General features: G+C 40.3%; 5 protein-coding genes and 1 long non-coding RNA gene across 12 annotated transcripts in view; 4 read left to right on the top strand and 2 right to left on the bottom strand.

Annotated features, from left to right (window-relative positions):
• The first annotated feature begins 3,271 nt into the window (after positions 1 to 3,271).
• On the top strand, positions 3,272 to 5,413 carry LOC4341194 (abscisic acid receptor PYL3-like). The gene is made up of 3 exons (XM_015786674.3): positions 3,272 to 3,619; positions 4,373 to 4,591; positions 4,975 to 5,413. Exons 1-3 carry the CDS (start codon positions 3,413 to 3,415, stop codon positions 5,167 to 5,169), a joined length of 621 nt encoding a protein of 206 aa, XP_015642160.1. The 5' UTR covers positions 3,272 to 3,412; the 3' UTR covers positions 5,170 to 5,413.
• An 18,679-nt stretch (positions 5,414 to 24,092) lies between these two features.
• Positions 24,093 to 29,675, top strand: LOC4341193 (abscisic acid receptor PYL3-like). 5 transcript variants are annotated; one of them, XR_010742249.1, is made up of 5 exons: positions 24,093 to 24,412; positions 25,161 to 25,379; positions 25,760 to 25,899; positions 27,148 to 27,888; positions 29,227 to 29,675. XR_010742249.1 is itself a non-coding variant. In XM_015786368.3 (4 exons), exons 1-4 carry the CDS (start codon positions 24,206 to 24,208, stop codon positions 29,342 to 29,344), a joined length of 684 nt encoding a protein of 227 aa, XP_015641854.1. In that variant the 5' UTR covers positions 24,093 to 24,205; the 3' UTR covers positions 29,345 to 29,675. The 5 variants fall into 5 exon arrangements, 3 of the variants coding, with proteins under 3 accessions (XP_015641854.1, XP_015641859.1, XP_015641857.1); XR_010742250.1 differs by having other exon boundaries at positions 24,094 to 24,412; positions 27,366 to 27,888; XM_015786368.3 differs by lacking the exon at positions 27,148 to 27,888.
• Positions 29,676 to 38,181: 8,506 nt separating this feature from the next.
• On the top strand, positions 38,182 to 40,865 carry LOC112939383 (uncharacterized). The gene is made up of 2 exons (XR_003243054.2): positions 38,182 to 38,518; positions 39,367 to 40,865. It is a non-coding gene; the product is annotated as an uncharacterized lncRNA (long non-coding RNA).
• LOC4341190 (cyclic nucleotide-gated ion channel 1) lies at positions 40,157 to 49,551 on the bottom strand. The gene is made up of 7 exons (XM_026026511.2): positions 49,343 to 49,551; positions 47,472 to 47,988; positions 46,837 to 47,049; positions 45,299 to 45,573; positions 45,092 to 45,203; positions 44,290 to 44,526; positions 40,157 to 40,730 (listed from the first exon to the last, which is right to left on the bottom strand). The coding sequence occupies exons 2-7, from the start codon at positions 47,955 to 47,957 to the stop codon at positions 40,278 to 40,280; spliced, it is 1,776 nt and encodes a 591-aa protein (XP_025882296.2). The 5' UTR covers positions 47,958 to 47,988; positions 49,343 to 49,551; the 3' UTR covers positions 40,157 to 40,277.
• A 6,966-nt stretch (positions 49,552 to 56,517) lies between these two features.
• On the bottom strand, positions 56,518 to 64,932 carry LOC4341189 (cyclic nucleotide-gated ion channel 1). Of its 2 annotated transcripts, XM_015787602.3 has the most exons (8): positions 64,762 to 64,932; positions 63,374 to 63,494; positions 61,973 to 62,489; positions 61,324 to 61,536; positions 59,762 to 60,036; positions 59,555 to 59,666; positions 58,744 to 58,980; positions 56,518 to 57,580 (listed from the first exon to the last, which is right to left on the bottom strand). In XM_015787602.3, the coding sequence occupies exons 2-8, from the start codon at positions 63,403 to 63,405 to the stop codon at positions 56,882 to 56,884; spliced, it is 2,085 nt and encodes a 694-aa protein (XP_015643088.1). In that variant the 5' UTR covers positions 63,406 to 63,494; positions 64,762 to 64,932; the 3' UTR covers positions 56,518 to 56,881. The 2 variants fall into 2 exon arrangements, with proteins under 2 accessions (XP_015643088.1, XP_015643089.1); XM_015787603.2 differs by lacking the exon at positions 63,374 to 63,494.
• A 2,484-nt stretch (positions 64,933 to 67,416) lies between these two features.
• LOC4341188 (probable protein phosphatase 2C 56) overlaps positions 67,417 to 71,615 on the top strand; it is a 10,583-nt gene continuing 6,384 nt past the window's right edge. The window contains exon 1 of one of the 2 annotated variants that reach the window (XM_015786140.3): positions 67,417 to 67,885. In XM_015786140.3, the coding sequence (XP_015641626.1) occupies positions 67,518 to 67,885 (368 nt within the window). In that variant the 5' untranslated portion in view covers positions 67,417 to 67,517. The remainder of the gene's footprint in view (positions 67,886 to 71,615) is intronic. The other variant, XM_015786138.3, reaches the window with a different exon arrangement.

Here is a 71,615-nt window from a genome sequence, read left to right as displayed (position 1 = left end):
TGGATTCTGAGCTAGCCTTGCGAGAGCAGGAAGCAATGAAGGAATCCAGATGTTTCTCGATATTACGCAAGTAGAATCTGAGTAAACATCCTACTCTCACACGAACAGCACTATAGCAAACTAGCGACGTGCCACGCACATGATTTGCTATGAGCTGAACCTATTACATTCATTGAAAAAAAATGGAAATATATATAATTTTTGCTGGATTTATAGAAATATATACTCTGTGACTAACATATATTTTTACCAGTTCTTTCCAAACTGTACATTCCTATAAAATTGGTCAAAAAATATTTTCAATATTGAGTACGACGCAAAATGTTGCAGCAACAAATGTACACATATTATACAGTGAGAGATTAATGATCAAATTTAATGTCAGTGCTAACGCATTGCCACCTATTAAAACGTCTAACAACTAAATTAGTATATGTAATGCTAAAAACATTACAAGCTAAATTAGTAAGCAGTGTCTTTGAAGCCTCATCTTGACAATCAATCCCTAGAGCCTCACTGAATAGCAAATTTCTAGAGCAAGAAAATTTATCTCGGTCAAATGTAGAATCTCTTCAACTTTGGGCACTTGCATATGCACTGAGGGGATGTTCAGATTGATGTCATTTTTAACCATACTATTTTTTTTTAAAAGTTGCTAAAAATATCTATATTTAGTTTGTTGCTAAATTTGGTTAATATATAAGAAATACTGCCAAAATTTTGACAATATTGTCAACTTACCAAAATTTTGGTAATGCTAAATTTTGGTAATGCTAAATTTTGGTAAGGTTTATTTTGGCTATCTGAGCTGGCCCTGAATCTACTATTCTAAAGCTGGCTTTCGACCAGCTTTTTTATTGGTCAACGTTGCACTATAATTTGCGGGAGATGGGTGAATTCGCGTGGTGATTGGTGAATGCGAACGTCTCTACCAATCTAGACGTCGCGCCGAAAAGGCGAAAGGAAACCGCGCAATGCTTTGGGTTAGCTGGGCTGTACTCCAACTCAGTGCAGCTGGGCCTGATTGCTAGGGCCCTTGCATGTTGCCTTAATTAGCCTTAATTAATCCATCCCGTGCACAGAAGCGCTATAAAACAAGGGAAAAAGAAAAAAAATAGAAAATAAAAAACTAAATGACATAAATAATGTAAAAAAATATTTATATCATTTGGAACCATCCATTTTATAATATTGTATTTGCTAGACTACAAATTTCAAGAAACATGTGAAAAGTTTTTAGGTATTATGAAATCACTACAATTTTGGGAAAACATACCTTATTTATCTTTTTCTATTAACATCTATAACCATTTGTCAAAGTTAAACATAATAGTCTCGATCCAAAAAATATTTACTAATCTTAAAATACACGGGCTAATAACTAACCTACGCGCCAACGTGCGCGTTCATTTCTAGTGTGGAACTATGTTGAACTCATCAAGTATGTATTGCATTAAATTGTAAGGACACATCCTTTTTCTTTTTGTCATTTATACTCTTTTTTTTGTCGGTCGTGCATTAAAAAAATGTAAAGGTCAAGTATTAAGTTTGCTCATAATAATATGTGTTAATTCATATCTACGAAAGGAAACCAATGTGCCACTGCCTTTGTATACACGGCTACATGTTACAAACATCCAAATATGAAGCCCCTAATGATCTTTACCTTTTCAGAGAAAGATAGATTATGTGATAATGTCATGTAGAATCTGAATAAGCAATAGTTCAGTTTTGTACGTAGCCTACACTCGCCGCTTGCGCACCCAGGATTCGAGTTTGAACTGAAGTAGCGTTTATCCATGCTAGAGCCCTTCCCACTTTATACAAGGTGAAGACAGGAGAGGGCTGGAGCGTATTAAGGAAAATAATGTAAGAGGTTACTGTTGTTCCATGTCTCACAGCATGAAAAATGTACTTAGCACTAAAAAAAAGTACAGGCATGTAGTAGATTTGCATATGCATGCACCAAGTTTCCTATTCGCATCAAGTTTGAACTAAAGCCTTTTTGTCCTTGTGTAGTGCACGCTACTGCTCTTGGCACTTTATACCACTTTATACAAGGTGAAGACGAGAAGGGAAAAAAAAAGAACATGCAACATGTTCCCTTGATGCATGGTTTTTTGTTTGCCAGCCTATGCCGTGGTCTAAAAATCCGAGTTACCTCTTTCTGGCTTGTGCCTTAAGGACATAAGCAATGCACCTGGTGCTGGAAAGTACAAGTAGGCAGTTGGTGGCATCAACAAATGAGTAAAGAGAAATGACTTCCTACTTTCATCCCACTAATTATGGGTTTATTTATATTTAACTTAATAATTTGGTGATTAGTTTAATTAGTTACAGGTCAATCAATCTATGGCTATTGATTTAGAATGAATGGGTTGGATGTAAAGAATGTCGCGTGCTGACATTACTATGTAATAGACGATATGATTCCGATTCACAAATATGCAATCTTTGCAACCGCTAAAATAAAAGAATTATTTTTAAGTTTGCTTTTTCACCATGCTATAGTCAATAAAAGTTTTTTATTTATGCTCCAATGTTCCCTAATCAATTTCATCTACTTTTTTAATACCCATGTCCAACTATAGAAATGCTTAAATTTTGGGATAGAGGCAATAATTAATAAGGCTCTAGGATAATTCAAATGGTTTTGGGCTTATTTTTTTTTTTTAACTTTGTTATGCTCTAGAAAGCTACTAAGAACCGGTTAGGAATATAATAATTTCATTGGTATTTTTTTAAGAAATGTTTACTCAAAAGACAATGGGCACTATCTAGCATGAACTTATTTAATCAGAGGCGGTACATATTGCAATCAAATAAAATTCTTGCATCCAAAATAGTGTCAATAATATCACTTTTACCATTATTAGTTTTGTAGACCAGACAAGCTAAAGATACAGTAACATCACAGAAAAAGATCAATATGACTATAATAAAACAGCTTCATATAGCATGAGACCTCGCCAATAGTTTTGTCAATTAAATATTATTTTAGAAAGAGTGCAAGGCATCTTCGGTTTCCGCATAATCAAGGATACACGCAAACACGTTTGTTAATTGCATGCCTTGCACACTATTGCAAGAACCTAGTCGGCCCGCTGGTTTGCTTTCCTCCATCGCTTCACGTAAACACATTGCCATGATCGAGCTCATGATCACCTTCCATCCGGTGGCTACCTCCAATTACAGGAGACAAGCCAAGCACACAGTTTGCTTCACATAATCACGAAGCAGATTGCCGAAAGGGTTATGTTGCTGGCCATATATATACCACCCTTGTGCTTGGCGTATATACCACCCTTGTGCTTGGCGGTTTGTTTCATCCCATCAATTGTTTGGATTCAACAGTAGTCAGTCTCACTCTCTTCCTCCAAATCGTTGGTGCTGCTGCTACTGTGTATCGGAGATGAACGGCGTTGGTGGGGCGGGAGGAGCAGCGGCAGGGAAGTTGCCAATGGTGAGCCACCGACGGGTGCAGTGGAGGCTAGCGGACGAGCGGTGTGAGCTCCGGGAGGAAGAGATGGAGTATATCCGGCGGTTCCACCGCCATGAGCCTAGTAGCAACCAGTGCACCTCGTTCGCCGCCAAGCATATCAAGGCGCCCCTCCACACCGTAAGTAGAGATAATAGCAAACATTATATGATTATCTGATTTTTGTGTGTGTGATAATTTTACTATATATATTGATCATGATACTTGGAATAATTAGGTGCTTAACAGCTTGTTTTCTAGATGATATGTGCTACATATGGCTTTGTATTGTGTCAATATACATATCAATGTTTTTTTGGATATATTAATTTGAATTGATGCCAGTAAATAATTTGTTTCAAGAATTGCGCGAAGTATGATGACTACCTAGTAGGATTAATTCTTAACTTTTTTTTGACCTGGATTAATTCTTAACATTGATGTTAATTAATCAATATCATTTTTGAGTGTACTTTCTCCACCAAAAAATATAATGATGTATGGACTTCTTAAAAGGATTAAAGATGAAAACAAAGGGTGGTTGTGGGAGTCGAAGGGTTGTAGTGTGTAAGATTGGGTCAAATTAAACGAGTGATTGAGAGGATTTAGTACTCAAGAATTTCTTCTGTTTTGGGATAAATCTAAAACGCAAGAATTACCTATACTTTGGGAATGATGGCGTATTATGTACTGATTTATTTCAATACCCCACCCCCACACCCCAACACACGAACACACACACGCACACGCACACACACATTTTGGACTTCACAATTTGTGTGAAAACCACTCAAACGAAAATGTTGTGTGATTTGTGTGAAAGGCACTCATGAAACAAAGGTTCTATAGTCATATTGGTATTTAATATTGTTTGGTCTCTTTATATTTATTCAGGTTTGGTCACTAGTGAGGAGGTTTGATCAGCCACAACTTTTCAAACCTTTTGTGAGAAACTGTGTAATGCGAGAAAACATTATTGCGACCGGATGTATTAGGGAGGTCAATGTTCAAAGCGGGCTTCCAGCCACAAGGAGCACTGAGAGGTTAGAGTTGCTTGATGATAATGAACACATCCTCAAAGTCAATTTTATTGGGGGAGATCATATGTTGAAGGTAAAAATTTAATCTTGATAATATGTCTAAGGTTTTTTTTGCTTTGTCTTTCCTATGAAATGAATTTGTGATACACAATATAGATATTTTTAAGCTAATGGAACAATATGTATACCTAACTATAGAGAATGAAGTAACAATATAATTCCATAAGTAGTGGCTTGACACCATTTCCTTATATGCATCTAGAAATTTGCGAGATTCATTGTTTGTTTATGATGTATCGCTAATATCTCGGCCCTAGACTCACTTTTCATTGAGAGAATGAGAGGCAAATGAGGAACCATGTCATCATTTAGGGGAGCATAATGATTTTATCCTTTTTTGAAAGATCTTTAATTGTAGTGAAACTGACAATATAATTTTGTTTGCCATTATAACAGAATTACTCATCCATCCTGACCGTCCACTCTGAGGTCATCGATGGCCAGCTTGGAACACTGGTGGTCGAATCATTTATTGTGGACGTTCCAGAAGGGAACACCAAAGATGACATAAGCTATTTCATCGAGAACGTTCTCAGGTGTAACCTTAGGACCCTTGCTGATGTGTCAGAGGAGCGCCTTGCCAATCCTTGATCGCACCCTGCTTTCTTAGTTGATTAATGATTAGAATAATCCATATATAAAATTGGTGGACCGTATTGAAACTCTTAGAAAACAACATAGCTTCTTGGTCGACACTGGATACTAAAGCTTCTTTTTTAGAATTTAGAGCAATCAAGACACTCACTTCAGTTTACTACAGACATATGTGCAACTTTGTTGTTTACTTCACTCGTGCAAAAAATGTTGAACTGAAATGAAACATTGATACTCTAAAGGATTGTATTCAGATTTCCTATTCATTAATTCATATGTCTTCTTCTTAGCTATGAAAATAATGTTCCCATAGATATATGGTCCTCTTTGTGTCATCTTCCATTGCTTCTTTGAGTTCAAGATAAACACTTATCTCATTTAACATTGTCTTAATTGTAACATCATATGTCCAGATCCAACACCAACATTTAGTGAACGACAACCTTTTCATACTTTTTATTCCAAGGATCTTGAGCCAATCGACTCAACACAATCATAAATCTAAACATTGATAGTGATGATGTGGGTTATTGAATCATGGCCTGGTTTCTATAGACAACACTTGGGATAAAGAGAGAAGAACAATAGTGGACATAGTTAAGTTGGCAATGAAATGAACAAACCAAATATGGGGGTGGAGGTAGGGAGGGTGAGTGCAAGCAAAATGTGAAGAATGCTATTAGCCTCACGTCATGAAACTTTAGTCTCCATAGGAGGGCCATATAAAGTCAAATTGGGCTAAGAGGACTGATGTCCATGTCATCTCGATCATCCCTCATATTTTCACGTGAAAAAAAAATTCTATGACTCAGTCAAAACCGTCATAGTAGTTCAGTTTTCAAAAAAAAAAACATAGCTCACCGGTTTTCCTAGTCGAATTGAACAGATGGATGGTGGTCTTAATTTGAAGTAAACAAAACAACTTTAAACCAACACTTTGTTCTAGTTTTAATCTATCCTCTATGCGCTAGTAACATCCTCGAATGGTTCTCTCCTAGATGAAAAATTAATGATATCACCTTTGTTGGTCACTAAATCTATGGCTTGTCTAACCCTTTTTTCTTTGATGAGCACAAGGTACTCCCTCCATTTCACAAAGATTGTTGTTCTAGCTTTCAATTGTTTCTTTATCGAAATGTGTGGCAGCATAGCTAAAGCTTCCATATTAACTGTGAATGTAAACACTAAGTGATATGTAGTGAGATGCATGCCTGAACAAATATGAGTACTGTGACACTTAATGACTATTTGACGTATACACCTTCTGAGTTAGTGGTTCACGAAAAATGTGAAGGGTCAAGCATTAAGTTTTCTCATGCCATGGGTTAACTCATAGGTACAAAAGAAAAACGATGTGCCACTACCTTTGCTATGAGAGCACATGTTTCAAATGTCCAAATATAAAGTCCATATTGATCTTTACCGTTTCAGAGGATGTGAAATGATTCGATCATTTCATGTAGCATGTGAACAAGCAATTGTTCAGTTTTGTACGTAGCCTGCACCAGCTGCCTTTGCACCCAGGATTCAAGTTTGAACTGAAGTAGCGTTTATCTTGCACATGATTCCTAGCTAGAAACATGTTCTTATTAATAAGGCTCTAGGAGAATTGAACTAGTTTTCGGCTAGTTAACCGGTTAGGAATATAATAATTTCATTGGAATTTTTTTTAGGAAATGATCTTTTTTTAAAAGATAATGAGCATTATACCATGGGAGCTATTTTAATCGGAGGCAGTATTGCAAACAAATGAAATCCTTGCATTCGAAATGGGGTTAGTAATATCAAATTTAGCATTTTAACAATTACGAGACCAAACATACCAAAGATACGATAGCATCTAAGGAAAAAATATCAAGATGATTATGATAAACAACCCAGGATGGCATGAGATCACCAACAGTTTGGTCAAATATATATTATGTTAGATAACAAAAGCATGAAAGACACGTTTGGTTAATTACATGCCTTGCACGTTCGCATCAACCCAGCCGGCTAGCTTTCTTCCTCCACCACCTCACGTAAGTACATCACAATGATAAAGCTCATGACCTTGTAGTGGCTATCACCGAGGCTTCAAGACAAGCCAAGCACATGGTTTGCTTCACACAATCACGAAGCAGATCACTGAAAGAGCTATGCTTACCACCCTTGTCCTTGCTCGCCTTTTCCATTCCACCTCAATCGATCGACTTCATGAGCTAGCAGCTGACCTCTTCCCCTTCTCCTTATTGGTGTTGCTGATTTTCTACTGCTTACCGGTAATGATCGGTGCCACAAGTGGTGCGGGAGGAGCGGTGGCAGGGAGGCTGCCGGCGGGTGCAGTAGAGACTGGCTGATGAGCATTGTGAGATCTGGGAGGAGGAGATGGAGTACATGCAGTAGTTCCACAGCCACGAACCCGGTAGCAACCAATACAACCCCTTTGTCACCAAGCACGTCAGGGCGCCCACCAAACTCTAAGTAGTGATAATAATAGCAATAATCATCTGGTTTTGTGTGTGTGATTACGTAGCTATATATAATCATGATATGGAATAACTGAATTTTATTATTAATTATTTTGGGTGGTCGATATATACGATTTCATCGCACAATTCAATTTAGGAGAATAATTATGATTCACATGCAATTTGATAATGCCCGAGTTTTAGCTTTGTAGATTTTGTGTTGGCGGATTAGCATGCCAAACTGCCATCTTAAGAAAATTGTCTAAATTCTCCTTCCTATGACAAATAAGCCATCTTTGGGATGGTGACACGGTCAACAAGACAATTGTTTGATTACTAATTACTAGTATAAAAATCTATGGAAAATGTAGGATGGTTTTAATATTCTGAATCTATTTTCAAAGAAACATCTACCCATATCAAATTAAAAGGTTGAATTTGAAATACTCAAAGCGATATTTTTTGTGAAATTTTAAACACGTTGATTACATGTATTCCAAAACGTCACTTATTTGTCTTTATATACAATTCGAAAGAAAGGGATTCATGAAACATACCTTAATGAATTCAATGTGTCAAATGTACAATGCACATTGATGTTCAAATTGTATGTATCATGTGAATATATGTATAATTTTATTTCAGATATATTTGAACTGATACCAATAATTAAGTTGATTTTAGAATTACATGAAGTATTAACAGCAGGATTAATTTGTTTTCAATATTTATTCATTATATAATATCATTTTAGAGTACACTATATATTGGCTTACTTCAAAACCCTACACACACACACACTCTCTCTCTCTCTCTCTCTCACACACACACACACTCTTGGATAGGCAGTTTGTGTGTGTTGCATCTAACGTAGACTTTAAATTTTTCCCTCACATAAAAGCGTTTACTTTGAAGCTAGCTAATTCTCCTTTGCCATACTTGTGGAAACCACTCAAACTAATATTATCTTTTGCAACTTCTATGAAAGCTACTCATGATACTATTTATATTTTTATTTGATACCATTCAACCTCTTCATGATTATGCAGGTTTAGGTCACTGGTGAGGAGGTTTGATCAACCACAACTTTTCAAACCTTTTCTCAGAAAGTGTGTAATGCGAGAAAACATTGATACTAGAAGTGTTAGGGAGGTTTGTGTTCAAAGTGGGTTCCTGGCCACAAGGAGCATTGAGAGGTTACAGTTCGTTGATGATAATGAACACATCCTCCGTGTGAAGTTTATTGGTAGCGATCATATGCTAGAGGTACAATTCAATATTTATCATCTATCCATGTTTTTCTTTTGTTTTGTTATTGCTATCAAAAGCAATCTATGGGATACATGATATAGATATCTTTTGAGATAATGGAACGTTACATATACTTAATTATGGAGAATGAAATAAGTGTAAAATTCTATAAGTACCTTTGCACTAGAAATCTGCGTGATACCTTACTTGTCCATAATGTCTCACTGACTTGTAGGCCTTCGACATGCATATTGTTGAGTGAATGGGAGCAAATAAGGAAATATGCAACTTTAGGGGCAAAAATAATGATTTTATCATTTTTTTTTCAAAATTTGCACATATTTTCAAAGATCTTTATTTGTAATGGTATTGACGGTTGATCTTTTTTTTTGGGTTATTACACCAAAACTACTCATCTACCTTGACTGTCCACTTTGAGGTCATCAACGTCTAGCCAGGGGACTGTCCACTTTGAGGTCATCAACATCTAGCCAGGGACAGTAGTTATTGAGTTATTTGTGGTGGACCATTCCAGAGGGGAACACCAAAGATGACATATGATATTTAGTCAAGAACTTGTTTAGGTGTAACCTAAGGACTCTCGTTGATGTGTCTGAGGAGAGCCTTGCTGGTTATTGACCTCACTTGCCTTCTTTGCTGATGGTCAGAATAATCGAGATATGGAATTGTTAGAACTTGTAAAAACTCTAAGAAACAATGGAACTCCTTTATCGGCACTGATTACTAAAGCTTCTTGAAAAGAATTTAACTACCAGGGCAATCATAGCGCTCACTTCGGTTTACTACATATACATATGCAACTTTCTGGTTTAGTTCATTCTAGTGTTTGAAAAATGTTGAACTAAAATAAAATAACAATATTCCGAAGGATTGTTGTTGGACTTCATGTGCGATAATTTGTCTTACTCTTGGCTATTCAAATAAAGTTTCCACATATGCATGCCCCTCTTATTATCGTGTTCCATAACTTCTTTGAATTCAAGATAAGCACTTATTTGATTTAACGTTGTCTTAACTGCAACACCATATGTCCAAATGCAGACGTATATTGTATTGACTAGCAAGGTTAATTTCTATTTAGAGCAAAAACAGATCGTGTCATCAGCTTTTAGGAAAAAAAAATAGCTTGACAATTATGAGCATGAAGTACTTGATAGTGTGGACAGCTCTGTCCTGTGGACGCTGAAGAGGGCGCTCCTCAGCTACCGTGCACATCCTACCTCCACCTCTTCGTCGAAGACCCAATAGGCAGGGTGCCTTCCACCAAGCAGGGGCATCCGGTGGCCCCTAGCTACCCACATTGGATCTGGCAGTCCCGGATGAGGAGCATTGCATGTCGGCCTCAGAGTCATCGCCATCATGTGCCATCGGTGAATCTCTAAGCTTCCGTTGATGCCAAAGGTCCTTGGAGATCATGCCATGCGACACTACATTACGAGTGCTTCCCCTCCTGCCAATCCAGGTGGCATTAGCTTGGGGCACCATGGATCTGGTTGCTCCCGAGCTCATAGTTGCTGGATTTGGCCACCTCAGAACTCGTGCGGGCTGGATATGGCATTTTATAGGGTTAGGATGAGTGGAAGGGAGGAAGGTGGTAGGAAGACAGAACTAGTGGCACGGTCGACTGAAGGGAAGAGTAGGTACATCATCTGGAGGAAACAAGGGAGGGCCAGAGGGGGAGGAACGAAAATATAGGATAGGATGGAAGGGGGCCTTGTGTGGAGCGAGGTATCTAATTCAATTTTTATGTTTGCGGATTTTTATTAAAAACTTGGAATGTTATTTCAAGCATGATTGTTGTTTTCTTAACATAAACCGGTTCTTAAAAAACAATGATAAGGGGGTTTAGATTGATGTTTATGTGTTATAGTGGTCCCTGCTGCCATGTCTTCATAAATCGATTCATGTTTGCAACGATCTCCCCCATTTGCTCTCTATGGAGTAGAAATTACATGTTTTACTTGTTAAATTGGATGTCATTGTACCGCCAGGAGGAAATGCTTGTAATGTACTAGATATATCATTTGTCATAATGTATGCCAGCAATTAATGTATTTCACATTTTTTTAGCTTTCAACTGATATTCTACACATCTACTTTGAAACAATATAGAATTTTTAAATGTGATGAACATTTTTACATTTTCTTTAATTATTAATGCTTTACAATATTGGTTGCCATAACTTATTTGAGTTGACAACATTTTTGGAGCAGCCTCTATACCATTCAAGTTACAATCTGGTGTGTTTGGTAGAAATAGGATTCTAGCTTCTAGATTCTCATATCAAGTTATAGATAAGGCAAACACCCTGATCAGATTGAAAATGAACTAGGAAGGTTGTACGGCACCATCTAAGGCTTGAGGAAATAGGCTATTTACACGTCATAAGAGAAATTCGAAGATTTACTGTCCACAGTGATAGGATTGCTGCTGAGTTGCGTGTGATAACTAGCTCCTATATGGAGCAAAAGGTTGGGGCACCTCCATTTATATCTTTGAAAAAAACAAGAGGAGATCAAGAAAAATGATATCAAGAGTGTTACACATCATCCCTTGTGGCTTTCTAACGATATCCGTCCATCCACTTCCGAGCTATGCATCATAATAGGTTATATTTATCTGACCATCTCTTCTTTCTATAAAGCTAAGAGCATCCACAATGTTTAGGATGCATATAGCACATAAGGTGAGACCCACAGTTATATGACCTTTTGCTAATAGCATAGGCTACAATGCTTGTAGTCTTTTTTTGGCTTTAAGGCCGGACCCACTCAGAAAAAAAATATTTTCACCCTTTGACATGCAAGATTCAAAGACCCACATACATGCTACCAAGGTATAAAATGATATTTTTTTATTTATTATGGTCTAGCCTTAAGCTTAAAGCTAACCATAGCAATATTATCTCCCTTTGCTAGGAAAAATCCTAAAAATAATTGAAGCAACAATAAATCACACCAAAATTCTCATAAATACCACACAACACCCTAAGCTCTCAGTAATTGTAGTTTGAATTTATCACATCAATTGATACCCCAAATAAATCCTTCAACTCAGCTAAGAATCTGAAAACAACATATCACTTAGAGCAAGTTTAATAGTATAACCAACTACTTACTCCAAATAATCTATAGCCAATGTAATAGTTAATTCATACAATAGTTGCTTACTATACTATTAATACCTGGTCCCACTTGTCATACACACATTACCTCTTGGAGTCCGTGCTGCAGCTGGCTACAGATCTGTAGCCCGCTGCTCTTCTCTCTCTTCTTTTATCTCTTTAAAATATGTTTATAGCTGGCTTATAGTCTGCTATTGTACCTGCTCTTAGGCTGTGTTTGCAACCCCATGTTCCCAACTCCTCTCCCTTGTTTTCCGCGCGCACGCTTTTCAAACTACTAAACGGTGCGTTTTTTGCAAAAAATTTCTATTTGAAAGTTATTTAAAAAAAATCAAATTAATACATTTTTTTAAAAAAATAGCTAATACTTAATTAATCATGTGTTAAAAGGCCGCTCCGTTTTATGTGCAGGAGGGATGGGTTCCCATCCTGCACTTGCGAACACACCCTTAGCCTACTTTGCACATTCACAAAAATTAAACCATAACTCATCTAGCAAATCCCTTTGGTCAGCATGCTAACCATAAAGTGTGTTTACACAAACATATTCTGGCTGTAAAGTGTGTTTACACAAACATAATCTGACTGTTTTGGCGTGTTTGGTTGGGTTAACGTGGCATTCCATTTATCAGGTGATCTCGACTGTCCTTTCGAAGACTGGTGGAATATAACAAGGAAAGCGTTTTGGCGCAAAATTCAGCTAAGCTTTCTATTCACTTTGATTGTTGGTGACCTGGTTGATTTGGAAGGAATGAAATGCTAAATCTTTGAACAATGAGAGAAATCAGCAGCAGTCATGCTTGGGGAAGTTTGAGCTGAGATCATGCTATGGCGTGCAGCTGCATTGTTTCATGCTGTAGAACAGTAGCATCCAGTGTCAGACAGCTGACGCTTGTTTGTTCTCAGTTGAGACGTCCACGTTTGTAATTATTTTTGTTGTAGTTTTCCTTCCGAACTATCTTAATGCAATCGGTTGGCTGTCTTTTGGCCAAACCGACCAAAAAGATACCGCTCATGCTAGTTCCAGGTGCCGAAGAGGAAGGGCGCTGATGTCACAACACACCAGTATAAAAGAAAGAGGAAGAACAAATTCATCTATAATAATATAAAAAGGAGAAGTTCACCCCTCCAATCCTACAGGTGAAATCGATATGTTCAACCCCTACCGTCCATCCGGAGATCTTTATCTTTACCCCTACCAATCCTACGGTGAACTCGGAAACCCGGCCCACACGATGGCACGCGGAATCCCCGATGCAGCAGAATTCATTAGCGCGATGATGCCGCCGCCGCTGCAAAATCCTCCGCGCTAACCCCGTCGTCGCGCCATCATCCGCACAATGAGCCAATCCACCAACATTGCCGCACATATCCTACCACTGCAGTGCGCCTGCTCTCGCGAAATCACTTTCTCTCGTTGCAAACCGCATCCTCCCACCACAAATTGCATCCTCCCCTCGCCTGGTCTTCCTCAACCGTAGTGCCGGCGAGAGGCCTCCTCCACTACATACTAATATAAAAGGAGGAGTTCACCCCTCCAATCCTACAGGTGAAATCAATATGTTCAATCCCTACCGTCCATTCGGAGATCTTTATCTTTACCCCTACCAATCCTACGGTGAACTCGGAAACCCGGCCCACATGATGACACGCAGAATCCCCAACGCAGCAGAATTCATCAGCGCGATGACACCCCCGCCGCAAAATCCTCTGCACTAACCCCGCCGCCACGCCATCATTCGCACGATGAGCCAATCCACCAACATTGCCGCACATATCCTACCACTGCAGTGCGCCTCCTCTCGCGAAATCACTTTCTCTCGCTGCAAACCGCATCCTCCCACCGCAAATCGCATCCTCCCCGCGCCTGGTCTTCCTCAACCGTAGTGCCGGCGAGAGGCCTCCTCCACTGCACTGTGCTCAATTCTCTGGTGAACTCTGCCAAACCCATCACACGAAGGCGCAAGGGCCTACTTGGTGTCTACAAGACCGAGAGGTAGGCCAAACCAAGAAACCCACCCATCGTTGCTTACTGGACCTTGGATAGATGAGAACCTCCTCCAGACCAACGGTGGCATTCTGCTCTATCTCTGCATTGCATTGAAGGATCCTATGCTTTACCTTCCCATGTACTTTCTGTCTTCTTGTGCTCTTTGTTTCCACAAGTGTGCAATGCAGGCATGCATGGAAAGTGCTCGATGAAATGCTTACTCGATGGAAGGACGCCACACAGAGGTCACAGCTAGGAGTTCAACACTTTTGGATGGCAGTGCCGTTGGATCTGCATGTGAAGAGGGTCCCAGGTTAGTGCCTACTCCCAATTGGCTTGTAATTCACATTCCAGTAAATCCATTGAGCTGTGCAGCTGCATTTCAGCCTCTCCAGTTGCAATTTGAATTGATATCTAGATTTTTTGAGTGTTTCATAAACATAATTCAGCTTGCTTGATTTGTACTGCTAAGCAAGCTTCCTAAATCCTGAGAGAAACAATTTTGTGCATTGTATTGAACTTCCCGGTAATATGAATATCTCCACCGGGTCAGCATATAGAAGTATACCATTTGCTTGTAAAAAATGTAACCCTTTTTTAACGTACATGCACCTAGCTAGCTGGGTTCATATTCATTTTTCTAACCAATGTTTGCAATTCAGCATGCACAAACACAATACCGATGAAAAAGAAGTTGAAATAAAGGAGATTTTTTTGGGGAGAGAAAATGACAAGAGGTCTTCGGAGTCCAAGGGTGCTGCAGGTTGCTGGCAGAAGCAGCTCTTGTCAATGGTAGCACTTTTTTGGCATTTCAAAATCAAATTGCGAAATTCAAAACCAGCTGTAAAAAAGTTGAGCCAAGCGAAATTGTAGTCTTTTGACTGGCTGCCAGCTTATTATATATACTTTTGTCTAGGTGAGTCCATGAGTTGATGATGCCTTAGTATGGATGCTTGACGTATTAACGATGCATAGCAATGTCAAGGCGCAGATTGAAGAATATGGTAACAATCACTCTCGCTTCTCTAATTTCTCAGCATCTGTACACGATATCGTGGATGAGCACCATATCCAACGATGAGTAATTTTGAAAGAATTCATTGTACGACTTTTTTTCTATACAGTACATGCATGTGACTATGAGATGTTTTCTCATGTTTTTTTCATCTTTTTTCCTTACGAACTTGCAGAGATTGAAAATATACTTTATTCATTTGCATGATTATTTCATATGCAGGATGGCTTTCATTAGCCATACCAACAATTATGTAGGATGATGTGCAGCAATTTCACCTCATCCTTCAAAGGTAATTTGTTTTCCTCGAACCCTGGTCCATTAAAGCTATAAGTAAAGATTGAAACATTAGCTTAAGTTATCGGCAAAGCATATGCATGGTTATAGCCTTCTATCCGATCTAATGATTGTATGCTTCCCTTTATATAAAGGTACAGAGGGATTTCCCTTACCCAAATGGACTGGAACTAATCAACTAATTAGTATAACCTATGGACCACTTCGTGCAAAATTTTAAATTCTGGTTTGATAACTGAAATAATTACCCTCCGTGTGTATTTGGTTAATTCGATATAGCAAGTTGTGGTGTCATTAAGTTAACCTCATATTTCTCTTCCATCATTTCGACAATGGCATCTGTACAATCTTCTAGGTGTGGACAAGGGTCAAGGTGTGCAAATTATAGCTTGTGATGGTTGGTTTGGTGTAGCAGTTAGAGTTGGACAGTTGGTCATTTATGTTTTGACAATGGCTATTTGAAGGTAAACAAAATGCAAATTTTTTGCTCTACAAATGCTGTTTTGTTGTGTAACACTGTAACCTCACGGATGTGGGCTTTTTTGGTGAACTGATATTGTGGACTAATTAATCTCCATGTCTTCAGCTATCTTCCAATCACAACTATAATTATCTTTTATGTCTGTGTACATCCAACATAGATCATGATATTAATCTACCCTTTATGACGATCTATTATAACATGATCATATATTGGCATGCAAACCAGATTACTATTCATCTATCATTTAGCTTCCTGTCAACTTGTCTGCTGGAGGTGGCATGCTAGACCATTTTTAAATTTTAATAAATGCTTCCTAATCGATTGGAAGTCCTATTTGTGATTTTTTTTTCTTTTCTAGGCTGGAAATAAGATCAATAAGTATATATACAGATGATGGCATATAGTTGAGGATTTCTTTTGTTGTTGTGCTGTTGAATGCAGAGTACCATGAAAATTTAGACAACCGGTTCTTTCTTTCTTTTTAGCCCATGCAGGAGAAAGAGTGAAGTATGACATTGGGCCACATTCTAGAGTCAAAAGTGATTGGAAGATAGCTAAATCTAAATTTCAAAAAATTTGCAACATGAATGCTATATTTTAAGTATTACCACATGTTTCATTATGTTATTATAGGTAAAATACATCTACTATATAACACTTGTTTCACTCATTTATATGGTTATTTGCTATTCACACAGAAGATGCACAATTGAAATAAATGCCCCTACATGGATATGAAAATTTGCTTTGTCCTCCTTTATGGTTCATAAGGTCATGTTTACAGAATATATCCACTAGGTCATGTGTACATAATATGTTCATTGAGAGTTGCATTTTCAGTATGCATGTATGGAGGAATAATAGATCAATATGCTAATGTTGTAACACTCCATGTAGGGGCATTTGGACCTCGGAGAACCAAATTAATGTGTGCCATATTTACCACATCAATTGAAAATCCAGAAAATGCGCAAGTTTCTTGGGAATTTAGACTTTCAATTAATGTGTTTATGTTTACTCTCATGGGGCATGTTTGTTGTTTCCTTTTTAGGATTCACTGATGTGAATGATTTGAAGTCAAATTAGGAATTATGGTTTTTGTTTTGATTTAGCTGAAGATAAGTGTAATCTTATGCTTGAGGTCATCTTTTGACCCATGTAGTAAGCAGACAGTATAATCAGTCTTTTTTTTACTTTATTCTCTTGTGTGTGCTTCCATATATATGATGTAGGTGTTGTTTATTTTTTTCTGCACCAAACAGTCATATTCTATTCTTTTCTCTTGAAACATATAGCTTGGCTCATAGCCTATCATCTGTTGGAACTATGTTACACTGGTGTTAATTTTCTGATTTAGAGTCATCTTGATGAAACACAAGACATAAGGGTGTGTTTGGATAATAGGAAATAGAGGGTGGGATTGGGATTGGGAAATGAATGAAGGGTTTGGATTAAATGGAAGAGAGAGAATGAACGGTTAGGATTTAAAGATGTCTTTTGATGGGTGGTAAATCATTTCCCTTTCCCATTAGCCAAACATTACCTAAAAGTTGATTTCTTGATTTTTTTTACATGTTAATATATAAAAGAAGAACGTGCATTGCACGTGTATGATTACTAGTATAAATTAAGTAGCTGTGATACAAAACCTTCATTCAATACCTGCACTGGAATGTTTAGTAATGCATTAGTCTATGATTTAAGGTACAGTAGTTTCAGAAAAAAAAATTGAAGGGGAAGCAGCTAGCTATCCAACTGCTAGCAATTGTTCGATACTGTTTTGAGATAGCTGGGGAAACGTCCACAATAATATTTCTTTCCTTTTCTTTACAATCAACGAAAGGCTATGATCGGTCCACATAATTAACCCTCAAAATTGAACTACAACCAAAGTATGAGTAGATAAGAAACGTTCAGTCACCTAAACAGATTAGACGTACCTTTCGTGTGTGATGTGGCCCACCATCAAATCCTTATTATCACTTTGTAATGAAGCGAAATATTGAGACAGTAATCATCCCCAATTTCGATTTTAGCGTGGACAGGCTGAAATTCCTACACACGGAGATTATATGTCAGAATTATTTTTATCCATGCTCTGCGCGTGCACTGGGCCACATGTGCATCGCGCTAGCTTATTCTCTCTACATTGCTAGATCTGCCCACACGTGGCATGGACGATGAATGCGGCTGTGGCAAAGAACGGGCGGTGCTCTCCTACTGCGCCACTGTAGTAGAAGCTCATCATCGGCCACAAGGTGGAGATGCTCCACCAAAAAATCTCTGCTTATAAAAAACAAAAGGAAAAATTATTCAAATCCTCCTGTACACAGATCAACGCTAGTAGTCACCAACAAAAATTGAACAAATCAAATAACAAAAAGAAAACCAAAGCTTAAATCTCCATGTACACATGAACTGCCAAACAATCAAGAGGCCCGGTTGATGGCCAACATCGTTGCCGATGGAGTCAGGAAAGCCGGTAACCGTGCTGAGAACGCCATGTCCTTGAACGGCTCCACCTCGCCAGGCGCAATTCGGCATCCATTGCGACGATGTCTGCCATTGTTGATGGTCGTTATAGATCAATTTCAACCGTTAATACTTTCGGAAATAATTGAGAACTAGCAATGCTAGCATGCATATTTATTTAGAAATAATCTAGTTCCACTTGTAGCTGACAAGTATTTGTTTACAGGAAAAATGGAGGAGAAATGGTGGAAATTAACCGTTGAACCAATCAGAGGTAAACATGTGGCATACATGGATGGATGGGCCCACAAACTCATTGAAACACATACGAATGGGCCCAACCACCATGCCACTGGGCCAATGACCCACCAGAGAGGATCCTGGAGAAGGCTCTGTGCCAGCGGAGCTGGCTAGGGGTTGGCCGACCCAGGCCAAGCCCAGCTGGCCAGAACCAACTAAAGGCGGTTACTATCGACCTATCAATGACGGTTGTGGCCGGTATTGGCACTTCCAACTGTCATAAATAGCTATAAAAGGACCTCTCATCCTGTGTTCCAACACATACCAAGAAGGAATCAAGTGAAGAAGCTCTCTTTAGTTTACTCATTTTTCGCTCAAGTGAAGAAGCTCTCTTTAGTTTACTCATTTTTCGCTCTAGTGTTACTAGAGTTAGAATTAGAATAGTTTCTCCAAGCCTTTCAGAGAATTCGGGTATGGTTCTAGTTGCTCTTACCTCTCTTGTAAGACTTTATCCAATAATGAAATATTCTTCTTTATATAGTTTTGGTCCTTACTATATTTGCATAATTATTCGAGTACCAACCTTAGTTTATACTTGTCTCGTATTAATTATGTGGTTAGCTTACCAGAGATCTGCAATGATATTGGCTTATTGTTCATTTATATGATTGCTCTATGCCATCTACAGTGATGTAGAGTAATACTTAGCTATGTAAGCGCAGTGCTTAGATTATTATATATCATTAAATGGTGATATATGCCACGGATCTGTAGAGGTAGGCCACTGATTGTGACAGCTCAGTTCGTGTATTCCTCCACGTGCGTATATTGGACTAAGAAATGTTCCTGGTGCGGGTACTCCTCCGTATCTATAACCGGTTGGATGGCCATGACGGATTGTCGTAAGGAATTCGGTAATCAGAAGTGGTTTCTCGATACCAAGAGGGTATAGTTATGGGGTATTAGCTACGTAGTTGTATATTAGCAAGTGTATACTAAAATGACTATATACTAGAAGTATAGAAATGATATTTTTCTTTATTCTTCTCCACTTAGCCTAGACTTATTATTCAGTAAGAGTATTCTAAATTGTTCCTTCTGTATGTCAACCTATCCTTACCCTGAATTGATTAACCCCCGCATAAGACTTTGGTTTACATAAGTGTGATATGAATTTATAGAATAGTACTCTCTTACCATATCTTTCCTTGGGAATAAATAAATACGATACCTTGGAAATACTTCTAGGTGAAATGCTACAGCCTATAGCGGTATATCCGTGCGCTTGCAGATTTATATATGTAAACCATAAGAATACCGTCTAATATTTTTGGCACCATTGTTGGGATTATATTCCTAGTAATCATTGGTAAGAAATATCAACAGCAATGCCCTGCCTGTGTGCTGCTCCCAAGTCCTCGCTTTCCCCATCCGTCTTCCCCGTCTCTGCCGCCGAGGCAGCACGAGAAGCATCCTCCGCTGCCACAGCCATTGTTGCGTCACTCGTGTTCCACTACCACCAAATCAAAGTTGATTCCTTGGGTGGGGATGGATGGTCAGAATACAAGTCCGGCTCCCATCCACCCACTACTGCCACCTCACAGTGCACCGTTGCCTCGCCGACCCTTCCACTACTGTTGCCATCTGCTTCTTCGAGCTGTAAGCCATGGCCCTGGTCGCTAGATCCAAGAGAGAGAGGAGAGGAAGATGAACAATAGAGGGGATGAAGAAAGAGGAAAGAATGGGTTTTTGTAAGAAGATGACAGAATCTGACGGTAATGGTATGGTTCCAATACAAAATTACAATAGCACGTATGCGTTATCACGAATAGTAATGGTATTTTTTCTATTGAGCAAATTTGCTATGGCACGAATCAAATTAACCCTAAATATTTGGCCCAGTACTAATAGGTATCACATCTGTGTTAATGACGAAATTTGGTAAGCCCAAAGTCATCATCGGCTTAGAGTCAGCATCGGCTTCAGAGTTATGGAATCAGCCGATGGGAGTCGTCAAATCGCCAGCAACTGTGTTCTTGATGGAGTTGGATCAACTAAAGGGAATTTATCCAGAAGAGTCTGGGTTCAAGAAGGATGTGGCATGGCAGTTTATCTATTAATTAGGAATAGTTTGTTAGTTTCCTTTTATCTTTAGGAAAGTGTGTTTAGTGTCAAAAAGGACTTTATGTTTTCCTTTTATCTTTAGGATAGTTTCTTTCTTGTCCGACAAGGACTTGTATCAACCCGTGGGTATAAATATGTACACCCGGGGTCTATGTAATCTATCAATCTCGATCAATGCAACTACTCTTGGCGCATCACCACCCTCTTTCCTGAGGTTTTTACTTATCAACCGGCGGAATTTGGCACCTGACGCGGGGCTGCATCGGCTTTCGATCTCCAACAAAGGGGTAAGTCCTACGTTCCGTCGGCCCTGGTGAATCTGTCGGCTACATCGGTGTTGTTCAAGGCTGTATCGCTTCGATCTCTTGGATCGCTCTGGTTTGGTTGATATATTTGCCTACCTGATATCTCAATTCTATCTCTAATTACATTGTGTTTAGAGATGCATCGGTTTAGGTGGGACTGTCTCGGTTAGGTCTGATCTCCTGTCTTAGCCGATATATCTCTACAATCATAATGTTGTTCTAAATAGGTTTGTTATATCCATCACATTAGACAGATCTATCGGCTCATCGAGTATTAGATTATCATATACAATCTCGTGCTGCATCGGTTAGGTTCGACCTACTAGATTTTTGTTGATAATATAAATCTTGTTAAGTCGATAGGTTCATGTTAATGTTTTATCGGGGTGCTAGCCGATAAGTTATCTAGACGTTGCATCGGCTTGTAAGGATTGTATATACATATAAATTGGATTTAGCCGATCGCAACAAAGGTATCATTGATCTATCTAATCTTGTGGATTTTATGACGTTGGACCTCCAGCCGATATATGCTTTACCCTTCGGATCAATGCTTATTTATCATATCATTATTTGCCGATTGGTTTATACTGTATTATATTGCTATATCATTGTTATTTATCAGTATCAGCCGAACGCCTTTATATCATTATCTATATTGGACATATAGCCGATTGCTTAAACCCTATCGCTATCGGCTGGTATCGGCATCGGCTATTATCGGCTATCGGCTAGAACTACTCCATCAGCTTGTCAGCCGATCGGCTGTTTGATCTACTGTTTACATATCTTGTCAGTTGCAGGATCAAACTGACTGGCACGCCCGCATCTCATCAACCTTTGGACCTGCACTGGAGCTAAGCAGATCTCCCAGGCCAGTGTGTGTTTTTTGCATCAACAGTACGGTACTGATAGGTATCAGGTTCGGAACTAATAGATATCATGGTACTAATAGGTATTAGGTCTGATACCAGTTGGTATCAAGCCCGATATCTGGTAATGATAAGTATCATGCCCGCTACTAATACGTATCAGGCGTAATATTTATTAATCCATATGTACCAGGTCTAGTCAATGCCAGATTTGAGAACACATCTATATACTTGTCCCAACTATCACAAGCGCACATCCCTCTTAAGCACATGCACGAGCCATGAATATATACTCAAGTAATCAAGAATAGGTATAATTGTAGTTTTGCCATGTTTCATGTTAGGTTTGTCCGCATGCATGGGTTTGTTTGTTCAACATCTTCTATTAATTAATTGATATTGTTAGTTTTAATGCCTTCGTTGAAACTAAAGTCTAGTTTGATCTGACTTGGCCTTCTATATCTACAATGTATCCAAAATGCTGGACTAACTCATCAAGTATGCATTATGTTCAATTCTAAGGACAAATTCTTTTTCTTTTCGTTGTTTATACAACTTTTGTTTGTCAGTCATTCATTACACAAATGTGAAGGGTCAAGTATTAAGTGTGCTCATAACATGGGTTAATTCATATCTACGAAAGGAAATCAATGTTCCACTGCCTTTGTATATGAGGGTACATGTTACAAACATCCAAATATGAAGTCCCTAATGATCTTTACCTTTTCACTGAAAGATAAATGATTTGATAATGTCATGTAGAATCTGAATAAGCAATTGTTTAGTTTTGTATGTAGCCTGCGCTTGCTACTTGCGCTCCCAGGATTCAAGTTTGAACTGAAGTAGTGTTTATCCTTGTACAGTGCACACTAGAGCCCTTCCCACTTTACACAAGGTTAAGACAGGAGAGGGCTGGAGCGTATTAAGAAAAAAAATGTAAGAGGTTCTTTTTGTTACATGTCTCACGGCATGAACAATGTACTTGTCACTAAAAAGAGTATAAGCATGCAGTAGATTTGCATATACACGCACCAAGTTTCCTATTCGCATCAAGTTTGAAGTGAAGTCTTTTTGTCCTTGTGCAGTGCACGCTACAACTCTTTGCACTTTATACCACTTTATACAAGATGAATACGAGAAGGCAAACAAGAAAAATGCAACATGCTACTTTAATGCATGGCTTCAGATTTGCTGGCCTATGCCGTGGTCTAAAAATCTTAGTTACCTCTTCTGGATTGTGCCTTAAGGACATGAGCAATGCCCCTAGTGCTAAAAAGTACAAGTAAGCAGTTGGTGGCATCAACAAATGAGTAAAGAGAAATGGCTTCCTACTTTCATCCCATTAATTATGGGTTTATTTATATTTAACTTAATAATTTGGTGATTAGTTTAATTAGTCATAGGTCCATCAATCCTTGGTGGTTGATTTAGAACAGATGGGTTGGATGTAAAGAATGTCGCACGCTCATATTACTATGCAATGGAGGATATAATTCCGATTCACATATATACAATCTTTGCAAATAGTTAAAATAAAAGGATTATTTCTAAGATTGCTTTTTCACCATGATAGAGCCAATTTCACCTACTTTCTTAATAGCCATGTACAATTGTAGGCTATAACTAATAAGGCTCTAGGACAATTCAAATGGTTTTGGGCTTATTTTTTTAACTTTTTTATGCTCTAGAAAGCTACTAAGAACTGGTTAGGAACATAATAATTTCATCGGTATTTTCTTTTTAAGAAATGTTTACTGAAAAGACAATGGGCACTACTTGCATGAACTTATTTAATCATAGGTGGCTCATATTGCAATCAAATGAAATTCTTGCATCCGAAATAGTGTCAATAATATCACTTTTACCATTTTTAGCTTTTTGGACCAGACAAGCTAAAGATACAGTAACATCACAGAAATAGATCAATATGACTACAATAAAACAGCTTCGTATAGCATGAGACCTCGCCAATGGTTTTATCAATTAAATATTATTTCAGAAAGAGTGCGAGGCATCTTCGGTTTCCGCATAATCAAGGATACACGCAAACACGTTTGGTTCATTGCATGCCTTACACACTATTGCATGAACCTAGTCAGCCCGCTGGTTTGCTTTCCTCCATCGCTTCACGTAAGCACATTGCCATGATCGAGCTCATGCTCACCTTCCATTCGGCGGCTACCTCCAATGAAAGGAGACAAGCCAAGCACACAGTTTGCTTCACATAATCACAAAGCAGATTGCCGAAAGGGTTATGTTGCTGGCTATATATATACCACCCTTGTGCTTGGCGGTTTATTCCATCCCATCAATTGTTCGGATTCAAGAGTAGTCAGCCTCACTCTCTTCCTCCAAATCATTGGTGCTGCTGCTACTGTGTACCGGAGATGAACGGCGCTGGTGGTGCGGGAGGAGCAGCGGCAGGGAAGTTGCCAATGGTGAGCCACCGACGGGTGCAGTGCAGACTAGCGGACAAGCGGTGTGAGCTCCGGGAGGAAGAGATGGAGTATATCCGGCAGTTCCACCGCCACGAGCCCAGCAGCAACCAGTGCACCTCGTTCGTCGCCAAGCATATCAAGGCGCCCCTCCAAACCGTAAGCAGAGATAATAACTAACATTATCTGGTTTTTGTGTGTGTGTGTGTGTGTGTGATAATTTTACTATATATTGATCATGATTCTTGGAATCATTAGGTTCTTAACTGCTTGTTTTCTAGATGATATGTGCTATATATGGCTTTGTATTGTGTCAATAAACATATCAATGCTTTATTAGATATATTAATTTGAATTGATGCCAGTAAATAATTTTTTTCAAGAATTGCACGAAGTATGACCAAGGATTAATTCTTAACTTTTTTTTTGACCTAGATTAATTCTTAACATTGATGTTAATTAATCAATATCTTTTTTGAGTGTACTCTCTTCGCCAAAAAAATATAAGGATGTATGGACTTCTTAAAAGGATTAAAGATGAAAACAAATGGTGGCTGTGGGAGTCGAAGGGTTGTTGTGTGTAAGATTGGGTCAAATTAAACGAGTGGTTGAGAGGATGTGGTACTCAAGAGTTTCTTCTATTTTGGGATAAATCTGAAACGCAAGAATTACCTATACTTTGGGAATGATGGCATATTATGTACTGATTTATTTCAATACCCCACCACCATGCCCCAACACACGAACACACACACGCATGCGCACACACACATTTTGGACTTCACAATTTGTGTGAAAATCACTCAAACGAAAATGTTGTGTGCTTTGTGTGAAAGGCACTCATGAAACAAAGGTTCTATAGTCATATTGGAATTTAATATTGTTTGGTCTCTTTATATTTATTCAGGTTTGGTCACTAGTGAGGAGGTTTGATCAGCCACAACTTTTCAAACCTTTTGTGAGAAAGTGCGTAATGCGAGAAAACATTATTGTGACCGGATGTGTTAGGGAGGTCAATGTTCAAAGCGGGCTTCCAGCCACAAGGAGCACTGAGAGGTTAGAGTTGCTTGATGATAACGAACATATCCTCAAAGTCAAGTTTATTGGGGGCGATCATATGTTGAAGGTAAAAATTTAATCTTGATAATATGTCTAAGGTTTTCTTTTGCTTTGTCTTTTATGAAATGAATTCATGATACACAATATAGATATTTTTAAGCTAAAGGAACAACATGTATACCTAACTATAGAGAATGAAGAAATAATACAATTCCATAAGTAGCGGCTTGGCACCACATCCTTATTTGCATCTAAAAATTTGCGAGATTTATTGTTTGTTTAGGATGTATCACTAATATGTTGGCTCTAGACTGACTTTTCATTGAGAGAATGAGAGGCAAATAAGGAACCATGCCATGTTTTGGGGAACATAATGATTTTATCCTTTTATGAAAGATCTTTAGTTGTTGTGAAACTGATAATATATAATTTTTGTCTTTATAATAGAATTACTCATCCATCCTAACCATCCACTCTGAGGTCATCGATGGCCAACTTGGAACATTGGTGGTCGAATCATTTGTAGTGGATATTCCAGATGGGAACACCAAAGACGACATATGCTATTTCATCGAGAACGTTCTCAGGTGCAACCTTATGACCCTTGCTGATGTGTCAGAGGAGCGCCTTGCCAATCCTTGATCTCACTCTGCTTTCTTGGTTGATTGATGATCAGAATAATCCATATATAAAATTGGTGGACCTTATTGAAACTCTCAGAAAACATCAGAGCTTCTTGATCGACATTGCATACTAAAGCTTGTTCTATAGAATTTAGAGCAATTAAGGCACTCACTTCAGTTTACTACAAACATATGTGCAACTTTGTTACTTCGCTCGTGCAAAAAAATGTCGAACTGAAATGAAACAACGTTACTTTGATGGATTGTATTCAGATTTCTTGTGCATTAATCAATATGTTTTCTTCTTAGCTATGAAAATAATGTTCCCGTGGATGTATGCTCATCATAGTGTCCTCTTCCATAGCTTCTTTGTATTCATGATAAACACTTACCTCATTAAACATTGTCTTAATTATTGAATCTTTGCCTGGTTTCTCTTGACAACACTTGGGATAAATAGAGAAGTACAATAGAGGACATAGTTAAGTTGTCAATGAAATCAACAAACCAAATATGGGGGTGGAAGCAGGAAGGATGTGTGCAAGCAAAATATGAAGAATCCTACTAGCCTAATGTCATGAAACTTTAGTCTCCATAGGAGGGCCATACAAAGTCAAATTGGGCTACGAGGACTGATGTCCATGTCATCTCGATCATCCTACATATTTTCACATGAAATTTTTTTTATGACCCAGTCAAAACTGTCATAGTAGTTTAGTTTTTAAAAAATACATAGCTCGCATGTTCTCCTAGTCGAATTGTATAGATGGATGGTGGTCTTAATTTGAAGTAAACAAAACAACTTGAAACCAACACTGTGTTCTAGTTTTAATGTATCATCTAGGCGCTAGTAACATCCTCAGATGGTTCCCTCCTAGATGAAAAATTAATGATCTCACCTTTGTTGGTCACTAAACCTATGGCTTGTCCAACCCTTTTTTCTTCGATGGACACAAACTACTCCCTCCATTTCACAAAGATTGTTCTTCTAACTTTCAATTCTTTTTTTATCAAAATGTGTGGCAGCATAACTAAAGCTTCCATACTAACTGTGAATGTAAACATCAAGTGATATGTAGTGTTGCATGCCCCGAAAAAATATGAGTATTGTGACACTTAATGACTGTCTAACGTATACACTATCTGAGTTGGTAGCTCACGAAATTTTATTTCTTTTCATTTTCATGTGCATGCTTGCCTATTGGACATTAGGAGAATGCCTTTGTGTATGCACTACCTGGCAGATTGTGCAAGAGCTATTGTTCCCCATTTGGCCTATCAAGTGGTTGTATTTGCCTAATGTTGTTAACCAAATGAACATATCCTTATCATGTTTTCGTGTTAGGTTTGGCTGCAAGAATTGATTTGTCGATTCAACATCATCTTCTACTAGTTGTTTATTAGTTTGAATGTCCTCCATGAAAATACAGGACCTTACGTATGCTGGTCTGATTTGAGTTGGCCTTCTACATCTAGAACTTGCTCAAAATGTGTGACCTTACGTATCTTGAACTCATTGAACTCATTAAGTATGTATCACACTCAATTGTAAGCACCGATCCTTTTCTTTTTATTATTTCTACTCCTTTTCTTGTCCAGTTGTGCATGACAAAAATGTGAATGGTCAAGTATTAAGTTTGCTCATGACATGGGTTAACTCATAGGTACAAAAGAAAAACGATGTGCCACAACCTTTTTCTATGAGGGCACATGTTTCAAATGTCCAAATATATTGATTTTTACCTTTTCAGAGGAAGAGAAACGATTCGATCATGTCATGTAGCATGTGAACAAGCAATTGTTCAGTTTCGAACGTAGCCTGCACCGGCTGCCTTTGCACCCAGGATTCAAGTTTGAAAGTAGCATTTATCCATGTGCAGTGCATTCTAGAGCCCTTCCCACTTTATACAAGGTGAAGACTGGAGAGGGTCGGAGCGTATTAAGGAAAAAAATGTAAGAGACTCCTATTGTTCCATGTCTCACGGCATGAACAATATAGTTGGCACTAAAAAAAAGTACAAGCATGTGCTAGATTTGCATATATGATGCAATCTTTGCAACCCTTAAAAATAAAATAACTACTTCTAAGTTTGCTTTTTACCATGTTAGAGGCAAAAAAAAAAATCAGGGGAACTAATTTCTACCAAACAAACAAAATATACGGTAGCATCTCAGGAAAAAATATCAAGATGATTACGATAAACAACCTAGGATGGCATGAGATAGCCAACAGTTTGGTCAAATATATGTTACTTTAGATAACAAAAGCGTACAAGACACATTTGGTTAATTACATGCCTTGCACGCTTGAATCGACCCAACCGGCTAGGTTTCTTCCTCCACCGCCTCAGTTAAGTACATCACCATGATTAAGCTCATGACCTTGTAGTGTCTATCGTCGAGGCTTCAAGACAAACCAAGCACACAGTTACCTTCACACAATCACGAAGCAGTTCATCAAAAGAGCTATGTTGTTGCTCAAATATATACCACCCTTGTGCTTGCTTGCCTTTTCCATTCTACCACAATCGATCAGCTTCATGAGCTAGCATCTGACCTCTTCCCCTTCACCTTGTTGGTGTTGTTGTGTTTCTACTGCCTACCGGAAATGAATGTTGGCACAAGTGGTGCGGTAGGAGAAGCGGCAGGGAGGCTGCCGACAGGCGCAGTGAAGACTTACGGATGAGCGTTGTGAGATCAGGCAGGACGAGGTGGAGTACGTGCAGCACTTCCGTAGCCACGAGCCCGGTAGCAACCAGTGAAAATCCTTTGTCACCAAGCACGACAGAGTGCCCACCAAACTGTAAGTAGTGATAATATGTAGCGACCCACGTATTCCACTTCCGAGGTAGAATACCGGTCTACGGCTCATTCCTTAGTAAGAACCAACTTACCAAGAAATGGGCACACCATAGTAGCATAGCAGAAACAATTGCAGCGAAACCCATTAACTAAAAACCATAAGAAATTAATTTTTACCAAAATAATAACACTAATAGTATGTTGCTCTTCTAGATCTTCATCACCTTCAACATTAAGTTGATGTAGAGATATGTAACACTTGATCAATTTTGTAGAATCTTCTCTTCACCTAATTGTTAGCTCAACACTACAAGGAATAATATATAGGGATGAGTACGAATGGTACTCAACAAGTCCAACTATAGCAATCCAACAAATATATGCCCATAATCCACCTGCGTAATAATACATATATGTCCAAAGCCACCATAATCCAACAAGGAATTTTATGCATGTGTTAACAACCAAATTTGGTAACATCGGTGTCAGGAAAGAAGATTGGATCAAAGCGAGGTCGGAAGCGGAAATCGAGTTTGGAAACAGAGCAGGAATCGGCCGGAGTCCAGATCGGCTATGGTTAGGATCGGCTAGGTCTGAGTTGGGCTAAGTAAGTCGATACAGCCGATTCCGACAATATGACTTGTACACGACATCGGGTTCAAGTTAATGTACTTCAAGATGATTGCCATGCACGGATAGAGTCCTGGGAAGGCAATTGTATCTATTAATTAGGATATCTTATGTAAATTCCTTATAGATAAATATGGGCAAAAGTCTGCCGCAAAGACTTGTGGTATCTTAGAGTTTGTTAGAGATAATAGTCGTGTCCGGTATGGGCATATCTTGTAATTCTCGGGTATAAATAGACCCCGAGCCCTATGTAATTTAACAACACACGTTCAACACAATTTCGGCGCATCGCCACCCTTTTTGCTTTAGTTTTGTTTCGACGAGTTCTTGCTTTCGGGTTGAGCTGCATCGATTTCGATCTTCAACAAGAGGTAAAATTCGTTATGACGGATTGCGTTTTTAGGATTAGTACTTCCATCTTTATGATACTTTAATCCCGTTTACGTAATTCGTCGAGTTATCATATGTCTTACATAATCTCTAGCAATATCATCATCTAACCTGCCATCGGTTAATATCTGTTAATATAGGGTAGCCGATTAGGTTAAATATTGATGTTGATCTAGATTATATGAGATATCTACCATTCTATGAAACTTCTAGCGGCTTGATTGTCTAGATATCGTTCTTCTTTTCATACTTAATGCTGCATCAGTTGAGTTTGATCTATTAAGTCGTGCTTAGAATATCGATCTCTAGCCTGCCTTCTAGTTGCCGATTAGAATAGCATCGGAGTTTCAGCCGATCGTATCTGATTTAACTTCATTTGTTCTATGTGCCTTATTTTCATGTTAAATCTGCCCTTTATGTTAAGATATTGCTGTATCTAAGTATGTTAGGCTTTTTCTCAATATATTATACTTGCTTTAATATCTTGATATAGAGTAGTATCGGAGTATTAGCCGATACATGCTAGATCTATCTGATCGGCTATGCTATAAACATATACAGTCTTGTTATTGACATATATTTCGATCTAAGTGATTTATACTGTCTCGGCATGATGACCGATCTATCCCAATCACTTGATTTAAGTATACATCGATATAAGGAGTATATATCGTTAATATCTACAGCCGATCGAGTAGATTTGGTCCTTCTTGACTTATTCATGACTGCCAACCGATGCACAGATGACATCGGCTTAAAGGTAAATGATATGTCATCGGCATCTAGCTGATCGGCTATCATTTATAGATTTAATCACGGTTGCTTTGCTTCTATTTCTTGTTGATTACAGGATCAAATCAACTGGCACGCTAACAACATCCGAAGGCGAGCTTTGGACCTGCACTGGAGTTAAGCAGATCTCCCAGGCCACGTGTTTTCTGTCAACAGCATGTTCATAAAACAGTGTTGTAAAAACTCATATTAAGTAATTATAAAACCTACTGCATATAAGGCACCACAGGTATTAGAACCTTCGATTGGTTCCTTTCCTGCCGCGTTTGCAGTTTCTACCCGAAACAGGGAGTGACATATCACAATTCATACACTCTGCAGAGGTGTGTCGCTGTACCCATAGACGCCTTAAACCTTTTAATGCCCGCGCTACACCACCACCACGCCAGCGCCTAAGCACACTTCATGGTGTATGCCGGCAAGGCTAAGGTCACAGGCTTTTCATCAATCCCATCTAACAATTATCTCTGCGGGTGATTCCCGCAACAACGACGAATCATCGGATCCCGCAACAACGGCGATCCACATTCTGCAACAACGGCAACCCTCATCGCTAGCCCACGCTTACGGGATTCGCAGAAGTCCTTAAGCCCGCAGGATAAAGCCATTAAGAAAGAACTACTAAGGCAGCATGTCCTGTTTCAGGTCATATGGTCGACACAATCGCTACAGCGCTTGAATGCCATATAACAGCTATTGTTTAACCTTATGATGATAAATATATGCAACTGAACCCCCACCACCATGGCAAGTTCAGAGTACAGCTATAATATGACTGACAGCTCCACCAGTCAATCCAATCCATTAGCATATTGATTTTAATTATAGAAAGTATAATTTAATGCAAAGTGATACATATAGATTGCAATTACAAAAATATAACAAGAGATGGTCAAAGATGTTGGACTTGCCTGAGACACCCGAAATCGAAGAACGAATAAATCATTGAAGAACTTCAAGAAATCCAAGATAAACACCCAACTGAAATAGTACAATGGAACAAAACTAAATACAAGAACGTCGATGCCAGCGCGATGCATATGCGACGCCTAATTGTCACGTCCTGATAAATTCATCCCGAAGTAAAAATCATCCTCTAAAAGGAATAATGGAATTAATTAAAATTCGAAAAGAAGTGGCAAACACTAAAATACGTACAAGAAAAATTCGAATGTGGCCTGGAGAATTTTTGTTAAATTCTCCTTGGTCTAAAAGGAGCTCTCAAATTTTACTTGAATTTTCATAGCAACGGAATTATTTATTAAGCAACAACAACAATTAACAAAGTTTACTAAAAAGAAAAACTAAAAATAATCCTCCTTCCTCCTTTGGGCCGAGTCTAGCCCAAAGTCTTCCCCTCTCTCTCTCCCTAGGCCCGCAGCCGAAGTCTCTCCTCCCTCCCTCTCTTTTTCTTTCTTCCCTCCTTCCCGGCCGGCCAACTCCCTCCTTCTTCCTCCCGGCCTACCTCGGCCCAAGCCTCCCCGCCCCGTTCCACCTAGGCTGCCTCCTGGCCCAAGCCGAGCCACGCTCGCCCGCGCCCTCACACGCGCCGCACGCGCGTTGACCGCGCGTCTCCTTCCTTCCGCTCGGCTCTTCTCCCTCCCGTGAAAACCCTAGCTTCTTCCTCCCTCAAATCCGTGCGATTCAAGCATGGGATTCCAAAATTGATTGGGGTCTTTTAATCCCCTTTCCTTCCTCTTTATTTCCCTCTTGATTCGTGCTCTCAACCGTCCAGAACGGCCGCGCCTTCCCCAGCCGCTTTCCATGGCCGTCGGCCGAGTTTTCCGCCGCCGTTCCCCGCTCCTCCCGTGGCCGGCTCCCTCCCCACGCCTATAAAATGGAATCCTCTTCCTCCGTTCTCTCGTTTTAGCCTCCTCCCGCGTCTCCCCGTGGCCGCACCTCCAGCCGCCTCCCCCTCCTCGCCCGTGCACCGGTAGACCGTGCCGTCGCCATCCTCGGCGTCGCAGCCGCCTCCTCTCCCCCAGCCTGCCCTCTGTTTCGCGCGGTGACCGCTGGAAGTGCGTCCTCGTCGACGTCCAGTGGCGTTGCCGCCACTGCACCGCCACCAGCCGCCTCTGCTGCCGCGCCTGAGCATCGGTCGGCCGTGCCGTCGCCTCCCTCAGCTCCGCGGCGTCGTCCTCCTCCCCAGCCTCACCATCTCCTCGCCCGAAGCTCTCTGGAGTGGTGTCCTCGCCGGCGGGTAGTACCTCCCATCCTCTGGCCGGCTTTTGTTCCTCGTCGGTGCGCCGGCCGACGTCGTCGCCATCACCTTCGGCATCACAGCGGCAAGATCGTCCTCGGCCTCGCCTCCCCTCCTCCCGAACCCCACCGGTCTTCGTCGTCGTCATCGTTCGTCCTCGTCGACGTCTCCTCCGGTCGGCCGTTCCTCCTCGTCGGCTTGTCATCTCGCGGCGCCGCCTCCGTCGTCGGCATCGCAGCAGCGTGTTCCACGTCGTCCTTGCCTCCCCACCGGCGTTCGCCGCGGTCGTCGTTGTCCTCTTGTCGTTCCCGGTTGCGCTCGTCGTGGCGTCCATCCTCCGTCAAGTCGTTCTCGTCCACGTCCGTCAAGTGAGCCGCTGCAGCCCCGTCGTCGTCTTCGTCCTCGGCTCCGCGTCGTCAAGCCCTATGCTGGCCGTCTCTCGCCTCCGTCCAAGGATCGCCGCCGAAGTCGTTCCCTCACCGTTCGCCTTCGTCGTCCCCGAGCCGTCTCTGCCGCGCCCGTTCGCCGTCGTCGTTCCCACGCCTCGTTGCGTGGTGGTAAGGGTCCGTCCTCTCGCTGCCCCCGTCCTCGTCCTTTCGGTGTCGCCATGCCCGTTGTGCGGTTGTCGACACCGGTACTCATGTACCGGTGTTGGTAGTCATTTGTGTGTGTGTGTGGTGACCTTGTTAGTGTGCCCGCTCGGTAGCCGCGTGGTTTCCATGTGTGCAGCCCACGTGGTGTCTAGTGGAGTCCGTTTGTCGGCCACTCGCCTCGGTTGACACACGGGGTCCGCTTCCGTCAACCCGTGGACCGTCTCTGTGTACTCGGTCTACTGTGGTCTCTTAGGTTGACATGTGGGGTCCGCATGTCAACAATGCAGCCTTCCTGTCTTTTCCAGGCTAGCGCTTACACTGTTTTATAGTTGCAAAACCTAATTACAATAATCCATAAATCTCCATGTAACAACATTAAACTTCGGATGATCATATCTTGGTCATACGAACTCCCAATCGATCCGTTCAAGTCTCCTAATGTTTGTTATAACCTAAAGAACCATGTGCTTTGTTTTTATGTATTGTTATTGCTTCTTTATAGGCTTATAGCTTTTCTTGTGTGCTTCGCGTAGCTTTCGTCGTTCCGAAGGTTCCCAAAGCGTGGTTCATGGTCGTCGCCGAAGGTTCGAAAGGCCGTTCTCTCTGAACAAGGCAAGTCGCATCATCCTTGAGCATATTGAATCCCAGTTTATAAAATTATTTTGATTTGAATTATTGCATTACTACTTTATTTAAATTCCCGCGCTATCACTGTTTTATTTAGCATTACCTATTAATCCTTGTTATAGCCTTATCATTGCAATTGTTATTATCACCTTGCTTACCCTAGGAAAACAAAACCCTAACTAGTGGGCACTCCATTCATGGTTCCACTAGTATGAATTTAGGTAGATGCTTCGCTGATTAATTAGGCAACATTAGGTGGTTTTATAACTTTAGACTTTAGGAATTCTCATATCACTTGGACACTATGGAATGGTTGGCTTATTGTGGAATTGGACATACCCCTCTCTTCCTCTTTCAAAACCCCTAAAACATGTTTTCCGGTGGGTTTGTGTGCATGCCAGTTGTGGGAAGTAGCACCCTAGCCAATATAAGGATTAAGCTCGGGCCTCTGTTGCAAAGCACTACCGTACTAACCACATATCTAGTGGGTAAGGCTTAATTCGGTGCTCAGCCTAGTCCTGAACAAAAGGACACGGAGAGAGATGGATGAAGTCGTTGCGACGATGGATATCTCTGAGGCAAATGAAGGCTATGCGAGCTGCGGCTCGGTAATCGAGATGTCTAGGCAAATGAAGGCTACACGGGCCGGTGTCCGTTAGTCGAGATGCCATGGCACTGGACTAGTAAGCGGGTGGTCTCACCCCTATGTGTGTGGCGCACCCGGTCTAGATCCTGTTGCTAGGGGCTCAATCCTGGCCTGCCTGTCCGGGATACCGGCCGTAGGCAGGGTTGGGTCGGTACTTTTGTTCACGGCTAGGATGGGTAAAGGGTTATGTCACGTTTTTTATGATGGGTTCCAATTGCAATGGAATGCAGAGTAAAGGCGTGTCTTGTGGGTAAAGATGTACACCTCTGATCAGAGTATAATCATAAAATGAATAAACAGTGACTGCAATAATATTTCAAGATACACAAGAATTTATTTTGAAGATTTTAAACAAATTTAAATATTCTACTAGCAAAATGCCCGTGCGTTTGCACGGGAAGTGTAAAGACAAGAAAATTAAGAAAAAGTTAAAAAAGATTTACATTATGTAATTAATTGAAATACAAATTTCCTTAAAAATTTGGATATTTTTTTAAGTTGGTAGGTGTATAATTAAATTATACAAATTTGTCTAATTAAATTACAATTACACTCTTTGGAATTTTATTGAAATTTTCAGAGCTTAATTTTTCAGCCTGCGAATTGAAATTTCTCGTTAGTTCTCTTCTGGGTAACTGAAAGTGAAGTACTATTTGATGCGGACTCTATATGATTTGTTGTGTGTTGGACTTGGGATGTTGCGGACAAAAATAGGTGAGGACGGACGAAAATTTCACCGGAAGATTAGGTATAGGTATATATAATGTTAGATTATATTAGATTAGAGGTAGATAACGTGTAAACTATGAAATCGGACTTTTTTCTTTTTACATACAATCGAATTTTTTCGCTCTTTTTTTAATTTTAGACGGATGATGGAAACATTTTCAAATTTTTGAAGTATATAAGTATAGATAGAGATTAGCCATTTTTATTTTCTTAGAGAGTACTGTTACATAAAACGTGGCAGTTTATTAATCTATAATTAATTAAGTATTAGTAAACAATAGATTAATATGTTTTCTAAAACAACTTTCATATAGATAATTTTTGCGAAAAATGTACCGTTTGGTAGTCTTATTAGTAGTCTTAGAAGGAAATAACAGCCTTAAGGGACCTAAACTGAACGTATTCCGTGCGGAGCATACACGCGGTCCATGAGACGGTCCAATTGTGTGGCGGCCTGGGAATCGCAGCCCGATGCGGGAGCAGCCACAGCCGTCCGATCTAATCGTTGCTCCAGATTGATCCAAACCTATATAAAAGGTCGTCAGCTAAACCCTAACCCTAAAATCATTTTTTCTCCCCCTCTCTCTCTCAAAACGACGCCGTCGCCTCTCCCCCTCCGCCGCGGCGGCACCGCTCCTCCTCCCCCCTCCCACGGTGACGCCGCTCCCCCTCCCCCTCCGCCGTGGCGGCGCCCTTCCCCTCTCCCTCCCACGGTGGCTGGCTACGGCAAGCGGCAGGAGGGGAGGCGGCGGGCAGGGGCAGCGCCCTCCCCTCCGCGGGATCCAGCGGGAGGGGAAGCAGCGGCGGCGCGGTGTCCCAACAGCGGCGCCTCTCCCCCTTCGCCGTGGCGGCGCCGCACCTCCTCCCCCACCGGCGGCGGCGTCGTTCCCCCTCCCCCTCACACGGTGGCGGGCGGATGCGGTGTCCTCCCCGCTGCCGGATCCAGCCGGAGGGGAGGCTCCCCTTCCCCCACAGGCGGCGGCGCCGTTCCCCCTCCCCCTTCCACGGTGGCGGGTGTGTGCGGCGTCTTCCCCGTCGCCGGATCCAGCGGGAGGGGAGGCTCCCCCTTCCCCACCGGCGGCGGCGCCGTTCCCCCTCCCCCTCCCCCTCCCACGGTGGTGCGCAGGGACAGCACTCTCCCCTCGGCCGGATCCAGCGGGAGGGGAGGCAGCGGCGGCCCAGCGGCCCTACGACAACGGCGGCACCCTTCCCTTCCAGCGTCTATGTTTTTGTGCCTGTGATGTTCTTGTGTAGTCGTTGTTGTTGATGAAATATGTTCTTGTGATCTTGCAGTAGTGTTTTCTCTAGGATTTTGTGATGATTCCGATTTGTATTTGAATTGAGATTAAGATTGAGATTGAGATTTTGTTTTTGGGCACAAGAACTTATTTTGAAGATTTTAAACAAATTTAAGTATTCTACTAGAAAAATGCACGTGCGTTGCAACGGATGAATGTTATTTTAATCTTATTATTGTTGTACGGTTTTAGCTAGGATAAAATTTACGGTGGGAATTCGCTTAGATTTTTTTTTATAAAATCATGAGCTGCAATTAGGAATCTGACTTCCATATCAAGTTAGCATGCAAGTTTTTTTTAAGAAATTTTTTATATGACTTCTGTTGTATTTTCAAAAGCAAACGAACTTAAAATACGACTCATACACGGATCTGTATTTTCAAAAGTGGAGGAACTTAAAAACCGACTCAAATACAAATGACGTATCAAAATACCAGCAAAAACATCTTCAATTTTTATAATAGTAGAGATTTCAATCGGGTGTAGTGTAACAATTGATGGCACAATGTGGGATGACACGAGATGATGAGAGTCAAGTAGCAGACGAAAATTCCATCGGAAGTCTTATGAATTTTTTTAATTAAGTATAGATAGATGGATACTGAATGCAAATTTGATACATGAAATTTAGCTCCGAGGAAGCGGAAAATATAGATTTGGGAGTAATGACCGAAATATTTCTTCTTTAATTTAATTTGGGATGTGTAACTCATTTTGCATAAACTATAGTCCCTCCAGTTCTATTTTAATTGACGTTTTGGATAATGACAAATCTTATTTTTCTATTATAATATATATAATAAATAAATGCATGTTTATTTTTATTATAGTATTTTAAAAGACAAATCTATATATGTTGTTCTAATTTCTTTAAACTAAATATTTTTAAAGTTATTGATGTTCAAAGTTATAAAAGTTTGACCTTAACCTTGTCCAAAACGTCAATTAACATGGAACCGGAGGGAGTAGTTCCATACTAATGGCTATAACTTTAGTGCACGCTGCATGCACGCATGCATGAAACTCTCATCTGACAAATCAATTCTTGGCAGTCAGCAGCAATGCGGCATGATCAGTGACGCCATGCTTTTCTCCATCGCATGCAAGACGATGCAAACTGCAAACATGATCGGTAATGATCTGGAAATGCACGGTCCGGTGGGCCATGCGACACACGAGGCGGAGACAGAACACAGAGCGGACGAAAAAAAAAAGATGGTGACGCTGAGACGTGAGATATCGGGAGTCAAGACATGAAGCAAAATCTGCCTTCGATCTCCATCGCGCGTCTGGATTCTGCGTGCCACGGACAAGTCAAGCCTAAGCCGAATAGAAATCGAACATAAATTTTCACGACGAACGAAAAAACTCCCAAAAAAATATCTTAAACTTTTATAATAGTAGAGATAGAGATAATGATTTTCTTTTTATTCCATGTTCTACTTTTTAATTTTTTAATTTCCCACCATCTACAGCTCACACAAATAAAAGCCCAACAAAGCATAACCCACCTAGCCCACCTTCCTCCTCTTCTCTCTTATTCTCGTTCTCCTCTTCATCTCGTTTTTCCCTTTCTCTTTCTCGCTCTCTTCTCTCCATGGCGCTGTGGCGCACAAGGGCTGCGGCGCTGCGCCCCAATTGTAGGGGGCGTCGCCGCCGCCTCTGCCTGGCTGCCCGGCGGGGTGCCGCCGCCGCCTCCTCTCTCCTTCCTTCCTTCTTCTTTTCCCCTTATCCTCCCTCTTTTTCTCTCTCATCCCAACTCTAACCCTACCCGTTGCCCTGCCTCTCCAATTGCCATGGCTGCCGTGGAGATGGCCGGTGCCAAGCACCGCGCAACTCCGGCGGCCCCGACCTATCTCCATGAGTGTGCTCTCCGGTCTGTACTCCCCCCCCCCCCCCTCTCCTGATTTCTAGTGTTTTATATTGGTAAGATGTTATTCCCTTTTGTGCTACTGATATATGATTGTGGTGTACCATTAGGTTAATCCTAATGGTCAACTTAATGACTCTATGCTATGGATTGTAATTACTAGTTCTAGGGTTCTAGATCAATTGATTTGCTAGATTGGATGATGCCAGTATGCCCATGATGAATGAATGCTCACATGAATAAACCTATGAATTGCATTACTAAAATAGAAATCACACTAGCATGATTAAATCCTTAATTATGCTTATGCAATGACCATCAGAGATATTGAAATTTGCTACATACTAATAAACTAACATGATCAGATCCTTATGTTGCCATGCTGAATAGTAATCCAGAGGATTAATATGATTTCATTCATACATGATGCATCATGACAGTATCACTTAAGGGATTTAATGTCCTAAAAATTATAAATCTTGATCTTGATGTCAAAGTATACTGATTACAGAAATCACAGGTAAATAATGGTGTTTTATGGTATTGGTCTTAGCAATGTTATGCTGATCAACTACTAAGGTTCAGATTCTGATATTATGCTCTTCTAGATTACCTGATATGGTGACCCTTGAGTTATAAGTAAATATACCCTGTTATAAGTAAATATGCCTACTCTGTTTATTATTCCATATATTCAGAATAATTCTTGTACTGAACTGCTACATGTTTAACAGAATACTAATATAACTACAGATGTCCCTAAAGTATTATTGGACCTATTATCATACACCAACACATATACAGTGTTACAGAGAGATACCTATTGCGATTTTTTTCCTCTCCTCAATTTGTAGGTCAGTGTCAACCGAAAGCAAAAATATCAGCAAGTAAAAAGTGCACAAGCCATGCACAAAAATTTCCTTACGCATTCGTGGTAAACAGAACTAGTGCTCTTCTGCAGCAAAGTTGGGTTCTGCTGGTTTTTGTAACAACCTTGCAGGCACACTTTCCTGCAGCCAGGCCTTGCGGGTGGCATTTCTCCTCAAGATCCGCATCATGTTGCCAGTGAAACGCGAAGCATATATTGCTGCCCTGAAGCTGAGAGTTGTAGCACCGTCATTAACGATTGCGAACTGCAACCTCTTCTCCTTCTCGCGTAGAGAGTCTTCGATCTTCTTTCTGCAGTACCTATGCCAGGCTGCTTGTATGAAACAGGCTGCGAGTAGAACTTAAGGGCTCGTCCGTTTTGGAGGAAAAACAGAGGATTTCGATTTCTAATGATTAATTACTATGAGTGTCATTCAGTTTGTAGGATTGAAGTATAGGAAAACCAAAGGAAAATTTCCTCTCCTACAAATTATACAGAGGAAACATGAATTTTTCCATCCGCTCAAACCTCTTGAAAAAATTCCTATGGATTAATGTATGTTAACATTGTTATTCCTCCACTTTTCCTATTCCTATGGATTCAAATTCCTCCAAACTGAATAAGCCTTAAAAGCCCCCTTTGAATCAAAGGATTTATGAAGGGATTTCATAAGATTGAAATCCTATAGAAAATTTTCCTATTTGGCCCTTTGATTCAAAGGATTGGAATTTTCTAAATCCTATACAATTTCAATGGAATAGCTCATTACATATAGGTTTTAAAGGAAATTTAGCAAGAGGTCCAGGAAAAGTCATCCGATTCCTATGTTTTCTCTGTGGCCCAATCAAACAATTATTCATGTGTTTTGCAATCATCTGTTTTACACTTACATTTCTGTCAGAATAATGTGTTTTCCTGTTCCTCCACTATTTCGCTACTACAATTCAAAGGGGCCCTAAACGTGTGCCGGAGCTGTTTGCGGTAGAGCCGTCGGAACTGGGTGGCCACAAACTTCAAGTCTTCAGCCGTCAGGGCAAAAGCTTCGACTTCGGACATTGTCTCCACTGTCCTGGTTGAGCTAGGGAGCCTGGAAACTGATGTGGGGTCAAGAGCCCAGGTCAGGAGCTCTTCGCCACAGAAATCTCCACCTTTCAAAACATCAGATTTGAAGAAGCCGGTTATTCCACCATCAGTTGTCATACTCATGAGATTACCTCTCATGATGAAGAGCATTTCATATACTGGATCCTCTTCACGAATTATGCAGCTGCCTTCTGTATATAGAACAGGCTTTAGGTGGTCGCACAAGGCATCCAAGAGCGGATCATCCATGTTTTCAAACATTGGAACCTGAAGCAAAGAAAACAGAATTGTAAAATACATAGCAGGGAGATAAATGATCTACATTCACACAAATAAGATATTAACACAACGGTTACTGCTGCAACAGATTCAAGGTTTCCCTGGAACATGTCCCCAAAGAACCTCCCTAGATTATGGCTTCGTTTGGCATTGTTGTCCTGTTTAATTTACTCCTAGTTAGTTAGAGGAGTTATTTACTAATTCCAGTAAGATTTTGCCGTTATAGCTCCAACAAAATTTTATACATCCAAAAAAAAAAAGAAATAAACACGTGACCTTCAAAAGCCACAGCCAAACTGGTGACTTGCTATGCTGCTACTAAATCCAATGCTGTGAAAAAAGATGCCTATAAGCGTAAATGAAGAGCATTTCAGATGCATAGAAACTACAGAAGTTGGATGATGGAGCTGATTTCCGATTCACCATGTAAACCCCAATGGCCGTCGTCCTTTTCACCCTTCCCACCGCTTCCCAGTTTGGTAATGCTTTCTGAACATAATGTCTGAACCCAGAACCTTAAAATGTGAAAAGATGACCCATTACTAGTACATCAACGGTTTTACATGACTTAATTTTCCAGTTTCTACATAAGTACCTCAAACACATTTCATGCACTGAACATTTCAAGCTATATTACTGGTGTGCACCTAAAGCACACGACTATTGGAAGACCTACTTCACCATTTTAGAGGTAATTGGCTTACTCTTCTGAGAGAAGAAGAAATTAAGTGGTATCAAAGGGCTAAAACTAAGGATATTTTAGAGGGTGATTCAAATACAAAGTATTTTCATTTGGTTGCTAACGGCAAACATAGAAAAACCAGAATTTTTCAACTTCAAGATGGGGATCAATTGATAAATGGTGATGCAAATCTAAAATCGCATATTACCACTTATTATAAAGGCCTCTTTGGTCCTCCTGATGATTCTGATCTCTAGTTTGATGAAAATAATTTTGTGGACATCCCACAAGTATCTCAATTGGAGAATGAAGCTTTAATACAAGAATTCACTGGAAAGGAAATTAAAGAGGCTATTTTTCAAATGGAACATAATAAAGCTCCGGGTCCTGATGGATTTTCTGCTGAGTTTTATCAGGTCTTTTGGGATGTCATTAAGGATGATATATTGGATATTTTCAGAGATTTTCATAATGGTACTTTGCCTTTATTCTCCCTTAACTTTGGTACTATATTATTCTTTTGCCTAAGTGTGCTGAGGCCATGAAAATTCAACAATATAGGCCTATCTGCTTACTTAATGTTAGTTTAAGATCTTTACCAAAGTTGCTACGAATAGAATAATGAGTGATGCTCAAAAGGTGATTATCCCTACTCAAACTGCTTTTATACCTGGGAGAAATATTATGGAAGGTGTTGTTATTTTGCATGAAACTATGCACGAATTACATCGCAAAAATAAAAGTGTTGTGATTTTTAAGATCGATTTTGAAAAAGCCTATGACAAGGTTAAATGGTCTTTTGTAAAATAGACGCTCAGAATGAAAGGTTTCTCACCATTTAACAATATAGGCCTATCTGCTTACTTAATGTTAGTTTTAAGATCTTTACCAAAGTTGCTACGAATAGAATAATGAGTGTTGCTCAAAAGGTGATTATCCCTACTCAAACTGCTTTTATACCTGGGAGAAATATTATGGAAGGTGTTGTTATTTTGCATGAAACTATGCACGAATTACATCGCAAAAATAAAAGTGTTGTGATTTTTAAGATCGATTTTGAAAAAGCCTATGACAAGGTTAAATGGTCTTTTGTAAAATAGACGCTCAGAATGAAAGGTTTCTCTCCTAAATGGTGTGAGTGGATATCTTCTTTTATTCAAGGGGGACATGTTGGTATTAGGGTAAATAATTAGACCGGTAATAATTTTCAAACTTACAAAGGTCTAAGGCAAGGAGATCCTTTATCTCCAATTATTTTTAATATAGTAGCATATATGCTTACTTTATTAATTAAGAGGGCTAAAGATGTTGGTTCATTGAATGGGGTAGTCCCTCACCTAGTGGATGATGGTTTATCTATTTTACAGTATGCAGATGATACTATCATTTTTTTGGAACATGACTTACAACAAGCGAAGAATCTTAAATTGATTTTATCTGTGTTTGAAAAGTTGTCTGGCTTAAAAATAAATTTTCATAAGAGTGAATTATTTTGTTTTGGTCAGGCAAAGGAATATTATGATGAGTATTCTAACATCTTTGGTTGTAAGTTTGGCTCTCTCCCAGTTAAATATCTTGGTGTACCAATGCATTTTAGAAAACTGAATAATAGAGATTGGAAAATGATTGAGCAAAGAATTGAGAAAAAAAAACTTAGTAGTTGGAAAGGAAAACATTTATCTGTTGGGGGTAGACTGGTTTTGATTAACTCTGTACTTTCAAGTTTAACTATGTTTATGATATTTTTTTTTGAGATACCGAAAGGGGTTCTTCAAAAAATTGATTATTATAGATCACGGTTCTTTTGGCAAGGGGATGACCATAAAAAAAAGTACAGACTTACTAGATGGGATATCATTTGTCAACCTAAGGATCAGGAAGGTTTAGGGGTTCATAACTTGGAAATACAAAACAAGTGTCTCTTGAGTAAGTGGTTGCTTAAGTTGATTAACGAGGAAGGTGTATGGCAAAATCTATTGAAGAGAAAGTATCTCTACAATCAGTCTATAAGCCAAGTTAATAAGAAACAGGACGATTCTCATTTTTGGTCAGGTCTCATGAAGGTCAAAGATAACTTCTTAGATATGGGTTCTTAGATTGTAAATAATGGAAAACAAATAAGGTTCTGGGAAGATAAATGGCAAGGAAACCTGGCTTTTAAAGACAAATATCCATCTTTATACTCTATTGTCCGAAGGAAAAGTTCTACTATTGCTAATGTTATGAGATCTATTATACTCAATGTTTCCTTTAGGAGATCATTAGTTGGTGAGAATATTGCATATTGGCATGAATTGTGTGCTTCTATTGTACATATTCATTTGAACTACACTCAGTGTTTGAGTGTTACTCTACACTCAGTGTTTGGGTGTTACTTTTGTAATAATTGGCTGTAACTCTGATGAGCAAACGCCGGGATGTTTTATTCCATTATCTAAAAAAAGAGGTAATTGGCTTAGGCTCAGAGAGAAAAAAAAATGAGACCTTGCAACACATAAGCGGTAAAAGAAGCCTTTAGCTTTCATTTATGTGCCTTTTGGAACATGGTATTTGTCATTCTTGAACAACCAGGATACTTTGATGTTATCAACAATTGTGAGGAAAATGCAATTCCGGTTTTAAACAATATAGCATGATGAGCTGCACGGACTGAAAATATTATGCTACAATAAATAGAAAACAAGTGGTGCTCAGCCAAATCTCAGTTCGTATTTCTTGGGTCCGCTACTGTAACTGGGTTTGGCTGAGCTACGTGAAAATGGCCAAATTATTTACTTAACCAACTTATTTTCTGAAATTGGATAAGCCACAAAAATAAGATTAGTACAGCAGGTTACTCTGCAAAAGAAGCATGTGAGAACATACCCTCATAAGAAGTGATAAGCAAAGATGCCGTTTTATAGCCCTTCTAAGATCCTTGGGGAGGTTCATAAGCAAGAGTTCTTCGTCAACCCCGCTCGTCTGGTGCCATCTATATTTTTCATGACGCCGTATTCGTTCCTTGAGATTCTCAGGAAGCAGTCGATATGACATCCATTGATCTGTATCACGGCTTTTCACTCTCATTTCTTCTTCTCTCAAATGGGCTGACTTCAAATAGGTCTGTAAAACTCACAAAAAATGGAAGCATGAGTTAGCTACCAAAATTACGCATTTATCATCATTCAGCAAAAACACATAATTTCAATCAATGTCAGGGATCCTGTTAAACATTCTTTGTAGTAGAAGACCTGAACCATTTTGTACAAAGACAAGTGTTGCAAATAAGGTTTGATGATCTTATTCCTACCAAGATTATGCTAGTCGTATCTCAAAATGGTATTGGACTGAATCTGGCACAAGGTTCCATATCTTTAGTTTCATATCCCTAGGAGATAAAATAAGTTGGACTCATTTTTCTCATAATTAATTTGATTAACTATAGTTCAGTTTTCCATAATTCACTCATAAAAATATTCTCTGTTATTCTAGGATATATCTTTAGCAGCAGTAGATAGCATTCATGTTCTCTTCAATTGATTATGTAGGCATTAGACTCATAACACACTTAAAATTTTAGCATATTTCTGATTTGCTATGCAAGTTCTATTATGAAAAGCTTGAATAATAACGTAAATCAAGAAAATGACTTGTAAAATTCATAGCCAATGATGCTAAATATGTTTACCTGCACATTAGCAATTAGCAGTGCAAACAGAACCAAGCCTGATATTGAGACAAAAAGTGCAAACAGATTCTCCCATGCGTAAGTGCTTGTCTTAAGGTTTTGGCCCCGAGAGCTGCATTAAATAGACCAACACATAAATATATGTGGCATACAGAAGTTTATTAGCTCAAGCAGAAAATATTTTAAATGTTTCAGTTTTGCACGGACCTAAGATTTTGCAGACCCCAACAAACACAATAGAATAGTTTTGCCAAAAAATCAGTTGATTGTGAGACATTATTTAGAGCCGGCACATAAATTCCAAAGTTCGGATCTATATTGTTTGAGTTGATTGGAAGGCAAGCAGTCTGTAAGAATATGTTTTCCTTATCCCCACAGTACAAGTATGCCTGATTACAGCCTGTACTATTATTACGACACACGTCTCTCCAGCAGGCATCTTTGCGTTCAATGGAAAGCAAGTACCAGAGTGCTCCAAGGACCTGCAGCAGTTAAAAGATTTTTCATAAATATATAAGGTGCACAGAAATATTTAATTATATCCAATTTAGTGGCACTGCAGTTGCAAAAGTATCCCACTTATGAATGAAGTCAACTAGATGGTTGCTGGGGCCACTAACATTTTAATTATTTGCCAATTTAGTAGTATGAAGTCAAGTTTCCATAGGCCATTCCTTGGTTGTGATTGTCCGTGACATTCCAATTTATCCACCCAGTCCTCAAAGTTTTCCGACTATGGGTCAAGATTGTCTTTACTCCTTAAAACCAGTTGGAGCACCACAAGGACACGCATATCAAACAAGTTGGCCAAGTCAAGAGGTCAAGAGTCAACACCGACAAGTCCTGTACAGGCGCTGCTCTCGGTGGATCCAATTTTAATTTTTAATGAGGAAAATTTGAGGACACACACATCTGGATGATACATCAGAGCCCAACAGGAGCCTCAAGCAAAACTTGAGAGACCAAAGTGTTGTCACCTATAAGGATATTATAGCCATTTTTTTTACAGAAAACAAAATCCATACATATTATTTTCTTACCAATATAAAGACTTTTATTTTGTAAATCTTGACTGTTATGACTTCATAAATGACACCCATTAGGAAACAGATAGAGCCAATAAAGCATGGAAATATATAATCATAGAAAAAGTGGACAAGATTGTTGCAAATATGCATTGATGACACTGAAATTGGTGTATATGTGATAGAATATCTCTTGAGAATTGACCCACAAGAAAAAGGATGAACTACTAAGCACTAAGCATCAAACTTCATTGAAAATATTTGTTACATGATAGCTGATATAAAGTAATAATTTATATTGTTACTATTAGAGTGTATTTCAGATTGGACAAACTAAAATTCTGTTTCTTTCGCAGAGAAAATGTTGGACAAAATCATTTTCCTTCTAAGATTTCTGTAACTTTAAGTAAAAAAAAAAAACTTTTAAAGGTTACACCATTGCTTTCTGTATACAAATTTAGACAACTTTGCTGATGAAAACCACAAGACGAGGTGTTTATGGCTCTGGTTTGGCCAAAAAAGAAAAAGATGAGACTACGCCCATACCACACCTCAAACCAAGTTAGCCGAATTTATTTTGATCAATAATAAATTCATTTAATCTTTACAGGAAATTGATCATGTTTTCAGCTTTTCACTATTGCAGTTAAATATTGCTCTGGCAAAGGACAATTTATTTGGCATTGTTGACTATCCAGAGTTATTGAATAGAATACTTACATGACTGGCGAGCAAGTAAATTAAAAGGATCAAAACAGCACCAGGCCATGGTGTCTCTGTAATTACCCCAGCAGACCTTGTGATTTGGAGATACAGTGGTCTTATTCTGATCAGTCGAGGCACATATTGGCATAGAACTATAAACATCAAGATATTTTTGGCTTTTGCAACCTCTGAGCTTCGAAGATTAGGTAGCACAACCAAAATAACCACCTGGTAACAAAATTGACCATGCTTACAAGCTTGACTGAGAAATCAAAGGCGCATAACTTAGTGCACTATTAAGACTGCAAATTCATAGAAGAAACAGACAAAGCTCTTTGTATATGACCCCATTTTTCTAACATATGGATTGCATGTATCAGTGTCACTCTTGAAACAGGCCAAAACCAAAATCTTTTATTTTCATAATGTGGTATCTACCAAAAGTGCATCCTCACTAATCAACCCATAATTCCAACATGTGAATTCCATTATATCATTATAAATCATAAAAGAGGTGAATATCTATTATTTTTATCATGTAGAGACTATCAAAGGTGCATCCACTCCATCATAATTCTAAAGGATCATGTGAACTATACTATAAAATAGCTCCATACTAAGCTTAACTAAGTACATGCCATGCCGAGTACCTGAGGGAGGGGTAGAACAGCAAAGACATCAATCAGAAAATATGTTGACAAGTATCGCTTTGCTATTGCATATCTATCCTCAACCAAGACACCCCGATCAAAAGTTGTAGGAGAAGACGCGATATAGCCTGTCCTGAACTGAAATATGATATGGAGTATATAGAAGATATCTGTGAAAAAGCGCAGGACACTTGCTGTGATTTCCAACTTTTTATCCAAATACCAGCATGTATTGTTTTCATTGATAACCGGGATATAGAAGAACAATGGATCCACAGAAACTGCAAAGATACATGACAAAACAAATATCTTGTTCCAGCTTTGCAGAAATGGTCCCTGAGGATGAAGAGTTCCAGTTGTCAACTTCATTTCATGCAGCACCGATCTCTCTAAGGTTTCAGAATGCACAAGGTTTCCTAGGAATGCAAAAATTCCAGCAGTTCTTTCCTTAAGTGAACTTAAAGCATTATGCCTCCGCAGTGACATAACAGACTGCTTGGATCTCCAGTCCTCAAATCTGCATACATGGTTAAAAAAATACAGAATAATTATTACATCGAGTTTTCAGTAGTTGTTTTCAATATTTACTCAAAACTTTAATGGATCCCAGGACTTTAATATTCATTGATCAGGTCCCTAGAGACCCAAACTTTTTTTCTCTCTTCTCTCTTCTCTCTTACTTCAACTACGATATTTTTACCAGCAGTCTTCATTATTTACTCAAAAATTTAATCAGATACTGGTGCTGTCATTTCCATACATTTATATGTCAGACTTCTTGCTGATCTTGAACCGAAGCTAGATTTCTATTTTGGAAAAATTGGAGAGAAATTATTGCATTCATGTTTATATGCTGCAAAAGACAAGGAAATGAGCAGTAGCAATCGTTCCAACAAGTCAATCCATGCCAGGGTCTCTCAGAGGCCAAAATGTCCAAAACCATCATGTGATGAAAGTAGAAGCACTGATTTTTTTTTTTCGAACACGCAAGAGATATGCATATCATTTCATTAAGAGAGAGAAAGAAATGCAAGGGATGCAAGATTTAAACAAACCCTGACACCCACCCACCGAAAGTCTTACAGAACACAACACACACCCACTCAAAAACTGAAGAAACTCAAGCCGACCTCTCTAGGACGCAAGAACTACTTAGACAACAGCTTTTGGAGTTTCAAAGCTCCCGCCAAAGACCAAACTACCAAAGTGTGGCCTCATTATTGACAGCTTGGATCACATCCACCACACTAGTGTAGAACCACCGAATTACCATTGCTCTTTAGAAATCATCAAACTCTCTCCATGTTTCATGTCCTAAACTTGTTACTATAAGTTTTGACACAAAACATTTGACAAGCCTTTATTCTTTGTAAACTAAAGAAATTCTAAATCAAGCCTCCCTGAAGATTAACCCACCCAGTTATAACCAGGGTTCAAAATTCCGGAATTTCGGTCAATTCGGACCCTCCCGATACGATACGAAAATATTTTGACCGAAATTTCTAAATTTTTTATGAATTTGGTAATATTTTGTTCAAATTTAACCAACATTTGTTCAAAATTTTGGAAATTTCGGTGACCTCCGATAGAATCGGCCAAACCGAAAATTTGAACCCTGGTTATAACCATGGCTTTGCCTGAAAGGCAGAAAACTCCGCAGCCGCAAACCGAACCCCCAAACCTGCTGACGCCGCGCTACCTATTCTAGAGTCTAGACACACGAGACCACAAAATGAGAAAGCAAGCAGGGCATCGTAGCGATTAGCGAAGAATCAGTAACAAATTAATAGCGGCCTAAGGCGGCGCCTTGCCCGCTCGGCTGGCTGTGGAGGGAGAACCCGAGGCCGGAGCAGGGGAGCGCAGAGGCTTACCTCGGAGGTGGTGCGCGCAGATTTGACGGAGGGGTGGGGGAGGAATTTGGTCCTCCTCCGCGTCGCGGCTGGGATTGGGAAGCCGGCGGCGTCCGCACGGCGGAGGTGGAGGTGGTGGTGGACGTACGTGGTGGTACTGGTAGTGCGGTGGAGGTGGAGATGGAAAGCGGAGGACGGAAAGGTGTGCCAACGGTCCCCCGCTTTGCTTCACGGCTAGGTCCTAATCGTGGGTTCATTTATATTTTTAGTAAATTTCAAAGTAACTACAACTTGATTGACCAACCTATCAAATCTCTTCTCTAATATTATAAAAATTAAAGATATTTTTGTCGGTACTTTGCTACATCATCTGTGTATGAAAAATGTTTTCGTTGGTACTTTGGTACGCCATCCGCAGTTTTTAAATTCGTTTGCTTTTGAAAATACATGTCTGTATTTGAGTCGGTTTTTAAATTCATTCTTTTTTGAAATACAGAAGAAGCCGTATAATGAATCTCTTTAAAAAAACTCGCATGCTAATTTGAGATGATCAAGCTCCTAACCACAGCTTATAACTTTCACCCGTTGCAACGCGCAGATATTCTTCTAGTAGTAAAAAACTAGAAAATCTGCATTTGACGCGCCGATATATGTATAATCTTATTTAGAGCTCATATGGAATATATAAAATTTACGTACCTCTTATTTTAGATTATTTATCACTCTACCAAATTTCGTGTCAGATGAGGGGATGCGGCAAATTACCTTATCATGCTCATTTAGTACATTCTAATAGTAGTTATGTTAACTTTGATTACTGGATATATGTGGCATTGATGAAAGGTGGAGATAGGGGATCATGATCTAAAAATTGAAATGTGGGAATGACCAGTAAGTTGGAACTGATGAAGTAATATATGTTTACACGAGTTAGTTTAACACCCTTAAAAAAATCTTTCAAAAGAATGGAATTTAATTTTGTGTTTGTCCCAGACGAATGGAATTTAATTTAATGTTTGTCCCAGATAAATGAGGAAAACCAAAGTATCATGTAATTAGTGTATGCAACTAATTAGACAAATGATTAGAGATGCTATTAGAAAAAAACTTAATGTTTCCTCAAAATTGTGGCAATTTTATTAACCAAAAAATTGTGCATACGGTATCCATAATAAAATGCACATTCGAAGAATATTATTTCTTAGTATTGCAAATTTTCATTCAATCTTTCACCATATTTCTATTATTTAGTTTTTTTATTATTTATTTTGTAGAAATATAGGATATCAATATGACTCAATTTTCGGTTTTAACCATAATGTATTTTATTTTTTCAGATAAATTTTGCAAAATTATTTATATTTTTCTCTTTGTTATTTCTTTACTTTTGTTTATCCTATTTATGCTTGGTTCTGTGTGCCCATTAGCTTGAGAAGGCAATTTCTTGTGTTGTAGCAACGGCGCCAGATCACCAGGTCCCAGGGCAGGCATGGGTGACTGGGCTGTACACGCCAATGCACCTTTTCTTTCTGTTCTTTTTTTCATTTCACGGTGAAACGTCTAGGCTGTTTCCTCTAAATGGACACGTGGCAGATTCCTGGAGGGGGCATTGCCAAATTTAAAGAGATCCACCTGGCCCAATAGGAAGCTAGAGTTTGGTCCCTGAAATCGATTTTACAGATAGTTTCAACTTCTAGAAGGTTCATGGTGTTTTATGGGCTTACGAATAATTGGACATGGGACAAAATCTTCATGGGCCTAGATGATAAAGCTGCAGTGCCGCTGTTTCTTTTAATCACGTTCACGAAAAAAGAATAAATTCACCAGCCGACCCACAAAATTTACGTCGAGTTTGTATAACATCCCTAATCTCTAATACAAAAATCTTCACCCTAAACTATATAAAACCGTGCACTTTCAGTCCTACACTAATATGAATCTCTAGTTTTGCTGACATAGTATCCTAGTCAGCAAAATAAAAAATAAAAAAATTATGGCACCCACATGTAAGTGAAAAAAAAAAGTGGGACCCTCATATTTTCTTTATTGTCAATTCTTCTCTCCTCTTTCTTATCCTCTTCTCTTCCCTTCTCTTCTCTTCTCTTCAGTTATTCTAGGGCCGGTGGCGATAGAGAGGGAAGAGGCAGCCAACGAGCCCAGCCGAGCTCCGCCGCCGCCTCGCCGCCAGCAGGGAGAAACACAATGACCGGGATTCCCGCGGCGACTCAGTACGCCGAGAGTGCGGCGGAGGTGTCCCTCGTGGATGCGCACCAGACGTCAGCGATGGGACGGAAGAGCAGCGCATGGCATAGGGGTTGTTGGGGTCGCCATTGGGAGCTAGAGGGAACGGCGCGTACCATGCAGAGAAGGGCACGATGCCGTGTAGCCTCCTTGCAGATGTTCTCATCGGCCGCGCGACGGTGCTTGATGGCGGCATTGTCGGTGGCGCAGCGAATGCGATGTGCGGCGGGGCAGGCAGCGCGGAGGGGGAAGTGGAGTGGGGGTGGGAGAGGAGGAAGGAGAGAGAGTCGGCGTGCGCGGTGGCTGCCATGGTGGTGGGGAAAGTTAGGGCGGCGGCGGCGTGAGCGTGGCGAATTGTAAATGGACAATGCTGCAAATAACATCTCCAATTATCAACAGCCATCATAATGGCCAAAATTATTTTTCATAAATAGAGAGTTTCTGATTCGTTGGGCCTAAAGTCTTGTTGTAATAAGCCACAGGATGACCATGCTGACTCAAAACAGCCCCAATGCCATAAGCAAGCATCAGTCTCAAGCACAAAGGGACGACTAAAATCTGGTAATGCCAACACAGGGGTAGTGGTCATAGCTTGTTTCAGTTGGTCAAAAGCCAGCTGTGCTGCATCAGTCCAAACAAAAGCTTTTTTCTTCAACAAGGTTGTCAAGGGTCGAACAAAAATACTATAATTCTTCATAAACTTCCTATAATAACCAGTCAGTCCAAGAAACCCCTCAAAGCAATAAGAGAAGTTGGAACAGGCCAAGCCACCATTGTTGCAGTTTTCTCAAGATCAGTGCCCACCCCTTTAACAGAAATGATATGGCCCAAATATTCCAGCTGAGAGCAAGCAAAGGAGCATTTAGATTGTTTAGCATACAATTTGTGTTGCCTCAGCACCAAGAAGACTTGCTGCAAATGAGCTAAATGAGTCTACAAATCTGGGCTATAGACTAAGATGTCGTCCATGAAAACAAGAACAAACTTCCTAATGAAAGGGGTAAAAACTGAGTTCATTAAGCACTGAAAAGTTGATGGAGCATTAGTAAGACCAAAAGGCATAACACGAAACTGAAACTGGTCGTGATGTGTCTTAAAGGCAATTTTAGGCTCATCCACTTCCACCATTCTGATATGATGATCCAGCCTTAAGGTTCAACTTAGAAAAATTATTGTGTACCAGCAAGTTTATCCAACAACTCATCCACAATGGGCATAGGGAACTTGCTCTTAATGGTAATAGCATTCAGTTTGCGGTAATCAACACAAAAGCACCAAGTCCCATCTTTCTTCTTAACCAACAACACAGGTGAAGCAAAAGGGCTCATGCTCGGTGTCACCAAGCCAGAATCAATCATTTCTTTCACTTGTCTTTCAATCTCATCTTTCTAGAGAGGAGAATACCTGTAAGGCTTGCTGTTAACCGGTGCAGCATCAGGCAACAAGGAGATGGAATGGTAATACACTTTGTGTGGAGGCAATACAGTTGGTTCCTAAAAAATGTCATGAAATTCCAAGAGTAACTGATTAACAGAAGAGGGAAGTGGATGTGCAAGACTAGGAGAAGAGTGCTGCAACATTGCAGCAGCCCATATATCACAACCTTTCTGCCACTTCAGAATCTGAAGGAGAGAAACTGACTGGAGTTCAGTTGTGATTGCAGAATCTACCACACCCTGCAATGAAATCTAGCTACCTTGATAATGAAATTTCAAAGTCTTCCAAGCCCAATTACAAGTCATATCACCAAGTCATGCCCAAAATAGCATCATGACCACCCAATTCAACCACTCTCATATCAAAAACAAAAGTGTGTCCTTGAATCCACCAAGTAAAGTTAGGTACAATATATTGACAAGTGAGAAAATCCCCATTAGCTACTCTGACCATAGAAGGAGATACAGATTACAAAGGTAATCCCAACTGCTGAGCAAAGTGCAGATCCAAAAAGCTATGATAACTACCAGAATCAACCAACATTAACAACACTTTGCTATGCGCCAAAGCTCTCAATCGAAATGGCTCGAGGATGATGAGCACCTGACAGTGCATTCAGCAAAACATGACATTCATCCACTTGATCAGATTCTTCCTCAGCAATCACTGCATTCAGCAAAGCATCTTGAATGATTTCAGTAATCTGCATTGCTTTGATTTGGCCCAGCACAGCACACTTGTGCTCAGATGAGTACTTTTCACCACACTTAAAAAAAACATAACCCATTATCCTTGCGAAAATCACTCAATTGCCAAGCCTTCCACGGTTCAGCTTGTTCAGGCTTCAGCCCCAAAGTCTCAGTCCCAACTAGCCGTTCCACTTTTGGCACAAATTTCTTAGCAGGCAAGCGCTTCATAGAAGGGGAAGAATCCAGTAGCAGCCCTTCCTGAGTCAAAGCCACCGCAGTAGCTTGTTGAATAGTTTGTGACAGCTGAAGCAAAACCGCATTGCGAACTTCCTGCTTAAGCCCCAAAACGAAACGAGATACTAACATCATGCCTCCCACTGAAGGATCAAACAGTCTGACCTGATAAACAAGTGAATCAATTTGTTGCTTATATTCAGCCACTGTACCAGTTTGAGTCAACAACCGCAGAGCTAAAGTTTTCTCTCGGTGCGTGTTGCCCTCAAACTCATGAATGACTACATAACGGAAATGAGCCCAATCACTGACATCCTCCACCAGTTTAACAGACTGATACCACTGCGCTGCATTGCCATACATATGCAAAATAGTAGCAGACACCCAAAAAGTAGCAGAAATTTGGTACATCTTAAAATAAGTCTCACACATATCAATCCAAATATGCACATCCGGCCCCTCAAAACGCAGAAAATCCATTTTCGGCAAATACGACTTAGCCCGCCCCCCATCCTGAGCTCGATGGCCCTCGCCGTCAACCCAATAGTGTGCGTGGGAACCAAATCGAGGAGGTGGTGGTGGTGGCGGTAGTGGTGGTGTTGGTGGTGCACCAGCGCCCGAACGCGAGACCCCAGAAGAAGAACCAAGAATACTCACAAGATCGCCTGAGCCCAAGGATGATGACAGCGAAGACAGGTGTTTCTGAAGGCACACCGCTTGCAGCTGCTCCTGCCGCAACTTCCCGACCAAATCCATCGCGAGATCAACCTTAGTGACCACCTGATCCAGGCGACCACCCTGCTTCTACAGAGGCGAATCAAGTGTCTCCAGCTGCGACGTAAGCGCATCCAGCCACTCCAGAATCTTCGTCTCCCTGGTCTCCAAGGACTGGCGCAACGGAGCACTGAGTTTGATCGGCGCCGTGATGCTTGTCTCCTCCAAATCCAGCCGAACCAGAACTGGACTTACATCAGCCTGTCGGTGATATGGGCCCGGGGATATTAGCACCATAGGGAGGAGGCTGCCCCCGGTAGCCACGTGGCCCTCCCCCCAGGGGCGGTCGGGCCTAAGGCAGGGCGGCGGCCACCCCCTCCATGCCTGGGGGTCGGGCTATCCTAACCCCTTCCGCGCGGTGCCACGTGTGCTGGGTTAGGTGGGCGTCCCCAGCACCCACCTAACCGCATTTAAGGCAGTCTGAGCAAGCGCACCACGCCGCATTAAATGTGGCGCGGTGGGCCTACCGGACTATGACCGGTCTGTGACCGATCTATGACCGATGTGGTTAGGGTAGTGCGCCTGTGCACTGGTTGCATATCAGGCGGCGTGTCGCCTGACACCCCCTGTCACGTCGTGATGATGAGAGGCTGCTTAGCCTCTTATCACAACCGGAGACGACTTGCCTAACCCGGTCAGGGTAGGGTTCCCGTTTCCCGGCGCAGGTGAGGACCCGAAAGTCTTCACTCATTATGACGTGCGTGTCCCCCGTGTCAGCCGGACAGATTTGGCAAGCCCCACGCTGCAGCAAGGCGTGCAAGAGACTTCCAAGGCAAGTAACAAGACATGCATTTAATGTGGTTATCCTCCCTGAATAGGCTAGGTGGGCCCATGTGGTATCCCTTGAGATATAAAAGGAGTTCCAGGCCTACTTAGGAAGGAGATGGGCCCTTTTCACTAGAGGAGTCTCCTGCCCCTCACCATCAACACCTTCTACTCCAACTAGGAGATTTTGTAATTCCTCACTCAATCAGCTAAGCACGGGAGTAAGGTATTACGCTTTTCAACAGCCCAAACCTGTATAAACCCCTTTTGTCTCATCATTCTTGAGGGGCCCGACCCCCTCTACACCGCCTTTCTCACCGAGTCCTCGAATCTCACCCACTTTTCCCGGCCAAACCAATAAGGGGGACCTCACTGCCCTCCACTTGCGGAGTTCACCCTCCGACACGGCCTCACCCAAGGGTAGCCGTCAACCGGAACACAGGGATTTTACCAGCCGGATCGAGAGAATATGAGAACAATGCAACCACGAACAGCCTGAATCTGATACCACTGTAACAAGTCGCCGCCGCCTTCGCCTCTGATTTACCAGATTCGATCCAGATTGAGAAATGAGGAAGAGAGTTTGGGGAAGAAGACAGCACGAGACAGAGGTAGAAGAAGAAGACAGAAATAGAGTAGTTGAGGAAGAGACGTATTCTTGATTTCAGCTATTCGATAACGTTTACAATACTCCTTCCCACATTATAGTCTCTCTTAGATGGGCTCACAGGCCAGACTTTCATGGGCTCGCAGGCCCAGCACATCGACAACCTCTTGCGCTCACTGTAACCCGTCACACAGGCGTGACAAGTTCTACAGTAGCTACCTACTATGGATAAAACCCACCGTATGGAAAACGCATGGTACACGTTGATAACTGATTAATAAAGTACAAAGGGGTATCAAGACAAGGATACCAGGCTTCCAGCGGCTAGAACATGCATTGCTTTATGACTTCACACAAGGAAACCAGCAGTGCACGCTAGACTGTGCCGGAATAAAACAGGGACACTTTCTTTTTTTTTTCTTTTGTCTAAAATGAGTGGTTGACAAATCTTTAACAATCCATTAATTCTATATCATGTCAATATATGTGAGTTAAAACAAGTGTCTCCGTTACAATGTGATCTTGCTCCGTGCCTGGACTTCAAGAGCCTGATGGGAACACGGGATGGAATGCTCACTACACTACTATAAACACAATTTGTATATAAACACCTGATGAATAATAATTACACGTATCACCTATTATCATACACGAACACATATACAGATCTTACAGAAAGATACAGACACCTATTGCGATTTTTTCCTCTCCTTAATTTGTAGGTCTAGTGTCAACTGAAAGCAAAAACATCAGCAAGTAAAAAATGCACAAGCCATGCACAAAAAATTCCTTACGCATTCGTGGTAAACAGAACTACTGCTCTTCTGCAGCAAAGTTGGGTTCTGCTGGTTTTTGTAACAACCTTGCAGGCACACTTTCCTTCAACCGAGCCTTGCGGGTGGCATTTCTCCTCAAGATCCGCATCATGTTGCCAGCGAAACGCGAAGCATATATCGCTGCCCTGAAGCTGAGAGTTGTAGCACCGTCATTAACGATTGCGAACTGCAACCTCTTCTCCTTCTCGCGTAGAGAGTCTTCGATCTTCTTTCTGCAGTACCTATGCCAGGCTGCTTGTATGAAACAGGCTGCCCAGGTTCTCCAATGCTGCGAGTAGAACTTAAACGTGTGCTGGAGCTGTTTGCTGTGTAGCCGTCGGAACTGGGTGGCCACAAACTTCAAGTCTTCAGCCCTCAGGGCAAAAGCTTCGACTTCGGACATCGTCTTCACTGTCCTGGTTGAGCTAGGGAGGCTGGAAACTGACGTGGGGTCAAGAGCCCAGGTCAGGAGCTCTTCGCCACAGAAATCTCCACCTTTCAAAACATCAGAGTTGAAGAAGCCAGTTCTTCCACCATTCGTTGTCATACTCATGAGATTACCTCTCATGATGAACAGCATTTCATTTACTGGATCCTCTTCACGAATTATGCAGCTACCTTCTGTATAAAGAACAGGCTTTAGGCGGTCGCACAAGGCATTCAAGAGTTGATCATCCATGTTTTCAAACATTGGAACCTGAAGCAAAGAAAAAAGAATTGTAATATCATAACGGGGGGAGATGGTCTATGTCCATCCATAGCAGGGAGATAAATGATCTACATTCACACACAAAAGATATTAACACAACGGTTACTGCTGCAACAGATTCAAGGTTTCCCTGGAACATGTCCCCAAAGAACCTCCCTAGATTATGGCTCCGTTTGGCATTGTTGTCCTGTTTAATTTACTCCTAGTTAGTTAGAAGAGTTATTTACTAATTCCAGTACGATTTTGCCATTAATGCTCCAACAAAATTTTATACATCCAAAAAAAAGAAATAAACACGTGACCTTCAAAGCCACAGCCAAACTGATGACTTGCTATGGTGCTACTAAATCCAATGCTGTGAAAAAAGATGCCTATAAGCGTAAATGAAGAGCATTTCAGATGCATAGAAACTACAGAAGTTGGATGATGGAGCTGATTTCCGATTCACCATGTAAACCCCAGTGACCCTCGTCCTTTACACCCTTCCCACTGCTTCCCAGTTTAGTAATGCTTTCTGATGTCTGAACCCAGAACCTTAAAATGTGAAAAGATGACCCATAACTAGTACGCCAATGGTTTTACATTACTTAATTTTCCAGTTTCTACGTGAGTACCTCAAACACATTTCATGCACTGAAAATTTCATGCTAGATTACTGGTGTGCACCTAAAGCACGCGACTATTGGAAGACCTACATCACCACTTTAGAGGTAATTGGCTTAGGTTCAGAGCAAGAAACAATGACACCTTGCAACACATAAGCAACTCTACAACTATTGAAAAGAAGGTAAAAGAAGCCTTAAGCTTTCATTTATGTGCCTTTTGGAACATGGTCTTTGTCATTCTTGAACAACCAGGATACTTTTATGTCATCAGCAATTGTGAGGAAGATGCAATTCCGGTTTTAAACAATATAGCATGATGAGCTGCATGGACTGAAAATATTATGCTACAATAAGTAGAAAACAAATGGTGCTCAGCCAAATCTCAGATCATATTTCTTGGGTCTGCTACTGTAACTAGATTTGGCTGAGCTACGTGAAAATGGCCAAATTATTTACTTAACCAACATATTTTCTGCAATTGGATAAGACACAAAAATAAGACTACTACAGCAGGTTACTCTGCAAAAGAAGCTTGTGAGAACATACCCTCATAAGAAGTGATAAGCAAAGATGCCGTTTTATAGCCCTCCTAAGATCCTTGGGGAGGTTCATAAGCAAGAGTTCTTCATCAACCCCGCTCGTCTGGTGCCATCTATATTTTTCATGACGACGTATTCGTTCCTTGAGATTCTCAGGAAGCAGTCGATATGACATCCATTGATCTGTATCACGGCTTTTCACTCTCATTTCTTCTTCTCTCAGATGGGCTGACTGCAAATAGGTCTGTAGAAGTCACAAAAAATGGAAGGATGAGTTAGCTACCCAAATTACGCATTTATCATTACGCAGCAAAAACACCTAATTTCATTCAATGTCAGGGATCCTGTGAAACATTCTTTGTAGTACAAGACCTGAACCATTTTGTACAAAGACTACTGTTGCAAATAAGGACTGATGATCTTATTCCTACCAAGATTATGCTAGTCTTATCTCCAAATGGTATTGGAATGAACACTCGAAACCTAGCACAAGGTTCCATATCTTTAGTTTCATATCCCTAGGAGATAAAATAAGTTGGACTCATTTTTCTCAGAATTAATTTGATTTATTATTTTTAAGTTTTCCATAATTCACTCATAAAAATATTCTCTGTTGTTCTGGGGTATATCTTTAGCAGCAGTATATAGCATTCATGTTCTCTTCAATTGATTATGTAGGCATTAGACACATAACACACTTAAAATTTTAGCATATTTCTGATTTGCAATGCAAGTTCTATTATGAAAAGCTTGAATAATAACATAAATCAAGAAAATGACTTGTAAAATTAATAGCCAATGAAGCTAAATATGCGTACCTGCACATTACCAATTAGCAGTGCAAACAGAACCAAGCCTGATATTGAGACAAAAACTGCAAACAGATTCTCCCATGCATAAGTGCTTGTCTTAAGGTTTTGGCCCAGAGAGCTGCATTAAATAGACCAACACATAAATATAGGTGGCATAGAGAAGTTTATTGGTTCAAGCAGAAAATACTTTAAATGTTTCTGTTTTGCACAAACCTAAGATTTTGCAGACCCCACCAAACACAATAGAATAGTTTTGCCAAAAAATTAGTTGATTGCGAGACATTATTTAGAGCTGGCACATAAATTCCAAAGTTCGGATCTATATCGTTTGAGTCGATTGGAAGGCAAGCAGTCCGTAAGATCGAGTTTTCCTTATCCCCACAGTACAAATATGCCTGATTACAGACTGTACTATTATTACTACACATGTCTCTCCAGCAGGCATCTTTGCGTTCAATGGAAAGCAAGTACCAGAGTGCTCCAAGGACCTGCAGCAGTTCAAAGATTTGTCATAAATATATAAGGTGCATGGAAATATTTAATTATATCCAATTTAGTGGCACTGCAGTTGCAAAAGTATCCCACTTATGAATGAAGTCAACTAGATGGTTGCATGGGCCACTAATATTTTAATTATTTGCCAATTTAGTAGTATGAAGTCAAGTTTCATAGGCCATTCTTTGGTTGTGATTGTCCATGACATTCCAATTTATCCACCCAGTCCTCCAAGTTTTCCGACTATGGGTCATGATTGTCCTTACTCCTTTGAACCAGTTGAAGCACTACAAGGACATGCATATCAAACGAATTGGCCAAGCCAAGAGATCAAGGGTCAACACCGATTAGTCCTGTACAGGCGCTGCTCCCGGTGGATCCAATTTTAATTTTTAATGAGGAAAATTTGAGGACACACACACATCTGGATGATACATCAGAGCCCAACAGGAGCCTCAAGCAAAACTTGAGAGACCAAAGTGTTGTTACCCATAAGGATATTATAGCCATTTTTTTTACAGAAAACAAAATCCATGCATATTATTTTCTTACCAATATTACGACTTTTATTTTGTAAATCTTGACTGTTATGACTTCCTAAATGACACCCATCAGGAAACAGATATAGAGCCAATAAAGCATGTAAATAGAATCATAGAAAAATTGGACAACATTGTTACAAATATGCATTGATGACATTGAAATTGGTGTATATGTGATAGAATATCTCTTGAGAATTGACCCACGAGAAACAGGATGAACTACTAAGCGCTAAGTATCAAATTTCATTGAAAATATTTGGTACATGATAGCTGATATAAACTAATAATTTATACTGTTACAATTAGAGTGTATTTCAGATTGGACAAACTAAAATTTTGTTTCTCTCGCAGAGAAATGGATCGAGAAAATGTTGGACAAAATCCTTTTCCTTATAATACTTATGTAACTTAAGTAAAATAAACCTTTAAAGGTTACACCATTGCTTTCTGTATACAAATTTAGACAACTTTGCTGATGAAAACCACAAAACAAGAGGTGTTTATGGCTCTGGTTTGGCAAAAAATAAAAAAAAATGAGACTACACAAGTGCTATTCCACCCATACCACACATCAACCAGGTTAGCCGAATTTATTTTGATCAATAATAAATTCATGTAATCTTTACAGGAAATTGATCATGTTTTCAGCTTTCCACTATTGCAGTTAAATATTGCTCTAGCAAAGGACAGTTGATTTGGCATTGTTGACTATCCAGAGTTATTGAATAGAATACTTACATGACTGGCGAGCAAGTAAATTAAAAGGTTCAAAACAGCACCAGCCCATGGTGTCTCTGTAATTACCCCAGCAGACCTTGTGATTTGGAGATACAGTGGCCTTATTCGGATCAGCCGAGGCACATATTGGCATATAACTATAAACATCAAGATATTTTTGGCTTTTGTAACCTCTGAGCCTCCAAGATTAGGTAGCACAACCAAAATAACCACCTGGTAACAAAATTGACCATGCTTACAAGCTTGACTGAGAAATCAAAGGCGCATAACTTAGTGCACTATTAAGACTGCAAAGTCATAGAAGAAACAGACAGAGCTCTTTGTATATGACCCCATTTTTCTAACATGTGAATTGCATGTATCAGAGTAAAATCAAAATCTTTTATTTTTCTGATGTGGTATCTACCAAAAGTGCATCCTTACTAATCATCCCATGATACCAATATGTGAATTCCATTATATCATTATAAATCATAAAAGAGGTGAATATCTATTATTTTTCTCATGTAGGGACTATCAAAGGTGCATCCACTAATCATAATTTATATGTATATCACCAACATACCATCATAATTCTAAAGAATCATGTGAACTATACTATGAAATAGTTCCATACTGAGCTTAACTAAGTACATGGTATGCGGAGTACCTGAGGGAGGGGTAGAACAGCAAAGACATCGATCAGAAAATATGTTGACAAGTATCGCTTTGCTATTGCATATCTATCCTCAACCAAGACACCCCGACCAAAAGTTGTAAGAGAAGACGCAATATAACCTGTCCTGAACTGAAATATGATATGGAGTATATAGAAGATATCTGTGAAAAAGCGCAGGACACTTGCTGTGATTTCCAACTTTTTATCCAAATACCAGCATGTGTTGTTGTCATTGATAACCGGAATATAGAAGAACAATGGGTCCACAGAAACTGCAAAGATACATGACAAAACAAATATCTTGTTCCAGCTTTGCAGAAATGGTCCCTGAGGATGAAGAGTTCTAGTTGTCAACTTCCTTTCATGCAGCACCAATCTCTTTAAGGTTTCAGAATGCACAAGGTTTCCTAGGAATGCAAAAACTCCAGCAGTTCTTTCTTTAAGTGAACTTAAAGCATTATGCCTCCGTGGTGACATAACTGACTGCTCAGATCTCCAGTCCTCAAATCTGCATACATGGTTAAAAAAAATACAGAATAATTATTACATCGAGTTTTCAGTAGTTGTTTTCAATATTTACTCAAAACTTTAATGGGTCCCAGGACTTTAATATTCATTGATCAGGTCCCTAGAGACCCAAACTTTTTTTCTCTCTTCTCTCTTCTCTCTTACTTCAACTACGTTATTTTTACCAGCAGTCTTCATTATTTACTCAAAAATTTAATCAGATACTGGTGTTGTCATTTCCATACATTTATATGTCAGACTTCTTGATGATCTTGAACCGAAGCTAGATTTCTATTTTGGAAAAATTGGAGAGAAATTATTGCATTCATGTTTATATGCTGCAAAAGACAAGGAAATGAGCAGTAACAATCGTTCCAACAAGTCAATCCATGCCAGGGTCTCTCAGAGGCCAAAATGTCCAAAACCATCATGTGATGAAAGTAGAAGCATCGATTTTTTTTTCGAACACGCAGGAGATATGCGTATCATTTCATTAAGAGAGAAAGAAATGCGAGGGATGCAAGATTTAAACAAACCCTGACACCCACCCATCGAAAGTCTTACAGAACACAACACACACCCACTCTAAAACCGAAGAAACTCAAGCCGACCTCCCTAGGGTGCAAGAACTACTGCCTTAGACAACAGCTTTTGGAGTTTCGAAGCTCCCGCCAAACACCAAAGTGTGGCCTCATTATTGACAGCTTGGATCACATCCACCACACTAGTGTAGAACCACCAAATTACCATTGCTCTTTAGAAATCACCAAACCCTCTCCATGTTTCATGTCCTAAACTTGTTACTATAAGTTATGACACAAGACATTTGACAAGCCTTTATTCTTTGTAAACTATTTCAAACAACTGGTGATGGAGGAAACTGACCTCACATATTTGTCCTCTCTTCCCATCATCATTTTCCAAAAATCCACCAAACCAAAGGTTAGCTGCTAGAACAGCTTTATTGATTCTACAAGGGTGGCGACATTTGCATACATGGAGTTCCCTGATGATTATCAAGCATAATTGAGTAAGGGAAGTAACGCGTATGCACATGAATATGGACACAGAACAAAGAACAGCAACATAATCAAATGGAAACAGTAAATTTAACTTTGTTATGTCACAACAGTCAGCTTAGATTTTGTGCATGGACAATCACTCATCACACCTGACAGGAAATGTCCATTTGATTGTTGAATATTGAATGATTGCATTTAGCTAACTGGACAATAGATAGAATGCTGAAGTGGTGATTTGGTGTTTCCCTCGTGTAGGCAGGCTCCATTTGGTATTGCGGCGGACTGTGTTTCATTTAGGGCAACAGCTTTTTGGGTATTCCAGTGTTTGGTAAAATGCTTGTATTTAAATCAAAAGTTAATTTTGAGTTTCAAATTATGACTATTTTTTAATTCAGATAGAGCTTATTACTTCTTTTTAGTAATCATGTTAAAATCAGCTTCCCACTATAATACAAAGATGTTCTAAATGATAATATTATTATGTTGTGAAAATATGAAATAATTAGGAGAGACATGAAAGTTGGATGATATATTTTATCAAACTATAATTTGATTGATCCCATAAAATAAACTAAACAGCTATAGCTTATAAGAATCATTTCCACAGCAAACCTAGCCTAGCCTAGCCTTAACATATATAACTCTGTATTTCTATCCCTCTCTGTTATTTCGGAGGGAGTCGCCATCAAATACATGGTGGTTAAACTTTGCAAAGCATAGATAAGGTATGGCTGCCGAGTATCTCAACTCCCAAAGTGTCACACCAATTTCACCCCGATGAACAGATAAGCAGGAAAGTGACAGTTAGTATATGAAACATCAATTACCACCAGTGCCCATAGTCGTTCCGATTAACAAATGATTAGAATTACCAATTGTGACCTATTTGTTCCCTGTGATGATAGGTAAAAGCAACCGATCAAGCAACTAAAAAAATTCTAACCCACCCAGTTATAACCATGGCTTGGCCTGAAAGGCTGAAAACTCCGCAGCCGCAAACCAAACCCCCAAAACCTGCTGACGCCGCGCTACCTATTCTAGACACACGAGACCACAAAAATTCGCTAAGAGAAAGCAAGCAGGGCATCGTAGCGAAGAAGCAGTAACAAATTAAGTCCGGCCTGAGGCGGCGCCTTGCCCCCCTCAGGCGGCCTCCCTCCCTCTGCCTCGCATGACGCCACCGCCCCCCTCGGCTGGCTGTGGAGGGAGAACCCGCCGCGCGACGGAGCAGGGGGAGCGCAGAGGCTTTACCTCGGAGGTGGTGCGCGCGGATTGGACGGAGGGGTGGGGGGGAATTCGGTCCTCCTCCGCGTCGCGGCCGGGAAGCCGGCGGCGTCCGCACGGCGGTTGGTGGTGGTGGTGGTGGTAGTGCGGTGGAGGTGGAGGGAGCGATGGAAAGCGGAGGACGAAAACGGGTGCCTTGGTTTCGTTCGTGCGGTTGGGTGTGGGTGGAGTTGGACTCCACGGCATGGCGGCGACGACTAGGCCAACGGTCCACGCTTTGCTGGCCTGTACAGTTTTGTCCTAATCGTGGATTCATTTTTAAAGGATATTTTTTGTGAAAATTAATTAGGTTTAGATTTTTAAAAAAAGTAAATTTCAAGTAACTACAACTCTATTGTCTAAACTATAAAATAGTATGAAATTTTACTACATAGCTACAATGTTAATGAATACAATTATCCCAAAAATACAATCTTGTTACAGTGTTACCTTCTAATGTTACTAACATCATAGACCTAACTATCATACAAATAGAATTTGGCTAGAGCGAAACTGGACAACTTGTTGATAGTCACCGCGGTAACACATCCTATTGTAGTAGTATGTTACGTCATACAAACGCGAGCGTCGCCTTGGTCATAACTTGGTAAAAGGAGGAGGCATCACTTCTCCCGAGTCATGGCCATAGTGAGATGTCAAGGAAGAGAATATGGAAGGAAAGGAAGAAGTATCACTACCTCCTTCCATTCCCTTCAACCGTATATTGAATTAAACGAGGGAAACATAGTCGAATGGCACGTGTGGAGTTTACTCCTCTCTCTACTGGTTAGTTGCTATTGTTGTGTTGCAATGGCGGACCCAACATTTTAAACTTGTGTATTCGAAATAGGAAGGGGTAAAAAAAATTTGTTCGTACACCTAGAAATATAATAATTTGCTTGTATAGCATCACACACTAATAATTATATAACATAAAGAGAATATAGCATACAATTGAATATAAGTTCACACATTGATATAATTCACCATCAGTTGAAATTGTTTAACATATAAAAATACTAGTTGGTGAATGTATCGAAGTGCCAACCTAAATAATACATAAAGACTAGAAAATTATAAATTGGTAAGAAATCTTACAATTTTGAGATCAACTTTTTGATGTTTGATATTTTAAAAATAAGTGATAATGTCCTTATCCTTAACTTTCAAGAAGAAATCCCTTTCAATCAATGTAACTAAACAATCATTCAAATATTAAGAGATTTTGGGATTTTGCTAGCCGGTTAGGGGAGGGGAAATGGACTGAGTTAGTAAGTTGCGGCCCAAAGTGGCAAAGCAAGTGCGGGCTAAGAGCCTGAGAGAGAGGAAAGGGGGACGAAAGTGGGAAATTTAGGCCCAATAGTGGAGGAAGGGTGAAACAAGGCCCAAGATAAGTAGTTTAAGGCTTTTTCTTTATTTTTTTAATGCATATACAAAGTATATATATATATATATATATAATTATATATATATATTTATTTATTATCTAAAAATCTTGGATATACATCTGAATATCCTTGAATCTATAATACGCCCACCCTAATGTGTTGTTCTTTTTTCTCTTCTCTCTCGATGTCTAAGCATGTTATCTCACAAACTTTATTCTCCTGTCCAATTATATTTTGTATTTGTACCAATTTAGCATGTAAAATATTATATATCATCCTGAACTTAAATTAGATAGAAAAGTGTGATGTAGGATATGACATGATCATTATCTGCCTGAACTTTTATTTCATGCTATTTTGAGATTAAAAATTCATTAATATTTTCTATGTGAAACTACTTGGGTTAAAGATATCCATATTTTCATTCCATAAGACAGACAAGGTTTCTTCTTATTCGTGTGGAATATAAAGAAACGAATTATTCCTTTACTCTGATATCGAGGAAACCTATTTCACCACTTCAATGTTTTATGCAGTACGACTATTGGTATTTTTTTTATTATTGTAAGGCCCTGTTTCTTTCAGCTTTGGATTATTATAATCTAGATTATTGAGCCAGATTACTATAGCTAGATTATTATAATCTGTAGTAGAATAAGCGGTTAGTTGTTTCTTTCCTAAATTATTAGGGCCTAGATTATTGGGTTTGCAAGTCTAAAGAGGGAGTGGGGTGGCATGGTGGTTAATTTTTTACCCAATAATCTGAAAAAAGCTCACCTAAATGAGCTTATCAGATTATAATAAGCTGGAGACTATAATAAGCTATTTTAATAAGTTGTTTGTTTCTTTCAGGTTACTTCCAATAATCTAGATTATAATAATCCTAAACTGAAAAAAAAACAGGGCCACGAGTAATATTTTTGTAGCATAGCATGGATCGAACTATTCAATACGTAATTCACGCGTTTCAATTGGGTCCTTATTAGTTAGGGTCATAGTACACACATTATAGTATGATTTTTCTCCAAAGTAAATATGTATTCATGGTTATTCTTTACTGCAAGGATATCCACTAATATTCAACTTATGAGTAAAATATTTCCAAAGACATATATTTTCAAATAAAGATTGTGGATCAAACCAAACACAACCAATATCAATCTGTATCACAAATTTCTAATTAAACCGACGAATCAATTTTCCAGTAAGAAAGTGTAACGTTTAGTAATATCTTCTTCCTTCAATCTGTTCATTACAATCTCTCTCTCTCTCTCTCTCTCTCTCGAATTCGCGAACACGCGACACGACGTCATTTTCTCCCCTGCACCGGATAAACAACGCCAAAAAGTTTGTTTTATGTCCCCGCCCAGGCCTCCGTCGCCGCCGACTCACCGCTGCGCCGCCCGCGAAGGCCGAAGCGGCGGAGGGGGCCTCGCCGGAGCGCTGCTCAGGAGGATGGCGCGCGCCGCCGGCCTGCGGGCTCTGGTCGGCATTGAGGCGGCGGGGCGTGGGCGCCGCGTCGCCGCCTCCCCCTCCCCCGGCGGTACTCCAGCGGCCTCCCGCGGGCTCCCCGGCTGGCCGGGGTTCTGCGGGGTGGGCTGCGGCTCCTCGTCGTCGTCGTCGTTTGCTCCGCCGCGGATGCAGGCCCGGCGGGCCGCGGGGTCGGCTGCGCGCACGCGGTCGCCGTCGCAGTCCAACGGCTGGATTACCGGCGGCTCCGCGAGGTAATTAATCACTAACCAAGGTCCAATTATTGTTCAGGATTATTCGCTGATTACGTGCGCTGTTAGCAGCGCGATGCCGTCGCTGGTGATGCTCGTGGAGAATGATGTTCCATGAGTAATAGTGATTGCCTTGATGCTTACGGGGGAATATATAACTTGGTTGTTGTCGAAACATGAATTCGGCAATAATAAAATGGGTAGCGCACGAGACCTAAAAGTGGATGGATGCGGAGACAAAGTATTTAGACAGGTTCAGGCCCTCTCAATGAGAGGTAATACCCTACTCCTGTTTGGGGATTTGAATCCGCCGAGTGTGTATTGATCTGACGATCAGGTTGTCTCATGCCCCTAGAGGGGCTCCCTGCCCGCCTTATATAGGTTGGGGGGCAGGGTTACAAGATAGAAACCTTAACCAATACGGTATCGGTTTCCTAAATCTACTTTACAATCTTATCAAACCAGGACTTTAGGCCGTTCCATAATATACAGGGAAACGTAATACCCAAGTCATGATCTGTTACATATTTTATATATATAAGTTATCCCCTATAACTAGTCGGATAACCATGCCGTGTGGGTATGGGGTACCCATAATCTCCACAGTAGCCCCTGAGACCTTCACAGTCAGAAAGATAATCTTCTCTCGAACTAGATTACTCCAAAGCCGAGTGCTTCAATCATCCTCGCCATGATCTCCCGAGTACTTTTACCAAATATGAAGACTGTGGAGGGCTGAAAAAATAAAGTCAGATGCATCGACTAGATGCACCTAATAGGTGTAACCCCCGACTATGTGGTTTAATTGAACAAACCAAACATATAATCAAGGAATAAATAATCTAACCAACCGAGTGGTTTCGATAATTGTAGTCAACCAAGCGACTTAATATTAATATGTAGCATATGCGGTGTGAATCCCTGAATAATATGATGATCCAAGTGATATACCGACTGCTTTGTAAAATATGATGAGTGTAACCTAAAGTTGACAACATCTTTGAAAATTCACATAGCAAAACAGCTATAAAGAAGCTTATATGCTGTGAATAAAGAAATTTCCAAAGTATTGGGCACACACCATGCGCACACTGCTTTAACAGATGTGCTTAAGTCCCTAAAAGACACATGGTTTCACCACACCCGGAAATATATGGCATATGTGGTGTAAAATCCGAGTAAATAAACTTATAAAGGATTTACCAACCGCCTGGAAAATGACCATAATATATAATCAGCCTAAGCAATAATATTGGTCAATAAAAATACACACTTACGTGGCAAAAAGCAATGATATTGTATCCAATCAATTGCTTAAAAACCCAAACAGCACCTTGACTTATATAAAAAAGTCAGCGGGACAGCTATATAAAGCTTTACTGTTTGACACCTTTTAAGATGCATTGTACCAACTCCTAAAAAGTTGAGTAACTGCGGTATAAAAGGATTTTAAGGTATTGGGCACTTGATCACGCGCACTTTGGCCTAAGCAAAAAGTGCCTAAGTCCCTAAAAGAACGTGACAGGCCACACCTGAAAATATGGGCTGCAGACATATTAGGCCTAGGCCAAAAAATATGCCTTCGACACCCTTTAAAGGATGACGCATATAACATGCTCCCGAGTAATAAATCTTCCGGGTAATATAGACCAAGCGTAGCTCATATGAATAGCTTCTGATCTGAGTGATTATCCCTTATGGGATACTCCAAAATAGATGTAACAATTGAATCCCGACTGGCGCAAGTATTCAGTTGATAACCCTTACGGGGAATAATAAATAGTCCAGTCTTTGAGCATATAAAATAGACCCATGATCATGAATTCATGTTGCATATATCCGGAGCAAGTCCAAATTGAAGATATAATACTTGTATTTGAGCTAGTAAGCCCCTGAGCACGTAGTCACAATTGTTCATTGATGGTAGCTGACGCAGTTGGCATAGAGACAAGACGACCAATATAGAGATAATATTGCCCAACAGAGGTGGCAAAAATATTGGTGGTAGTGAAGATAGTGATACCAATCAAAAGTGATGAAGTTGCACAGCCGTGGAGGCGAAGAAACCAGTCGGCAACAGTCAGGTCAGCCATCAATGAAGATGAAGGCGCCCAGCGATAAAGTTGTGTAGCCATGGCAGCGAAATAATCAGTCGGTGACAGACGAGGCAGATCAAAGGCGATGACGAAATCCACCAATCATGAAGATGAGGAAAATAGTCGGCGACGACAAACGTAACCGACAGTAATGATGATAAGCATCAACAGAGATGATCAAATATGATGACGAAGTTGCCTATCAATAGCAGTAGAGTAAGCTATGATAAAGAGGTTTGACAGGATGTTGATGAAGATGACGATGTCGGTGATCCAGTCAATAGCGGTGTAATAGCCGATGATAATGACGAAGACGCTCATCAGCGTTTGCATAGTAGGTCAACCGTGAAGGCGGAATAGCAAGTTGGCGAAGTCTTAGTCATCCATTAGCAACGGCGGAATGTCAGAGCCGATGAAGCAGATGTGCTGGTGATGATGTCAGTGACAATAATCCATCAAACTGTTGTAGATGCTTCACTTGGAGGAAAGTATATGCTGTTGTTCAACTCATTGAATCTGATATGAGTTGATTGGTTGATGACTCCAAACTCCCAGACATGTAAATTTAATCTTGACCTACTGCTCTGAAGCGAAGACAAAATTGATGACTCCCAGAGTTGACTTGTTGGCTGATTAATTGATTGCTTCATCTTGACATAAAGCTTGTCAAATTTTGAGCCATGTATTTGTGTAGCCCCCGACTCTTTGATTAGTTGGGAAACAACTGAACATAGAGTCGAGAATTATAGCTTCTTGTTGTCGAGTAGTCATCACTTGATTGAAGATATGTGTTGAAGATGTCCAAGTAGAAATCCTGAATATTGGAGAGCCACTTGTTGTAGTAAAATAACATGGCATTGCATGCCGAGATGTCGAGGTTCACAAAGACGTCGTGGTTGGTGAAATAGTAAAACTTGCGAAGTAGCAACAATAGAGTTTGCCGGTGCCGAAGATAATAAAGATGAAGTCGCTCCACCATGATGACAAAGTTGTATTGCCGTAATGAAGTGAACACAAGTCGGCGGCAACAGAAGCAAACCGGTAGTGAAGACGCGCAGTTGTGAAGATAAAAGCACCAGTCGGCGGCGGCATAATCAGTCGGCGACGGAAGATGATGATGTCCATCAGTAGTGGTAGCTGTATAAACCAGACGTAGAGGCGAGGGCACTAGTCAGCAGCAGACGAGACGACCAGCGATGAAGATGGTAAGGCCAATCAACACTGGCAGAATCATGCAGCCATGGAAGTGAAGAAACCAGTCGGCAGCCATGACAAACGTAGGCAGCTTGTGTTGAAGATACTGATGCCTATTAGTAGTGACAGCGATGTAGCCAGCCGTGAAGAAGATAGCATCAGTTGGCGTTATAACAGGCCAGCCGTGCAGGCGGTGACACCAGTCAGCGGCGGATGCGGCGGCCGGTCGGTGAAGACGTAGACGCCCAACAACGGCAGCATAATAGGCCAGCCGTGCAGGCGGAAACACCAGTCGGCGGCGGTCGAGGCGGCCGGTCGGTGAAGACGTAGACGCCCAACAACGGCGGCATAAAGGCCAGCCGTGCAGGCGGAAACACCAGTCGGCAGCGGACGAGGCGGCCGGTCGGTGAAGACGTAGACGCCCAACAACGGCAGCATAATAG

The sequence above is a fragment of the Oryza sativa genome, chromosome 6, assembly GCF_034140825.1.
Source record: "Oryza sativa Japonica Group chromosome 6, ASM3414082v1".
NCBI lineage: Eukaryota > Viridiplantae > Streptophyta > Magnoliopsida > Poales > Poaceae > Oryza > Oryza sativa.
The sequence above is the reverse complement of the archived record's forward strand: the minus strand, read 5'-3'. Positions and strand labels throughout refer to the sequence as shown.

Excerpts from the sequence above, each read along its gene's own strand:
- LOC4341194 (XM_015786674.3), top strand. The coding sequence starts at position 3,413 with ATGAACGGCGTTGGTGGGGCGGGAGGAGCAGCGGCAGGGAAGTTGCCA. Across the intron at positions 3,620-4,372 it reads TCAAGGCGCCCCTCCACACC|GTTTGGTCACTAGTGAGGAG; the intron begins GTAAGTAGAGAT and ends ATATTTATTCAG. Across the intron at positions 4,592-4,974 it reads GGGGAGATCATATGTTGAAG|AATTACTCATCCATCCTGAC; the intron begins GTAAAAATTTAA and ends CCATTATAACAG.
- LOC4341193 (XM_015786368.3), top strand. The coding sequence starts at position 24,206 with ATGAACGGCGCTGGTGGTGCGGGAGGAGCAGCGGCAGGGAAGTTGCCA. Across the intron at positions 24,413-25,160 it reads TCAAGGCGCCCCTCCAAACC|GTTTGGTCACTAGTGAGGAG; the intron begins GTAAGCAGAGAT and ends ATATTTATTCAG. Across the intron at positions 25,900-29,226 it reads TTCATCGAGAACGTTCTCAG|GAAAGAAGATTGGATCAAAG; the intron begins GTGCAACCTTAT and ends CATCGGTGTCAG.
- LOC4341190 (XM_026026511.2), bottom strand. The coding sequence starts at position 47,957 with ATGTCACTGCGGAGGCATAATGCTTTAAGTTCACTTAAGGAAAGAACT. Across the intron at positions 45,204-45,298 it reads TGGGGTCTGCAAAATCTTAG|CTCTCGGGGCCAAAACCTTA; the intron begins GTCCGTGCAAAA and ends TATTTAATGCAG. Across the intron at positions 40,731-44,289 it reads GCTTATCACTTCTTATGAGG|GTTCCAATGTTTGAAAACAT; the intron begins GTATGTTCTCAC and ends TCTTTGCTTCAG.
- LOC4341189 (XM_015787602.3), bottom strand. The coding sequence starts at position 63,405 with ATGATGATGGGAAGAGAGGACAAATATGTGAG. Across the intron at positions 59,667-59,761 it reads TGGGGTCTGCAAAATCTTAG|CTCTCTGGGCCAAAACCTTA; the intron begins GTTTGTGCAAAA and ends TATTTAATGCAG. Across the intron at positions 57,581-58,743 it reads GCTTATCACTTCTTATGAGG|GTTCCAATGTTTGAAAACAT; the intron begins GTATGTTCTCAC and ends TCTTTGCTTCAG.